Source organism: Ammodytes marinus (genome assembly GCF_949987685.1).
Source record: "Ammodytes marinus genome assembly, chromosome: 9".
Lineage (NCBI taxonomy): Eukaryota > Metazoa > Chordata > Actinopteri > Uranoscopiformes > Ammodytidae > Ammodytes > Ammodytes marinus.
Genome location: NC_137213.1, coordinates 26309559 through 26380101, shown reverse-complemented (window position 1 = coordinate 26380101; position 70543 = coordinate 26309559). Strand labels below are relative to the sequence as shown.

At 39.3% G+C, this 70543-nt stretch overlaps 8 protein-coding genes and 1 long non-coding RNA gene across 10 annotated transcripts in view; 5 read left to right on the top strand and 4 right to left on the bottom strand.

Annotated features, from left to right (window-relative positions):
- nfatc4 (nuclear factor of activated T cells 4) overlaps positions 1–9800 on the bottom strand; it is a 15253-nt gene extending 5453 nt beyond the window's left edge. Inside the window, exons 1-6 of the mRNA XM_080033644.1 lie at positions 9198–9800; positions 3117–3280; positions 1930–2457; positions 1396–1553; positions 855–1017; positions 164–264 (exon numbers count right to left, since the gene is read on the bottom strand). Of these exons, the coding sequence (XP_079889770.1) occupies positions 164–264; positions 855–1017; positions 1396–1553; positions 1930–2457; positions 3117–3280; positions 9198–9393 (1310 nt within the window). The 5' untranslated portion in view covers positions 9394–9800. The remainder of the gene's footprint in view (positions 1–163; positions 265–854; positions 1018–1395; positions 1554–1929; positions 2458–3116; positions 3281–9197) is intronic.
- A 7486-nt stretch (positions 9801–17286) lies between these two features.
- Positions 17287–23517, top strand: ltb4r2b (leukotriene B4 receptor 2b). Its single transcript, XM_080034206.1, has 5 exons — positions 17287–17399; positions 20210–20798; positions 21157–21357; positions 21475–21518; positions 22218–23517. The coding sequence occupies exons 2-5, from the start codon at positions 20217–20219 to the stop codon at positions 22477–22479; spliced, it is 1089 nt and encodes a 362-aa protein (XP_079890332.1). The 5' UTR covers positions 17287–17399; positions 20210–20216; the 3' UTR covers positions 22480–23517.
- Positions 23518–25712: 2195 nt separating this feature from the next.
- Positions 25713–28528, top strand: sdr39u1 (short chain dehydrogenase/reductase family 39U, member 1; the record flags this gene model as incomplete). Its single annotated transcript, XM_080033744.1, has 6 exons — positions 25713–25825; positions 26438–26544; positions 26754–26836; positions 27033–27154; positions 27422–27574; positions 28098–28528. Exons 1-6 carry the CDS (start codon positions 25810–25812, stop codon positions 28526–28528), a joined length of 912 nt encoding a protein of 303 aa, XP_079889870.1. The 5' UTR covers positions 25713–25809.
- Positions 28529–29210: 682 nt separating this feature from the next.
- On the bottom strand, positions 29211–33609 carry mettl17 (methyltransferase like 17). Its single transcript, XM_080033742.1, has 14 exons — positions 33455–33609; positions 32918–33059; positions 32493–32642; positions 32302–32389; positions 32050–32131; positions 31827–31900; positions 31462–31556; positions 31252–31322; positions 31035–31142; positions 30825–30893; positions 30552–30602; positions 30362–30454; positions 29752–29951; positions 29211–29337 (listed from the first exon to the last, which is right to left on the bottom strand). Exons 1-14 carry the CDS (start codon positions 33521–33523, stop codon positions 29241–29243), a joined length of 1389 nt encoding a protein of 462 aa, XP_079889868.1. The 5' UTR covers positions 33524–33609; the 3' UTR covers positions 29211–29240.
- An 805-nt stretch (positions 33610–34414) lies between these two features.
- LOC307255164 lies at positions 34415–38478 on the top strand. The gene is made up of 5 exons (XR_013845015.1): positions 34415–34766; positions 35468–35601; positions 35758–35851; positions 37536–37702; positions 37794–38478. It is a non-coding gene; the product is annotated as an uncharacterized lncRNA (long non-coding RNA).
- Positions 38479–40038: 1560 nt separating this feature from the next.
- Positions 40039–50535, top strand: parp2 (poly (ADP-ribose) polymerase 2). The gene is made up of 17 exons (XM_080033617.1): positions 40039–40210; positions 40919–41128; positions 41523–41684; positions 41975–42042; positions 42879–42929; positions 43377–43473; positions 43585–43660; positions 43746–43848; positions 44285–44441; positions 45073–45211; positions 45338–45401; positions 45804–45938; positions 47672–47799; positions 48117–48216; positions 48586–48684; positions 48960–49084; positions 49215–50535. Exons 1-17 carry the CDS (start codon positions 40132–40134, stop codon positions 49372–49374), a joined length of 1953 nt encoding a protein of 650 aa, XP_079889743.1. The 5' UTR covers positions 40039–40131; the 3' UTR covers positions 49375–50535.
- Positions 50536–51463: 928 nt separating this feature from the next.
- LOC307255444 (protein lifeguard 1) lies at positions 51464–55273 on the bottom strand (the record flags this gene model as incomplete). The annotated part of the gene is made up of 5 exons (XM_080034126.1): positions 51464–51598; positions 52264–52407; positions 52730–52858; positions 54231–54431; positions 54977–55273. The coding sequence occupies 5 exons, from the start codon at positions 55271–55273 to the stop codon at positions 51464–51466; spliced, it is 906 nt and encodes a 301-aa protein (XP_079890252.1).
- Positions 55274–59392: 4119 nt separating this feature from the next.
- Positions 59393–65726, bottom strand: LOC307255533 (uncharacterized protein). The gene is made up of 5 exons (XM_080034220.1): positions 64860–65726; positions 62955–63050; positions 62317–62422; positions 60649–60750; positions 59393–60482 (listed from the first exon to the last, which is right to left on the bottom strand). Exons 1-4 carry the CDS (start codon positions 65455–65457, stop codon positions 60693–60695), a joined length of 858 nt encoding a protein of 285 aa, XP_079890346.1. The 5' UTR covers positions 65458–65726; the 3' UTR covers positions 59393–60482; positions 60649–60692.
- Positions 65727–66245: 519 nt separating this feature from the next.
- Positions 66246–70543, top strand: part of tep1 (telomerase-associated protein 1) — a 29478-nt gene continuing 25180 nt past the window's right edge. For both annotated transcript variants that reach the window (XM_080034383.1, XM_080034382.1), the window contains exons 1-6: positions 66246–66377; positions 67570–68063; positions 68422–68628; positions 68833–68982; positions 69428–69592; positions 70012–70149. In XM_080034383.1, the coding sequence (XP_079890509.1) occupies positions 67575–68063; positions 68422–68628; positions 68833–68982; positions 69428–69592; positions 70012–70149 (1149 nt within the window). In that variant the 5' untranslated portion in view covers positions 66246–66377; positions 67570–67574. The remainder of the gene's footprint in view (positions 66378–67569; positions 68064–68421; positions 68629–68832; positions 68983–69427; positions 69593–70011; positions 70150–70543) is intronic.

Below are 70543 nucleotides of genomic sequence, written 5' to 3'. Positions count from 1 at the left end.
CAACATAATACACACTAGACCTGTTCAAAAAGGGATAGTAAGAAGCCTGGGTTTGTCAAGTCCTACCCCCATTCTTCACCATAAGTGCAAAATTCAATAAAATAAACTATAAAAAATAAAACTAAGAAAAATACTAATATATAAATGAAATACACTTCTGTACCTGTGTATCTGATAGAATGGATGCGGCCTTATTGATCGGTCATCGGCCGTTCCAACGAAAACCTGCAGAGAGAGCGGCTTCCTCTCGGTGTATCCACACAGCTGCACAGAGACACAGTGTGATGAGACAGCTGTGAGCCACAACATGGGTCCTAAGACTTTGTTCCTCTATCGTGAAAACACCAAACTTTCAAACCAAATGATCTGCTTTAGTCTTGTTCGAAACTATATTTTAAGTGAAACACGGCAGGCTAAAAAACTGTTTTTTTTCCAAGAACTGAGATCTCAAGAACATTGAGATGTTTGGCAGTTTAGCTTCCATCGCATGTCAACTTTTATTCTAGCAGCAATAAAAGGTCTAGAATGTAAAGGTATGTGACTATGTGTTAAGGTATCAGTTTGCGTCTGTATATGTTCTCCTATTCATGTATAATTAGTTACATATTGACACATTTGCATATGAAATCAAACTTTTCTGAAAAAATTACAAACAACACAGAATTTTATCAATATAAGTAATGACCTGGAAAAGTTTCATGACAGGACATTTCATGAACAATCAGAGCTGTCAATATGATCTCCGTATAAAAACAACGAGATTATACATGTAAAGATTTCTTGAGCATTTCTTAGCAAGATCTAACATTGTCTCAACTTTCAGCAGTTTAAATCTGTGTGTTTAGGGGTATCACCTTGACGATGGGATGTCCCGAGGGTGTAGCCTTGACTGCCCCTCTGCTCCCCTCCGTCTCATAGTGGGCCCTGTGGTGAGGACGGGGCTGCACCTCGATACGAAGCTCAAACTGGTCAAACTGGGACGGCAGCGGCCAGTCCAGTGGCGGCAGAGCATTAGACCTACAAGGAGATTAGACCAGTAAAGACCAGATGACTCGCAGTAAAAAAAATCTATATATTGCTGTTATTTCACGTTCTACCAAGCAGTGTTACATTACAATGACATCCTTACACTCATTTTAGGATGAGTGATTTCCTCCACCAACTTAAAATTACAGCGAAAAAAATTGCTATGTGGTTGAAAGTTTTCAATAGAAGCTTTTTCAGAAGAGTAACGGAGTTATTGTTTCTGAAAGGACACATGGGTATCGAATTTAAAAAAATGCAATGTTTATAATCTCATTTGTCTAGCCAACCTTTCGACACATCATCAGTACTGAGCTTCAAACTGTGTTTATTTTAATGGATGTTATTATATGCGCTGGTGTGTATCCTTGCCTGAACAGAGGGCTGTGTGCGCTGGCTCTGGTCCGGCCCCATGCTAGAGCCGGGGGCACGGAGAGGTAGTCCATGCCCAGCGAGGAGGGCTCTCTGCGGGTCTGGCAGGGCGAGATGTGGCCTGGAGCCTGCTCCTGGTCCACCTCCCTGGGAGACAACTGGGGGAGAAACAGTATGGTTCACCACTGTAGTATGGTGCAAATATAAGTTGAGACACGGCAGGCAAAACATTGTTTGCTCAATTTGGAAGTTTTGCTTCCATAAAATGTCAGTTGTTTTTTTTCAAAACTCTGAAGCACTTTCTGTATCCAAAAGATGTTTTTAAAGAGCAAATGTATGCATAATTAGTGCCAAATGTATGTCAACCCCTCTATAAAAATAATTATTATAATGCAGTGTTTCATGATGATATCTTTAAGTTGAAAATTGTACCCTATTCAAACGCAGTGTCTCACCTTTAAAAAAATAAAATATTGAAATCATTCCTCATATGGCAATACAACTAAATCTGACAAACCAAAAACATTTCTCCACCTGTTCCAAAGACGTCTTCCTGGTTTTCTGTGGGATGCTGAGCTCACAGCTGCTGGGCGGAGCTTGTGACAGCGTGATGTCTCCTCCCTCCAGGTTGCAGCCCTGCAGCTCCTCTGAGTAGCTGCCCCGCCGCGACGTGCAGGGGGACGCCAGGGGGGAGTTCCTACGCTTCTTACCCCCGGGGGAAGTGGGCCTGGAGGACGGCGAGAGCCCAAAGTTGATGGTCGCCTCGTTTAGCTCCTCCTCTTCCACCAGCAGCGAATCACAGCTGGAGGCGGGACTAAGCCAGCCGCGGGACGAGGGGCTGGACGCCGGGCTCGGGCTGAGTGACCCGGGGCAACGGTCGCGGTAACTAAAGGGGTCCAGTAGTGGGAGGTAGAGGCGCTCTCTGTCCCACCCACCACCACCACCACCCCCTCCTCCACTGCCCATGTCCCAGTAACTGGAGATGGAGGGAGGGGGGTCGTCTTCAGGGGAGATGGTCGTTATCTGGATGCTGGGACACTCGACCACACGGGACTCTGAAACCTGGAGGGAGTATGAGTATGAGATGCCTTAAAGTGTTGACTCTAAGTCAATAGATAGAAAATAACAAATATCTAAAAATGTATAGGAAATACAAAATAATTGCTCTTCCCAACTTTCTAAAGTGGCTACAAGGAACTATCTGTTTGTTGTTTTGTGTGCCCCCTTTGGACATAAGTGGAAGTGTTTTTACAACACCAGCGCCTGCTGTCCTCAAGATATATGCTATAGGTGTAGGCCGCGTGTGCATTTGTTTAGTAAGCAAGTCAAAGAGAGGTGCAGAATGCACCGAAATGAGGTAATGTATTTATGTGACTTTGTAAGATACTAATTGGTAATATGACGGTGGGGAAGCAAAGTAAACTTTGATTTAGTACCGTTCGGGAAACACAGAATGTTCCATTCTGCCTGCTGTAAATCGTTTTGTCTAAGTTCCCGGGAGATCAGACATAAGCAAAGACATTAATAATACCTTTAGAAAAATAGCATTCATTGCACTGATGGTCTTGTTTGCTGTTACATGTAATTTATAACCATCAGAGGAAATACTGACTGTTTCATAAACATGTTAAAGTTCCTCATAGTCTACTTTAAGTGTGTACTAAATTACCTTCCCCGTGTGAACAGCTTATGTCACACATAGACTCTATATAAGGTCTCACCTGTACAGAGCGTGCAGGCAGACTCTCATACGTCCCGCTGAACTCCCTGACGGCGGCCCTCCGTGGGGGCGGGGAATGCATCCCTGCCCTCTGATTGGTGGAGGGCGGGCTGGGGATGCTGATCGAGTGTCCTGCATCATCGGCATCCAGGTGGTTATCTGTAACTGATAGGAACAGGTAGATGAGAGCATGAACAGCTAGTGTGGACAAAGGTTTTGGCTTATAATCAAACGCTGCTAATGAGGTGTTTACAGTGTGTTTATGTACTGTACTAATATATTGCTTTTTCTAGTCGTACTTGACCGTTCAAGGTGCTTTACACTGCCGTCGCATTCACATTCACACAGTGATTGCAGAGGATGCTGCTCTTCAGAAATCCTAAGGCTTTCTGATCTAACTACATAGTTTGCCTCTCATTACCCATTCATACACACTCATACACCAATGGCCATGCAAGGTGCAACCAAACCATCTGGAGCAATTTGATCAGTGTCTTGCACAGGGACACTTCGACATGTGGCAGGAGGTGGGGATCGAACCACCAACCCTGCAATCAGTGTATGACCGACATACCAACTCTGTAGCTGCCGACATTTCCCTTGTGATGTTGTAAATGGAGCCGCTGCGATGCAAGACACATTTCAGACTACCTCTGACAAAAAAGTTGTATCTTTATTGTATTGTATTGTGTTGTATTGCGTACATCTTCACTTCCACATGGCATTCATCCATGTTCTAGCTGCTTTCTTTTGTTCGAAAACACACTTCCCTTTTAAATCAAATGTTGTGGGCTTTTTCTGGGGTCGTCTGACCTCACATTAATCTCTTCTCACAACCACAAAATGACAGAGAGTTCTTAAAAAGCTGCTGTACTTGTATATGTGGCACGAGAAAGACTCATTACATGTCAATCAAACACAATTTGTGGCTAAGTAAAGATTCATTTTTTATCATCAACATGCCTACATCGTTCATTAAGAATCAATTTTCTTTAATTTGCTGATCTGTAATTGTTGCCATGTGGAGAATGCCCGCAACTGGTCCCTCAGAGTAACTGTGTGTGAGTGTAGTTTGACAATTTGGGAAATTATTCACGTATCTGCTGAGATTTTTAAGATTGAAAATAGAGTTAGCTATAGCTTAACATAAAGACTGGAAACAGTGGGAAACAGGTAGTGAGACGCTGTCAACAAAAATAAATGTGTAAAAAGACACATGGTTTTAGTAGTGCTTATGCTAGCTGTTTTCCCCTGCTTCTGTATAATAAATATATCCCAAAATGTCCAACTAGTCTGCACGACACACTCAAATAAATATGGGCTTTTAAGGTGAAACATAGGATTTAGTTTTATAGTCTTTATTTTTGAGCATCTCCATTTTGAGGGAAAATAAGGATTTCAAAATGCATTTTTTCCATGCATTATAGCCACCAATAGTGCTGTAAAAGGTGAAGTGGAAATTGTTACCAAATCAAGTCTAGGAATCACAACCCCCCACTCTTCTGCTTATGTCGTCGGTTATAAAGGTGATTTAGGGCTCTACCAAGCCCCAACCTCAGCGATTTTTACCAGCATCCAATAAGGAAGTGACCACAACTGTAGTAACCAGAAGTGCCACTAGGGGGTGGAAGCAGAAGACAGCCATCTCTCATTGACTCACTTGTTAAACAGGCTGTTTTCAAAGTCTTATTAAACCTATTTACAGCCTGGTCCACAAAACCATTTTAGTCTGTATGTTTAGGTCATATCTCCATGACAACACTGAGGGGGGTGAATTTTTTCGGACCACGCTAGTTTTTATTTTATCGGAGGTTAAAATGTATTGGCGCGATCTCTTGAGTGACAGCTCTCCGCCCGTTGTCCCTCACTTTGCCTCGGAGGTATACGTCAGCTATCTCCCTCCCCCTCACAAAATGGCGACGCGCACAAACAGGATTATTGGATGCCGTGTGAATAACTGAGGTCAGCCTGGATGCTACATCCATATTATTTACTATCTATGGGCTCTACATTTTGTTACTTAAAAAATTTCTGGAGACCTTCTCAACTAAAACTGTTTAGACTTTGCCAAACAATCCTCCGAATGAGGGCACGACCCCTGGATGCCGCAGTCTTCACCACAACATTTCCCCCGGCGTTGTTGGTCGACCTTCGCACACACAGCCAAACGGTAGTTAGTCTGTAATGAGCTCCAAAAAGGCTCCAACCGATCATCGCTACGCTGCAGTGGGCGACCGGCCACAGAGGCAATTTTTTGGGCAACGCGGACGCACAAACGGCAACTGCCAACAAATTAAAAGACTAAGGGCTAAAAATCCCTTCAAAATGTTTCCTGGCAACAGCAAATATTTCCAAGTGATTAAAGCTGCAGTGGTGAGGCAACTCTTTTTCTGCTGCTGGATTTTTTACACATGAAACGATGATTGTGAACACACACCAGCAGAGCAGTTTATGGGCCACAAAAACGCTTATGAACTTGTAAAACTATAGTCTCAAGTGTAACAGATCTAGTATACTGTAATATTTTGTTCTGTGTCCTAAATTGAACCTCTCATAAAAAGAGCTCAGTGGTTCCAAAGCTGTGGCTCAGGACCCCACATGGAGACGCAAATTGTTAAAAAAGTAAAAACATCCAATATTCTTGTAACATAAGGGATAATGTCATCTATCAACTCTTCTCAAAACTATATTTTGTTTGTCTAAGGGTTCCCACACCTTCTTAAACATCGAATTCAAAGACTTTTCAAGTCAAAACCCTACTAATTTAAGCGCCAAACACAGCATAGTTTGAGACACGAATCAAAGATAATTTCCGTTACAACACTTTTGGTAATGAGTTAGCAGCTTTACAGACACTAGCAGATGACATCATTCCACTTCAATCACTCCTGGTGCACGTAAACGTCGGAGGTGTCATAAAACAAGGACACACACATGGTGAGACATAACCTACGGTATGTACTAATGAGTTTAAAAAAAATCAAGACAACTCCTAATTCTATTCTTGCACAAATAATAGTAATTCTAGCACTTTGAATGACCTGTGTTCATCTGTACTTCTAAAAAACGTTCAAGGCCTAAATTTTTTTTTCAAATTCAGAAACTTACGTACAAGGATTTCAATGACCCTTGTGGACTCCCCTGTGGTTATTTGCAGACAAGTTCATTACATAACAAAAATCGTATGGCATTGTCAAATGATTAACATATCTAAAAAAATGTTTTATTAAAGCTGGTGTATGTGATTTCTGATTGGTCAAAATTAACATGAGCTGTACACTTTGACCAATCAGAGCGAGGCTCCGATTCTCTGTTCTTATTGGCTGTTGGGACTGTCCATTCACTTTGGCACAACTTTGTTGTAGAGCGTGTACGGAAGGGACCATAGGGGAGGGACCAAAGAGAACAAGTGGAGCGGTTGAGGTATTTGGATTCGAATCTCTATCCCAACTGCCATTTTCTCCCCAAATCCTCCATCCCAGCTTTAATTTGCAGATCAGTTGTAGGCTGCACCAGCTATTTTCAAACTAAACCAGTTAAACGAATCCCCTCGATAGTGGAAGCGTAGTAATGCATAAATCCACTGCTAGGAAACATCTCTAGCTTTGTCCAATCAAAAGCAATCAACTATGTAAACAGGAAGTTAGTGTAGCAGCAGCATGAGCTGAAATACTATAACGTACTAAAAATAACATCTTAAGGAGGCCAAATAATATGCCAATCCTCCGTAAATGTGACTGTTTATTTCATGAGGGAATCTGTGTGTGAGTGAATGGTAAATAAACAATTAGGCTAACTGACAGAATTTGGTAATTTGGTCTATGTTATTATTAGACAACATTTTATTGCTCAATGAATCTGAGGCATCTTGAGATGATTACCAGGAAGACGTAAGCAGAAAAAGACAAACGCATGCGACAAAACTGTGTATATTTTTTGTAATTATGCTGCTGTCATTGCATTTTTCTTGTTAATTGATGAGATTTTTCTAATCTCTTCAAGCTATCTTCTAAAAACTGTTTATACGACAATCACTTAGATGTCAGACCACCATACAAGTTTATTACTATCAAAGTTTACCCCATCCACTCAAATGACAAACAATCTCTCTGATATTTTACACTGTTTGTCCTCATTTGAACATTGAACAAGATACATATGACGTATAACAAAGAAAAAAATTATATTTTTGTTACACCAAACCATTTCTTTTTGTGACTAGAATTTCCTTTTACTGTTGCTTTTTACTTGTAAATAAATGGTGAATTTAAGTCTTTTGGCTGTCCTCTCAAAATAATTTTGATGTATATGTTAGTTTGTTGATTTCCTCTCAAAACACATCAGTTCTTATACATATAATGTATTATACATGACCAATACATATTAAATACAGTTTTCTTCCTCGCTGTATTTATTTATTATAAATTTCAAAGTTTCCGTGCACTTTTTTAGAACCACAAAAACCTCCGGCATCATGTTACCTTCTATGAAAACTTCCCAAAAAATTATAATTAGTTCCATGCAGCAAGATACACATATTTTACATTTGGGGGAGAAAAAACAGAGCACTGATTTGGATTGGTGCTTTCTTTCAAACAATATCCTTGATTTACGATATGACTAAAAAGAAATTACTATTTGGTTTTAAGTGGTAACAAATGGTAGCAACAATCGAAGCTAGTGATCAAAGGACGGGCAAGTCAACATTGTTTTCTGTGAGGAGTCACAAGCCAAAATAGTTGTGTGCCACTTGTTTGAAAGTTATAATTTAATAGATATAAAGATCTGAGGACGTAAATCTGTATTCCAGTAACTAAACAAAACACTTCTGAGAAGGTTGAGGGTCTGAAAAGTGAAAAAGAGGCATCATCACCTAGAGTGAAGAAATGCTGTATTGTTCCTCCTGCAGTTCACGTTCATGCTTTGGGTGTGGTAATACAACTGTATGCCAGCGTGGGCGGGAAACAAACCAGAGAGTGGATGCGAGGATACGAGGTGTGTGTGTGTGTGTGTGTGTGTGTGTGTGTGTGTGTGTGTGTGTGTGTGTGTGTGTTTGTGTGTGTGTGTGTGTGTGTGTGTGTGTGTGTGTGTGTGTGTCTGGAGAAGGATGGGGGAGATGGAGTTTTAGTAGAAAGAGGGAGGGAGGGAGGTGTGTGTAACTGTGTGTGTGTGTGTGTGTGTGTGTGTTAGTGTGTGTGTATGCATGTGTTCAGTACACAGGGGTTGAGGTTCCTTCCCAGATGGCAGCTGTTAACTCTACTCACACGCACAGCTGATTAGAAACACATTGAGTCTGTTGGTGCTGCACGCACACACACACACACACACACACACACACACACACACACACACACGCAACGACACAAACAAGAATAGGCTGACTGAGATATGCACACACCACAACACACAAGACAAACACACAATAACAATATACTCATGGACACATGCTTACAGATAGAGGCACGCACACACTGCAAAGGCGAGTTCACACAATCTCACACACACACACACACACACACACACACACACACACACACACACACACACACACACACACACACACACACACACGTCACAGACATGCAGATGAAGGCCCTTGAGAATTGTATGTGACTCTATATGTTGGTTGTGATTATTTATTCTAACATACATATTGCTGCTTGCCGGGTCACTCTAAGAGATTTTGATCTCAATGAGTTTTCTTACCTGGTTTAAAAAAGGCTATTGATCTTGTCTTCATTGATGGATTGATTAATCATTACAGTACATGCAACTGCATGCGCACGCACGCACGCACGCACGCACGCACGCACGCACGCACACACACACACACACACACACACACACACACACACACACACAGACACACACAGTCCACATTAACGGAGGCATGCAGATGAAGGCCTTCATTACATTTCATGCAACTGCAGCCACATCTACACACACACACACACACAAACACACACACACACACACACACACACACACACACACACACACACACACACACACACACACACACAGAGTTCCCATGCCTTAGAGAGGCCACACTGTGACCCTTTACATCCAATAAAAGACTAACCCTGGCTGTTGTTGATGGAGGAGGGCTCCAGGTGCAGCAGGGCGCCCTCGCTCTCCTCCCCGGGAATGGAGCATTCTGTCTCGGCTGTGCGCACCGGGTTTGGCCCCTGGTTCTGTCGAGGCGGTGGTTCCTCCTCAAACACCAACTTGAACTCGAACTCTCCCTCCTCCCAGCCCGAGCCCGGCGCGGCCCCCATCTCCCTCCGGGCAGCCGGGACAGGATACAGATCCAGTGATACAGTCGGATCTCCCAAAACCGACTTTTCAAAACTTCCTTGGTGCGCCTCGAAAAAGAGAGATTTTCCCTAAAAAGTTCCCCTTATTCCTATGTGCGTAGACATTGCGCAAAAAACGTTCTGTTACTGTCACTTCAGTAACTTTTTCTACGCTGTTGCCACACGATGACGGCCGCTGCTTCTTCTTCTAGGTCGGATGGTTGTAACTTTTCCAGCCTTCATTCCCTCGCTTGCGGTCCTACAAAAAAAAAACTTCAAATCTTCGTCCAGGATGATCTCAAAGTATTTCCCTAAACATATTTCCCAGATAGAGTCGCGTCTTTTCATTTCATTCTTGTTCCACGGCCATCCCTGTGGCGTCTTCGTCAAGGCAGAGAGAAAGAGAGAGAGAGAGAGAGAGAGAGAGAGAGAGAGAGAGAGAGAGAGAGAGAGAGAGAGAGAGAGAGAGAGAGAGAGAGAGAGAGCGAGATAGAGTGGGGGTGAAAAAAAAAGTTTATCAAATATTTTTGTCGTCCTTTACCCTTAATTGCCTTTGGGTGGGTTTCCCAGCTCCAGTTGGTCCGTTACAGTCATTCCCCATAGGGCCTCGTGCCTGTCAGTCTAGAATCCCCTCTGCCCAACCTCCAGCCTCCTCTTTTCTCCCCCTTTTTCTTCCTCACTCACTCACTCACTCTGGAGGTTTCTCTTCCAGCCAAACTGGCTTCACATTTTGCCTACTTAAAACACCAGCACACGTTTTATTAAAAGGCCCGCTGCACATACTGTATGGCTTTTATCTCCACAGCCTACATCTTATTTTGCATCATTTACAGATCACGTTCTACTGCAATGTAAAGATGAAAAAGTTAAGAGTTAAAAGTTATTTCAAGGTTAACTTTCCTCACTAGATTGCTTTTGTTTAGAGTTCAATTGAAACTCTTATCTATTGTTGAGATAACTTATCCATGAGTTGACAATGTATCTGTATAAAGACGTCAGAAAAACTTTCAAACAAAATATAATAAGTAAGTACAACTTTTATTTTCAAATAAGTATTAGTGTGTAGAACTGAATTGAAGTTACTTTACATATGAATTATAAGTTATCTCAACAATAGATGATTTGTTTGCTCAAAAAGGCAGTTTTTAGTTGGCCTCAAAATTCAAAAATGAATACAGTTGCCTTGAAAATGTGAGTTTTCCTAACTTTTCATTTTTACAGTGTACAATTAGATTAATCTCCATGTTATCCTCGGCATCAATACCTTTTTCTCAAAACAATATCATTACTATTCCTATCATGAGCAGCTCACTGTCTCCAAAAAACCTGCCATTGTAGCAGCCGGCTGCTGGGCCACCGGGGCCGCGATGTTAACTGTCAGTTTGTGAACATAAGAGAAGCCTACTTCCTGTGGCGATGAACACGACATCCCCCCCCCCTTACCCTCTTTGTGGCTGTCCTTCTTCACTCTCCTCCACTAACTCCTCCTCTGCTCCCTCCCCTTCCCCTCCAACCAAAAGATCTGTTTCTCATTATCCTCTGTAGTCTGCTCTCTGTCTGAGTCGGGAGACGAAAAACTTAAATAAACACACTCTCTCTGGCTCTCTGCGCCTCTGTCCCCCCCCTCTCCCTTCCCCTCCTCTGATTCTCACAATCATTAGGGGGTTTGTTAAACTGGCGTAGTGGTGGACTGTAGCCGGGGGGCTTGTTTCGCTCTCCTTGTCATCCTCTTGGGGTTGTGTGGGCTGGCCCAGGATCCTGGACCCAGCTCAAGATGTTGCAGTTGCAAGTTCGGGAGAGAGAGAGAGGGTTGGGGGGGGGGGGTGGGGGTGATGCTACTAGCAGGGCCGAAGCAAGACTTTTTTTGGGGCCAAGGACAGAATCTGATAACCCGTACCCCCCACTGCGACCTGACATTATGTAAGGTTGCAGTAACATTTGACCTTTGACCTCCAAAATCTCTTCAGTTCATCTTTGAGTCGACATTTTTGCAATCTTTGAAGAAAAGCCCTCAAAAGGTTCTTGAGATATTGTGCTCACAATACTCACTGTCACAGTGACCTTGATGTTTGACCTCCGAAATCTACTCGGTCTATCCTCTAATCATAGATTGAGTTTGTGCCAAATTTGACGCAAATCCCTCAAAGCATTCTTGAGATATTGTGTCATGATGTCTCAGTGACCTTGACCTTTGACATATGACCTCCAAAATCCGATCAATTCATCCTTGAATTAGAGGTGAAGTTTGAATAAAATCCCTCAAAGCTTTATGAGATGTTGCTCTCACAAGAATGTTCTGTGCGTATGTACTCTGGACGCCAAAACAACAGGAATACACAAAGCTTCTGGTCCGCAATATTAATCTCAGACACAGCATAGGGTTTTTCTGAAGTTCCACATGGATCCAGGAGATGGCACAATTGTATCAATTATACTCTGTAGCCTAATTTATTTTTCTGAGTATTTCTGCAGTGTAGTATTCATATTTTTAGAGGTAGGAGTACTCCTTCCACCACTGGCACTGGGATTTCAGTGTAATATTTTCAGATGTATTTGCCTTTGACTTGATCTAACCATACATAAGTCTTCAAATTGTCTGCCCAATTTACCAAAACTTGATTTTGCAAAAGTGGCAACAAAAAAAGAAGAAAGTTTTTATATATGATTGAATACTCAATACTGAAGTACCTGGTGAAAAAACCCTTATAGGATCTTGTTTTTAAAAGTTGTAAGTGCTGTATGTGGGCCAATTGTGAGTAGTTCAGATTCATAGCCTCTTCAGTATAATGGAAAGTTTTTTGGGAGGGAGATTGTGAAACTGTTGAACACCTAATAAATATTTTAAAGGACTGCTGCGATGTGATGGATGACTGCAGCGCTCGGGAGGGACTGCTGGGTGTCAAGTTTATGGGAGTAGAAGAAGAAGAAGAGTCGCTTACCATGGTCGTGTTGCCATCGTGTGGTGAAACACAAAATGTTTTTTTAACTGTAATTTTCCTCAACACTTGGCTGCTTTTTTTTTTCATAGCCCGAGGAATCACATTTTTGTTGTGGTTGAAATATGTTTTACAACTTGATTCTTCGGAAGGGGATTTTCTGAGTCAGTGACAGACAGACATAAATTACTCAATGACTGATGAGTTAATCAGTGGCTGTAACTGTAGTACACTGTGTGCTGATAAGATGATCTGTGCTTTTAAGTATGAGTGTATAGGTTTAATTACAGCATATTCAGACACTGTACATTTATACTAGCTGAGACAGGAAAGCAACTTCTACAACATATTGACCTACTCTGCAACTATTCAAACTTTATTTCATTGAATATGTTTTACTGTTACCGTCCTTACCTGCTTGTTATAATACACTATAATTCTGAGGTGATACCTATTATATAACATATTACTTACTAACTGAATCTCCAATAAAAGATGATGCAAACATCAGTAAAGATTGATTAATTTTCTAATTTGCATATCCTGACCTGTGTCCTGTAGTATTAGTCTTATCATAGCAATAAAATAGAAGGACAACTGGGTGACAGCTGTCAGACATGGAGATATTTATAGACTTTCTTTTGTCCATCCATTTTTAATTGAAATTAATGATTGCACTACTGTCTGTGTATTTAATTCAATATCACTTGAGCTATATACAAAGTTTAAACAGTTTTTTTGTTTAGTATTGGTGGTAGAGTAGGCATTTAAAGACATTCACAGTAAACAGTTTGTTGATAAGACACATACACGTATATGAATTGTAATTAGACTTTAACCTGGACTCTCACTTTCCAGCGCAAGGAAAGTGAACCACACCAATTTATTACCTCATAAAGCAATTAACTTATAGGTTGTAGCAACAGATGACATGTATGTAAGTATGAAGATGTTACATATAAAAAAATATTACTGAAAGCAGAGTTATGAGACTTGTTTTGAAGTTTCTTCCTTATTTTCTAAATGACTGGTCGGTGTTTGTACTACAGTACTTCCTCCTGCATGCAAAAGCGACTTTATAAAGTCACTCTATCCATCTCATTTTGTTTATATCCAGATGCTTGTTTAATGTTTACATTACATGTATGAGCAGACTGTCCCCCCCCCCCCCCCCCCCCCCCACACACACTGCTAACAGCCCGGATGTGTCTAAATTTAGCTGAAAAAATAATACACAATACAACATTTAACCACTTAATTTGCTAAATAATCTCTATCACTTTATAGTTGTGCATATGCAAACTTGCTGAAAGAGTAACTTATATTTTAGTAGTGTTACAAGGCCTAACCACTATGAAACCAATACCTTCGAATAGTTGTCTCAAGACCAAGACCAATCTCAGTTACAACAATGTTGAATTGTAGCCACACCAGCTGCATGGCTCTAAGATGTTCGTTCCTCTGTCAGTGGATCAACCATTTTTTGGTCAAGACTGAAATATCTCAACAACACTGTCAAAGCGCATTTTATATTCATACGATACGTATTCATGGTAAAAGGTGGATGACTCCTCATTACTTTGCTGGTATAGTGTTTCTCAGTCTAGCGCCAAAATCTGGTTAAAATCAAAAAGGCATCTATACTTTTCCAATTTCTAAAATAAATACGAGCAAAACTAGTGACACAGGCTTATATGGCTGCTCTTTTATCAATGTAATATTGCAAAAGTTATTATCGCAGTCATTTCCTTATTTGTTATTTCTCCCTGTTTTATTACTTTTTCTTTCAAAGGCTTCCTGTGGACAGGTGTCGAGAGCATGTGTCTCAAAACATTTAAATCATTTATCTGGTTTTTCCAATGTAATTGAGATGTCCATGTCTACTGAAATTAGTCCTGTTTGCGGATGATACAAATATCTTCTGCTCAGGAGACGATCTCGCTGAGCTTCTGAAGGATCTTACTGAAGAAATGATCAAACTAAACAAGTTTGATTTGACTGGTTTGATTACAACAAATGATCCCTAAACCTGGCCAAGACTAAAATTATGCTATTTGGATATGGTAAAAGAGATGTGCAGGTAAAGATTGAAATAGATGGGGTGGAAATTGAAAGAGTGCACAAAATAAAATTTCTTGGAGTTATGATCGATGATGTAATCAGTTGGAAATCACACATAAAACATGTAAAAACCAAATTGTCAAAGAGCATTGCAGTAATGAACAAAGCAAAGCAGGCTTTGGATCATAAATCACTCCACATTCTTTACTGTGCACTTGTTTTGCCATATCTAATCTACTGTGTCGAGGTCTGGGGGAACAACTACAAAACCTCATTAGCACCAGTAACTATCCTGCAGAAGAAAGCGATTCGTGTCATTCATAAGGTTGGATATTTGGACAATACTCATTCATTATTTCTACAGTCAAAAATCATGAAATTCACTGACATTGTGAAGTCTCAAACTGCTCAGGTTATGTACAAAGCAAAAAACAACAAACTCCCAAATAATATTCAAAAATTATTTAACGAAAGACAGCTTAGTTATAATTTGAGGGGGAAACTACATTTTGACAGGTTCAGCATTCGAGCAACCAGGAAATGCTTTTGCATTTCAATTTGTGGGGTGAAGCTGTGGAACAGTTTGAATATGGAGATCAAGCAATGTCCAAGCATGAAACAGTTTAAAAGAAGATACAAAGAGATGGTTTTCCAGAGTTACAGTAATGAAGGAGGGCTTTGACGTCTCATTACTGTGTGATCAGCAGTAAGCTATTGGTCTTAAGGGTGTGCTGTGGTGGCTCGGCCTTCTGCGATGGCTGACTCCACAGTTGCTGTGGTGCTGGCAGTCAGAGTGAGTGGCTGACATTTTCAGTGTGTCAGTGAGTAGGAAACATGGGTATGTGTAAGATTATGTATAAGTGTATGGGTATACAGGAAATGTATTGGTACGTTTGTGTGTATCTATGTGTACTGGTATGGTGTACAGATATGCAAGTGTTCGTGTGTATGTTTGTGTGTATCTATGTGTATTGGTATGGAGTATAGATAATGCAAGTGTTTGTTTGTACGCTTGTGTGTATCTATGTGTATCGGTATGGTGTACAGATATGCAAGTGTTGATACATAGAATTGATATCATGAAAATGAGAAATTAGTCTGAAGGAAACATGTAGATTTGAGTTTGAGTTTTGATTTTGATTTCTGACCTGTTAATATTGTTTAAGGAAGTGGGGTGGGATTGATCAAGTTTTTACTTCTTCCCACCCCTTTTCAAATATGTTGTGGCATTTTTATAGAGTGCTTGGCGGCCTTATCAGTGCAGGAGTCACTAGGGCTGACTCCTGTTGATGCATTTTTATTATTGTATTGTTGTTGCATATTCGAAATAAATCATTCATTCATTCATTCATGTCAAATAGCAGAATTCACATAAGCCTCAACTGTCTTTGGTGCAATTACTAGTTAGACAAGGTGATCAACATTGTCAAGACAAATTACTTTACAAAAGAAAACAATGCTTCATTCAGCTCATGCTAATCGGCTTACAGATAACGATCAGAGTTATCTATCCGTCTCCAGTGTGTGCGAGTGAAACTGTATGAGCGTGAACTACGCCCTCACTGAACAAGGCTTCTTTCTACATGTTTAGCAGACCTGAGTATTTGCTTCATTTCCCCTCTTTCTTACATTCTTGTCAGTGTCAGACTTGTATGAACTAGTAAGTAGTAGTTTGTCTGTGTGTGTGTATGTGTGTGTGTGTGTGTGTGTGTGTGTGTGTGTGTGTGTGTGTGTGTGTGTGTGTGTGTGTGTGTGCTCTCCATATATGCGTGTTTGTGCTTGTGTGCCCATCATCTATGACACAGGGAGCTTGTGCAAGAATTTTAATCTTTGTAATGTTTCCTTACAAGATTATGCAACTTCTGACTCAGAGTGGGAAAAGTTCCTCAGGACATCTATGTGTTTAGATTGATAGATATTAAGGTGGGATATGTTTTTAGGAAGAGTGCATATTTCTTTGAAAACTTGCCGTCATGCATTAAGTCGAGTCACTGCAGGTGAAAAGAAGCCTGGTCCTACCATGAAAATTGAGCGGAAGTAGGTAGATGGGCGGTGTTTCTAATGTTTGAATGAATGTGCAAATTTGGCAAAATATCTGACCAATTGGGTTTAAATCTGCATCTTTAAAAACTTAAAATCTAGATGTTGGGTAAGATTAAAATCTTTATTTTATTTTGACATCATATTAGAGTCCAACGTTTTAACAGAACAGATTTTAGATAGTCTTTTTCCAATTTATAAATCAAAAAATACTGTATACAGGCCTTACAAATCAATTTGGTCATGTTTTTAAGATCAAAGTGTACCACAAACCAAACAACATATGAGCAAATCCTTCTGTAATAACCTTCGGAATAGTGCTAAGAATGATTATGGAAAGTTTATTTTATGTAAGTGCTTTATAAATTAAGATTTTTGGTTCAGAGGAATGAAAAAATCTAATGTTGAGATAATGGCTGTTAAAGATAGTTGTAGGAATATAGCCTAGAGACGCAAACAGACAAGGTTTAGAAAAATTAACACCCAAATGTATACATAAATACATTTTGGACCTTTTATTTATATTTAAATGCTTATGCTCACACGCTCATCGAAGCCAAATAGCCAAAAAAAAAATAAAATAAAAAATAACCAGTGCCTGAAAAAATTGTTTGTTTTTGCCTGCTGTGTCTTGCCTTAAAGAAGCACAGATACCTGAGCCGATCCCACATAGTCATAAGGAAATGCATATGGTAAAGACAGAGGGAGGGAGAGTGAGAGTTGTGTGGAAGGACACACCTCTCTCTCCCTCTCTCTCTTTAACCACAGCATGTTGCAGCCTGCTGTGTGGCAGGATGTGATTCAGTTTATTATGGACTGAGCTAACACACAGACACACAGACACACAGACACACCGAGCAGCACAGACTGACAGGCAGGGCGGACAGCAGCAGCCGCGGGATTATTTCAATCTCACACACTTCACACAGAGGCATCAAGCCCTTCAAGGAGGTCAGTCACTCTTGAAAATGAAAGAAAATTCTTAGCACTTATATTTTGGACATTTTAGCTCAATCTCTCTCAGTCAGATTTCACCTAAGCTTCTCTTTGTATATTGTTCTTGCGTCTTAAAATAGTTATTAACTTTTCTTGACTTAAAGGTCAGTCACTCTTGAAACGTTCCCTAGAGAAAATAAAGCTCTCAGCACTGAAAGTTTTGGACTTTTTTCATTCAATCTCTGTCAGATTTAACTAACATAAGCCTCTTGTCATAATTTGTTCTTATGTCTTAAAATAGCTATTCACTTTTTCTTGACTTGTTTACATGAGGCTGATTAATTACAAACATATGATAATATATGACTTAATATAGTAAAACTTTGCACAACAAGCACAGGAACAAGTCATTTTGCTGTGATTTTTCAAATTTTTTCATCAAAGGTTTTTTTTTAAGGTTTTGTTTGGTTCTTGCACCCAAACAATGCTCAAAATCGTCAAAAAATAATATCTTTGTTGTAATTTACAGCAAAAAGTACCCAGTAAAGGTATTTTTTCCCATCTCTCTCATACACCTTTACAATCCTGTACTTAGTTTGTCATTTAATCATAAATTAAATCAATTTTTTTTTTACTCCTCAGAGTCAGTTATAACGGTATATGTATGTCGTATATCCTGTGCAACCTTTGGGTCATAATTTACAGATGATTTTTGTGTTTCTACCTGAATTGATAGAAAGCATTGTCAGCTTTATGATATATAAATAAAGCTGACAATGTATATAAATAATAATAATAGGTTCATTTATATAGCACCTTTCAAGAGCAGATGTCACAAAGTGCTTCATAACAAATGCAAGTAAAAGACCAACAAGAACAGAACAGCTGACAATGCAAAATGTAGTAAACGGATAAGCAGAATGAAAAATATACTCTGTATAAATATAGGAAAAACATCAACAAGGATAGAGCAGGTTAGTTAAAAGCAAGTCTAAAAAGGTGGGTCTTGAGCTGAAAGTTTCCACAGAGTGTGGCCTGTCATTTCAGAGAAACAAGTGCATCATTGTTTAGCTTATGGGCTCCTCTCTCTGCTTTCTGTTGCATTGGTTTTCTCTGTGACGTAAATCGGGGATTTGATTCACTTTGAGACTCTCGAGGGGAAAATAAACAGTTTTGCTTAACAGGGACCAGAACAAGGAAATTGATAATTAATCAGGAAACGAGAGGTCAATGTTTTGTTCTCACAAAAGGGGGAAATGTGTTTTTTTTCCAAAGATGATATAATTTCTGATGCGATTAAATTCCCTTATACAGTACATCTGGTGTTTCATAATCGGCATTATACTACTATAGGCCTACTATAGTCTGCGATATTTACTATTTATGTCATGTAGCCAATGTGATGTTGTGTAAATCTATGTGATCCAAATTCTACTAAACTAAAATGATAAAAATCAGGGTTGGACAGTAAGTCTTGATCTGCATTGGTCCTTAATGCCATCCTTCTGTGACCTTTGCACTGCATGGTACGTGTTCCCATGTGTCAGGACAGTGAAAAACAAGAGTCCAAAACAAGAGAGACAAATGAGAACAAGATGAAAGAAAAGAGGATAGAACACTGTGTCGAAATGCTGCTCCTTCTTCTTTTGACGCAGCAGCTCTGTTAATGTTTGGCGTGTTTTAGCATGCCACCTCTGAGATGGGAATATTTTAGAGGCTGCGTCAGGGTAGCAGCCATCCTCGACTTCTTGGAGACAGCTTGGCGAACAATATTAAAGTTTTTTTTTTCTGTTACTAGGGCTATGCTTTGCTTTTTCCAGGTAATCACCACCTTTGTGTGCTCATAAATCTGACAATCGAGGCTCAAACTTGGCTGTGAATCTGAAAAATTTTGTTGTGAAAGAACTACACCACTAGTTTTTATTTATCACCTATTCATCATGAAAAGTTCATTAAAATAACCGTTCGCTGTTACGCACAGACTCGTGCTGACTTGGCAAAGATGTGACCGGTGTTGACAGATGATATGCATCTGAAAACGCATTTGGTGAAATTAGATCCGGTTTCATTCTGCAAAAAGACAAGGTGATAAAGAAGCATATCCTCAGGCAATGATTTCTATCTCTGTCTCTTCCTCTGAAATGACACTTAATAATCAAAGTTAAGAACAGATTCTAAGTAATTACTAAAAGAAAGAGGTTGTTTATCACTACTGCTGCAATACGTCCATTTCTTCTACCTCTAATAAAAAAATGTCACCATGTGTATGTTTTTACTCATTTTGATCATTAGAAAAATAATTAAAAGATTTGAAGATGGTCATGGTCTGTCTTTGTCCTGTCTTGTTTTGGTGTTTCCTGTTTTATTTTATGTCTGTCTTGTTCCTCCCCATGTCCTGTCAAGTTTCCCTCCTGTTTGATTACTGCTCCCTCCCCAGGTTTAACACTGTTTGATGTTTGAATCAACATTTTGACAGACTTGGTGTTGTTTGATATCTGTGACAGATAATCAGTTGGCACAACTCCTATCGTTTGAAATTGTTATGTAGAACTCAATATTTGGATTTTCATCACATGTGAAATATAAGTTATCTCAACACAAGATATTTAGTTGGAGTAAATGCATGCAGTTTTGCTTACAATTTGAGAGGTTTTGAAGAATAGTAAAGCAAGTTGCCCTTGACATTTTAGAGTTTTTTTCAACTTTATTCATCTCATACAGTGTATTGTACCAGATGTAACTAGTTCATTTCCATCTGCTACTGCAGTGATGACACAATTATTTTACAATCTCAAAAATGTGTATTATGTGTCTCTCGCCCTCAGGATCAAAATGAACCACTCCCGTATGTCATACTCTACTCTTCCTGATAAAAATCTAACCGACCCTGAGGACGAGAGCGTAGTGAGCAATGACTTCTCCACCAGTTTGGGAGCCCTCATCCTCGGCCTGGTGTTACTGCTGGGCGTCCCGGGAAACCTCTTCATCGTGTGGAGCATCTTGGCGCGCATCCGTCGACGCTCGGTCACCACCCTGCTCATCCTAAACCTGGCCTGTGCTGACGGCTTTCTTATGGCTCTCACCATCTTCTTCGTCATCTACCTGGCCAAACAGACCTGGATTTTTGGCGAGGTCATGTGCAAAGGCCTGTTCTACCTTTGCAACACCAACATGTACGCGTCCATTTTTCTGATAACGCTGATGAGCGTGCACAGACTGCTGGCCGTGGTTTGGCCCACAAAGGCAGCCTCTCTGGTCACTGAGAAGGTGATTAGGCGAGTGATCGTGGGCACATGGGTGCTGGTGTTTTTGATCGCCATACCATCGCTGGTGTTCAGAGACGTGAGGGAGGACAACAAGGACGGGAGGGGTACAAGACTGGTGTGTGCGCCCAATCACACCCTGCCCAAACATGTAAGTAGACCAAGGGAGGAAACTTACCATTATTATCATTATCTGTCATTAATGTGATCCTTTTCTTGACGAATCTTGCCCTTTTAAGCCAACATGCATGCAAGCTGGAAGTTCTTATTTGATCTCCTCATCTTTACTCATACAGAAGCTATAGTGGCCTTCAAGGACAAGAAGCTAGTAACTAAAGATGACATTATCCACCACTGCCTCAAGTCTTTCCACAAAATATGAATATAATAATCACAAAGTGATATTCAGTATATTTACCTTCCTTTTTAATCTTGCTCTCCCTTGTTCTGGCTGTAACCTATCTAGTCATTCCAGTGAGCACATCTGTTTTGTCTCCTCCTGTGTGCAGGTGAGGTTCCAGTACGCCTTTGAGACCGTGGCAGGATTCATTCTTCCGTACACAGTCATCATAATCAGCTACGTGCTCATCCTGAGACGCCTGAGGCAAACCAAGTTCCGCAGAAAGGTCCGCAGCGAGAAACTCATCCTGGCTATTGTGGTGATGTTTGGCATCTTCTGGCTTCCGTACCATGTGATCAACATGCTGCAGGTGAGTGAATGGCGTGTTGTTCACAGCAACATTCATCTCATGAAATGCTGACTTCTGTTTTAAAGATACATTTATTGATCGTTTTAATGAACACTGTGTCTTTTTGTTTCATCTAAGGTGGCAGTTGAGTGGTACCCAGAAGACTCACCCACAAGGGAAAAGTAAGTAGCCTAACAAAAGATTTTCAACCAACCACTCAAACTAAATTTGAACTGCACTTGTGTGTTTGTTTGGGGGGGGGGGGGCTCCCTGACCATTGAAGCTCAGGGCCTGCAAAAGCTTAGCAGTGGCCATGCAATTGAGCCACCTTTTTGACTTGAAAATTTAACAGAACTTTGCAGTAGTGAATATCTCAATACCATACTTTGTGTGCGCTGAAAAAAAAATCTGGTGTTAATACAAAGCCTATGCGATGAAAATGGGTACGTAAACAAATGGGGCCCACCGTAGCAGGCTAAATGCCCGTTTACAGAGCCTGGGCTGTGTATTAACACCAGATTTTTTCATTGATTTTGACAAAGTGTCTTGACAACAAGTATTCTCCAGAATCGCTGACTCAACCTCGTCGTTGTACATCTCTTTGTGATTGTTTTGTATCTATAGTATTGTGTCGGCCTGTGGTTGCTATGAGTCTCTTTCTGTGGCATTTTATAAGTGAATGACCGCTTGGGCACATTCAGTATGCCATCCATGGGTAACTTATCGTATTTCACAATCAGTTATTTTTTAGATCAAAGTATTTAAGTGGGGGGTCGTCATGGGAAGGCTGGAGAACTTCAATTCAATTTGAGCAATCTAAGCATCATTTGTAAACACATGTTGTATTTATGCAAGATCTAAATTGTTGTGTTTATCTGCAGATTGGATAGTATCGCTAAGTCCAGTCGTGCGGTGACGTCGGCTCTGGCCTTCATCAGCAGCTGTGCCAACCCCGTCCTCTACACGTTCGCTGGGAAATCCTACATGAAGCAGAACGGCATGGCCTTCATGGCAAAACTCTTTGAGGGAACGTCGTTGGAAACGGGAACTAAAAAGATTCGGAGGGTAATTGATAAAGAAATGGGAGTCAGTAATGGTGACTCCTCAAATGAACGGACTAATACTTTACAAAATGACAAATGATCATTGAAAGAACTTTTGTATGTAAATTATTTTTGGTTAAAGCAACATTTGAGCTATGCTTGATGAATACGAGGAAAATCAAAAGGTACTTGCTCTGATCTGAACGCCAAGTTTTCTAGATTAAATGTGTTCAGACATGTGAGATATTGTCAGTGTAGCAGCCACAATATATTACATTGTTTGTACCTGAACTGTAAATATTATATTTTAAAATTTTTATTTTATATTTTCTACAAGTTCTGTTTTAACACTTTGTTTCAGCATTCATAAGTGAGAATCAAACATTTGACTGATTTATAACACTGTTTAAATATTTATTACGCAACATATTTCCACAATTGTAACTTCTAAGACAAAGATTACATTACAACCGTTTCATTATTTATTCACTTATGAATGCCCACACAGGTGTTAGTTGACAATTAACACAGCTTGCCAAAACTACATTTAAGTGCTTTATGAATATTTAATGTCTATGGTGCTTATAAATGCTGAATAGGGGGACTTTAATGCACACTCAATCAGCAAAATTTTACATTAATTTCTGAAAAGCTTGACAGCAGCTCATCTTTGTGTATAGTCCAGCTATAGCCACTTTAAGAACGAGAAAACAGCGTGAATTTCTTCCATTATTGAAATTAGGTTGTGCATCACATGAATAGTATTAGAACAAACAATGCGTTATAGGGGAAATGCAGACTTTTCCCTTTAAGACTGCAAGCTGGATCTTAATGTGATCACTCAACATTTTGGAAAAAGCTCTGTAGCAGCTTCATAACTGCAGAGATTACCAGATGGTTCTTAGGGAAACACTCTTTCCCCTTATAACAGTTTTCAAATTACATTATTCTAATTATTAAATGTGTTAATTCTTTGTATTGTGGGAGAACATGTTGCAAATAGTGAGTTAAGAATTTTCAATTGCGTTGAACACTGACATTTTGGTTTAAAAGCACTGTACTACAATTTTTTTTAAATACATGTAAATAATGCCCGTTATTTAACATCTTTTTCAATAAAAGACAAAATTTACTGGTAGTTTTTTTAAGATGTTTGGCGTTACACAGAAGCACATCACAACTACAAGCTTAAATATTTAAATCACTTTGCCATTTTGGCTATTGTTACAACTAGCAGCAATAGCAAACTTCTGATCCCTTTGCATGTTTGTCAGAACCTCTATGATCTGCAATTGAAGACAATACACAGATTTAAAAAAAAAAAATTCTTTATTTAACCATCAGTTCATACATACACAATACCACAAAATAATATTAAAAGTAGGGATTTGGACCATATCAGACTAAAGTCAAATTATACCAGAGTTGCAAATTGCCCAAAAGGTTCAACTTTGACTAAAACCCAACTGTGGCTCATCTCATGTTCTCCATTACCTGTAAAGACAAAAACAAGGTATTAGAAAACGGGTTTACATTACGTTTTAACTATGTCACTCGGAGGCTGCATATAATGGCAATGTTGAGTTGTATCGCAACCCTGTTCATATGAATTAACTTAAAAGTAATTGCAGGGTTTTAGTGACAAACTGAATTCCTTTTACCTACATAAACTAGCAGCAGAGTGCAGCTACAATCATGTGCACCTCCATGCATCAGAGAAGATTAAAAAAAAAAGATACTGACCTTATCAAGATCTCCTCAGTCCTCCAGGCTCTGAAATCATAAAAGATAAAGCACTTTAGTCTTAACTTCCAACGAGATAACATCTTATCTAGTATCCGTTTGGTCAAACCCTGTCAGTGCAGTTAAGATTGTAATCATGAGTTTCAGGTGAAACACGGACTGACAAAATCATCATTAAGGTTTGACTTAACGGAAATAAATACTTCTCCTAGTAGTCAGAAAATCATACAGTCGCTGCTGGAGGTGTAACTTGGACGCATGCCAAGTTTACTACATGCATGATACTGAATAACTTTGCAGAGTAAGTTGATTTTTTTGGGAAGATATGTCATTGAAAACGGAATCAACATACAAGACAATTGTGCAGAAGTTATAATTTATTGTTTTTGTAGTACCCTTACAATGTAATCACACATCTCCCCCATAAAACATACAAGTTAAACTGAGTTTAAAGCTACTTTATAAAATGTTTTACTTCATTATGCAAGTGATTTAAGACTTTTCAAAGTTCACACTTGACCATTTTAAGACTTTTTATTAACTAGGAAACTATGTAAGCTCTTACATTTGAATCCAAACCCATCGTGCACACTTATGTAGCCTTTATATTACTTTTGAGTTGGTGAATTAATAGAATAGGTCCCAGCCATAGGGCCCGGGCCCAGCTCGTAACTACAGACCATGAGGTCGGTTTGGTTTGGCGCGAGCTAACAATGACAATGTTCTCAGCGGAAATAAACACAACATACAGCCACTCGCAGTCGCTTTAATAAATAACTGCGACATAAAGATATTTTGATAGTAAACGTGGGATATTTACCTTTTAAAAGGAAGCCATGCACGTGCTCGTTCCTCCTCTGTTCGCTGTTACATGTCCGGTCCGACCACCAACACCGCAACAAGAGAAAGAGGCTGTTAATGAGGCGGAGGCGCTACTTATGTCCTTATCAAACCACGTGTTTACTGCAGCTTCCGGGTCCATGACAGGGCCAATAATAATGGAATAAATAAAAACATAAATTATAGGCTATATAAATAAGCGTTTTGTCTTCAATCATGTTGATTGCCTATTTTTATTTAAAAAAAATAGTAGCCCTCTTTTAAAGATTAAAGAAAAATAAAGCTATTAAACAAACTAGAAAATAAAATGATAGTTTTGATCTTTATCAAATATCCTTATGTTTGCCATAAAAGACACTCTATAAGTGGGGGGTCCAGAAATGTTGAATATTAAAGACTGGAATTCCTGAATTTTGGTGAAATTATATGCACAAATTTCGACAAATCAAAACAATTATTTCTTGTAAAAAACTAAAAAATAATAAACTTCGATGTCTTGTGACAATTTAATTGACTTCTGTAAAACTTTACATGTTGTTGTTATAGTGGATTCATCATCATATATGTTTATTATTAATACATATTAAAAGATAATTGTATAAAATAACCATCTGTGTTTTATTGCCACCTGTTCTTTCAAAACACATGCCTACATCTTTTAGTCCAGTACGCCTACCCTTTTAAATTTTGTAAACTACAAAATGACGTGCCTGTTTGACTACGGAATCCCTATTGGTCCAAATCGCTACACTACAATTCAGTGACATCCCCACAGTCACAAAGAAACGCTGTAACCTGCTGCAGCGTTCAGTTGTTTTATACAACATTGGAGGGAAATTGAATTACCATGAGAGTTTTAATAGGTATGTACGTTATTAGAGTATTTTATATGTTCATAAAGTCTGTCGGTAAGGTCAATGTGACATAACGCTATAGCTGTTAGCGTTGCAACCTATAGCATTCAGTATGTAACAGTATTGTAAGTTACTATATGTGTTAATGGTCGTGTAGAAAATACCAGCAAATGCGAAAAAGTGTGGCAGTTATGTGATTGAACCAATACAACTGTCTATGTGTTTTTTAAACTGTTATCTAAAGCTAAGTTTGCTAAAGTGAAGCACAGGAGTCCTGTTTTGTAAGAGGTTATAGTACGCATGCGCACAGTTGTCACTGCTGACAACTAGTATTATTTTTTTACTTTATGTATATCTTTGGTGTAACGTTGTATATTTGTTATGAAATACATAATGTAGGCCTACATATGATTTAAAAGGTGTGTTTCTGTAAGCTTTATGTGATTTGTCATTTATGGGAATTATTACTACAACAATACTTCAAGATCCCTTTGGTGATGAATAAAGCTATCTATCTATCTATCTATCTATCTATCTATCTATCTATCTATCTATCTATCTATCTATCTATCTATCTTTAATTCTTCTGTTTCTAAGTGAAGTGTATTGTCTCTCTTGTAGGAGGGGGATCAGGCTTTGTGGGCAAGGAGCTGACTCGCCTTCTCAGAGACAAAGGTCATGAGGTCACAGTGATATCTCGCCAGGCTGGTCCAGGGAAGATATCATGGGTATGAATGAGTCCACATTAGGTCCATTCCTTTGATATACAGTCTGTGGTTAATTCACAGTTGTAGTCGAAAACATTTGGGAAACTCCTGATTCATTACAGCAAATGCTTAAGCTGTAATGTCTGTGGAATAGTTTGAATCTCCTCCTTTTTGTTGCATGCTTTACAGAGTCATTAATAAACTTTTTTTCCACCTCTGTGCTTCTGCAGGGCGAGTTGGAGTCTAGTGGCCTCCCGCCATGCGAGGGCGCTGTCAACCTGGCCGGAGAAAATCTAATGAACCCTCTACGATGGTGAACAATACAATAAAAATACCACTATACTGTATACAGACACACTCTTTCGTCCAGTAGCTAACACATCATTTGTTAAAACGTTTTCTCTTGGGCTAAGATTTTTCATGCCTTGTTTTTTTTTTTTTTTTCAAACTTTGTGAAATTTCTGAGTACTTTGAATCTTCCACCTGATGTGTTTTCTTTGTGGTTTCAGGTGGAATGAAAGCTATAAAAAGGATTTGTTCTCCAGTCGTATCGACACTACAAAGACTCTGGCTCAAGCCATCGCTGCCTCCCCCAGCCCTCCTCGCTCCTGGGTGCTGGTATCCGGCGTAGGTAAGTCTTCCCCTATAGAGTAACCCTTCATTGAGTATGCTCTTTTTTAAGAGTGAAGGAAACCATTCTTATGATCTTAAAAATGTATTATCACATAGCTGAGAAAGGCAATCATTAATAGGCAATGGATATAGTCTGTTACTGTGTAAATACCCCTTGATTGTACATTCTGTAAATGATACCTAATGTTCTGATTTTCTGCTAGTAGCATAGACTAGACTTGACAAACTCACGTAAAAAAAATGTATGTGTTAAATTGTCCCACAGCTTGTTATAAGCCCAGTCTGACGGATCAGTACACAGAAGACAGTGAGTGGACACCGTTTGATCTCCTCTCTAAGCTGGTGAAGGAGTGGGAGGCCTCGGCACTTCTTCCAGAGACTGTGGCAGAAACCACCAAACAAGTCGTCATCAGGCCTGGTGTGTAGAAAAACTGCACATTTCACTTTTTTGTTATTATTGTATTATTGTGCTTGTAATCACGTTAAAAATGAGAAATGTAGTAGTTGGATGGAGCACTTTGAAAGCAGTCAATTCATTGTTTCTAAATGTTACGGTCTCACTACTTCTTTCTCGTTCATCCAACATGGGGAAGGTATTTTGATGAGGGACAGACTAAACTGTTTTTAGTCACAGTTCCACTTTCAGATTTTCTATGGGAAAAAGTTTAACTTAATTAAGAAAGGTATGTGTTGTATGAGATTATAGATTAAAACATGAACACTTACTAACTGCAATAGTACCCAGACTGTCCAGCAGTTGAAAGTTGAAATTATACTTATAGTACTTGAACAAATGTACTTGACTATCATATTTGAAACTGAAACTATTGTGAGTGTACTTGTGATAGTTACTTGCTGTAGTTTGGTCTGGCTTTGCGAGACTAGTTTTGATCCTGGTATATTTGGGTCTTCTAACATCCATCTGTTCCTCCCTCCACCAGGGGCGGTGTTGGGTCGTGACGGCGGTGCCATGAAGCAAATGCTGCTTCCCTTCTGGCTCGGCCTGGGGGGCACCCTGGGGTCCGGGAGACAGCCGTTCCCATGGATACATGTCTCAGACCTGGCTGGAATCATCGCTCATGCCTTGGAGACCCCCACTGACACCCCAACCCCTTCAGCATCACAACAAGTGTTCAACGGAGTCGCACCCGCACTGAACACCAACTACGAGTTCACTAAAGAACTGGGTCGCGTGCTGAATAGACCCACCATTTTCCCCGTGCCTGGTTTTGTTATGAACAGTTTTTTGGGCTCGGAGAGGGCTGTGGTCCTCACGCAGGGCCAGAAGGTCATTCCTAAGAGAACTCAGGAGGCCGGCTTTCAGTTCCAGTACCCAGACTTGACCTCAGCGCTGAAACAGATTGTTGGATAATAACTAGATGTTGGGAGAATGTGAAGTGCTGATTTAAAAGATTCTGTAATTGTGTGTAAATATTTACTGTGATACAACAAATATAAAGAAATGACAGCTCAAACTGTTTGGATAGTGCTTTTCATATCACACAAGACCTTCTAACAATCAGGTTTTGAAAAATGCAATGCAACTGTTCTAAGTAAAGATGAGAAACCTATGAGACTTTAAACAGCTGTAGCGAGAGGTGTGATGGCGGCCTTGCATATATCATGCTCGCAAACTTGTCACATTTCGGGAAGAATTAGCTGTTTCGAAACCAAAATCTGCTGGACAAAAGAAGGTCTGCAGATCATAGGGTTGACGGTTCGAGCCCCACCTCCTCCTCCACATGTCGAAGTGTTCTTGGCTCACATTTATATCTGAGTCGGTGCACGAATGGGTGAACGAGTGGCAAAATCTTGGCAAGCGTTGTATAAATAAAGCCATTTAATATTCACATCACTGTCCAGACTGAAGCATGATTGTTACAAGAAATGGACTATGATCCGTTTGAAGGTGGGGCACAATAAAGCTGGATAGTGTACAGCAAGAGTGATTATGACTTTATATCTAATGAGTCAGTATTCTAACTCCCTGTTAGAATAAGTCCCTGGGGCAGCGGTCTTTTCTCAGTTTCAGGGTGTTTCCATGGTTTCAAAAGTCCAAAAAAATGCATCTGTTCCTGGCTGAATCATGACTCTGAATCACTCTGGTCGTCTTCATCTACTTGCTGAACCATTGGCAGTTGATCTCCCCATTCACTGTTCCGGGCGCAGCGGTACACGTCTCTGTTGGAAGGAAATTAAAAAAAAGTTATATCAGTTCAGTTGGTATGAACTGAAAAACATTGACATCTATCAAATAAATGGGGTTATTTTAAAAAGTCTGATAAAAGCAGCATGCCACTATCAAGGCCACATGGGCTTGGTATCAATACGTTTTGTGGTTTAGAGTCAGAAAAATGCCAAATTAACAATACATTTAACAAGACGAGAATTAAATAAAGAATAAATCTACAGTCAAATTTCAGACTACCCTAGCTTAAAAAAAACAAAAAAAAAACACCACATATACTTCTCAAATACTCACTGCTCTTGAACCACATTGTTTTGACAATGTAAACCCAAAGCTTTTGATCAAACATCAGTAGACCTATGATGCTACCAATGAGTTTAACAGTACATATACTGCGTTGCCTTTACCTGCTGTGTTTGCGTGCGGTCACCACCACGTGTTGCAGTGTTCCGTCAGAGCAGCACATTCTACAGTGGACGTGTCTGGTCCGGCGCTGCACCGGTGCAATGAGCCGCGCCCAGTCCACACCTTCAGATTCAGCCTCCACCGGTTCCTCTGTCCGGGACAGAATCACGTAGCTGAACTTCTCTGTCTGCTGGTCACTGTGCTGAAAAGGAGAGGGGAAATATTCAAATGTTTGCTACTGTCTGTCAGTAACACAATTGAGATTTACCCTGTAAAAAGTGTGTTGTTTTACACATTTAGTTATTTATTCTATAGTACTTCTTCTTCGTCTTCAAACAGGTGCAATTCCAGCCTTCAAAAAAGCTGTTAAGTGTGTCAGTTCTGTGCTACTGTAGAAACAAGGCTGTGCAACATGGCGACGTACCCCTCTCCTATGTAGTTATAAAACGCTCCTTCCAAGGAAATAAAAAACACCAACTTTAATTTTCAAGCGATTATACACTATTTAAAAACATACTTATGAATATTTCATTCCATTTCAACCAAGTCTGGTCTGAAAAAATGACAGTAAAATTCTTCACATTGGCCCTTTAATCCTAAATGTAATCTTACCTTGGGCAGGGGCAGAGGTTGGTACAGCTGCTGGAAGTTGCAGGGTTCAGTGTGCACTCGGGCCAGTTTCGGACACATTTGTTCGTGAGGGCACTGGAGAAAAAACAAAAAACAAAAGAGTTGAAGATGCTAGAAGACTGTTACACAAAAAGTTTTAAGTATGTACTTGAGTATGTACTTAAAAACGTACTGGAGCAAACATGGACGCTGGTCTCGGGTCATGGACGGTCTTATCTTGTTTCTGGAGATAGAAAAAAATCAAGTTATTAGTTTGCTTCCAATAACTGACAGATCTTTTTTTCCTCATCTAGAATGTACAAGAGACTATATTGTTATTGTACGCATACAACTGAATTATGTTGGTGGCAATCAGTGCAGCAGCAGTAAGATGAGGTAGAAAGTTTCTAAAAACATAAAAGATTTATATAAAAAAAATATAAGATATACTTATTTATTTGAATACCTTCAATAAAGTGTCTCTGGCCTCCATAAGCATCTGATGGCCCTCTTTGGTCCCATTTTCAACCAGTACCTACAGAAAAATTCAAATGAACAGACATTATCAAATGTCCTTTCATAATAATGATACATCTAGCATGTGTTCACTAAAGGTGCATATAAAATAACACCTCATAGTAAACTGCACATCTTTTTTTAAGTGTTTTCAACCAACCAGGTACGAGCTTGTCTTTCTCCACAGAGTCATCACGGCCTCTTCTCTGTCTTTGGCGTTGGGAAGCTCTGACAGGGTGAAGGCTGCTACCACCAAGTCAAACTGAACCTGTAAATAAGAGCACAGGATGGTCAAGGCTCTTTTGGCCTGAAATATACACATACTGTATATAAAGCGTATATACTGTTGCTGAAATTAAATATAATGGTGGCTTTACCTTTGGAGAAACGGGGAGGAACTGTCTAAAGTATACATGCTTGATGTGAGGTTCAGTTCTTTCGTCATCACCTGCTCAACACACAAAAAATACAACAATGCTTAGATTTTCTGATCAAGTGCTTGACAAAAGCACAAACAAGTATGTTACGAATCTAAACGGATTGAAAGTGTACACTGGTTTTGTGTGCCTGTGCGTGTGTGTTTTTACCTTTAAGAAGCCGTTCTGCCAGGATGTTCATTGGCCCAGAGCTGTCCACACACACCATCTCCTTCAAAGAGTCACCCCAGCACGAGTGTGACGCCCTGTGGGAGAGAGGGAGAATCAATTCATAGTCTCACGAGAACTCTATTCTTTTCTTATAAACCTTTCCTGATAATTTGTAGTATGCATAATAATGGAATGATGTTTGCTTTGTCGTTATAAGTGTATCATTTCCATCATTATATTATGCATTATTGCATTTTTTTATCATGTTTTATGATCTTATATGTAATTGTAAAGTAGTGACTTAGTGACTTTAAAGGCGTTCATAAATAAAATGTATTAATGTAGCACTAGCGTTTTACACTGACCAGACAACCGTTCCCAGCCCTGAACCAAAATCCAGCAGAGACTGAGGAGCAAAAGAGGGAACTCTCTTCTTTATCTGAAAGAATACAAAATAGCATAAAATTATTTAGGTCTGAGAAATCGTAACCGCTAACACATCCAGGGCTTTTAACCCACAATCCACTTTTGCATTTTTCCATGCTGTGATCTAACTTAGCCTTCAATCTCATCCACATTTTATTTTACCTCGTTCATTGCTCTCTTCACCGCTGCATAACCTCCAGCCAGCCGAGCCGCCATGTACACCACTCCTAAGTCCTCATCAAACCTGGAACACAGAGCGGTGTCTAAACTCATCTACATATCTAAATCAAACAGGGGAAATCAACAGTTACAAGCTCCAAAAAATAAGAAACCATGCTAGTCTTTTTATTCTTTCATAGTATGTTGATTGTTTTAGATAAATTAGTAAAACGTAGATAAAAAATCTAATCTTACTTCATGGGGGTCCAGTGATACGTTGTTCTTTTGAGCTCCGACAACACTTTCCTCCTGATGCGATCTTCTAGCACTTCTTCATCTACGTCTGCAACAAAAAGAACAATTACTTCAGCTTCAGTTCGCATAAATCTTTTTGCAATTATTGTACATTATGTATAATCCCGTTTTGTTTCATGTGTCACATCTACCTCCTCTGTTCTCGTTGGCTTTCTGCCAAAGGTCTTTCTCCATGCTCACAGCTCTCTTCCTCAGACTGTGGTCGTCCACGGCTCGTTTCCTGCTCCAGAGGAAGTTAGTGAGGCTGTGCATGCGTTCGGTCAGTTTGGTCACCTGAGCTCCTGCAGGGGAGAGAGTCAAGATTAGTTTTGATTTGAAAGTGAAAATACCACCTGATTCTGTCTTAACAGTGCTGGGAACTATATGTTGATAATATGTGTTATTTTTGTGTTTATGTCAGTCAGTATTTGTTCTATTTTCCTTGTTTCTCCTTTCAAATGAAAATGTGAACTGCATGTTATTGTCCTATATGTATCTCATCTTAAATAAAACATACTTGACAAACATTTTTTAAATGACCAGCAGATACAGTCACATTTCAGAACGTATAACCTACTGTGAATAATGGAGCGTGCGGCCGTCTGCAGCTCCTCAGGAAGGCGAAGAGTCTTCAGATTGGTCACGCCCGGGTGCTTCCTGTGAAGTTCTCCTTTCAGGAAATCTGACTGGGGCTGTGTGTGGGGAGCTGCACTCATTCCCTGACGATATAAAGCACATGTTTATTTACCATCAATATTATAGATATAGGAGGTATGGTCACTGTCATGTGCAATACTAGTATTCTTATGTGCAATATGACTATTCTTTCTATGATATACTGTTTCTTTGCGCTTACATTACAAGTTGTATTTGATTGAACACTGTGTATTCAATCATTGTCAGGTTTAAGAGACATTTAAAAAACTAGGTGAGCAATTTAAGATTTATTAAAACAGGAGGAGAATGGCCACAAATAAATGTGATAAATGAATTACTTATCATGAACTGTTCTCCTTCATAAACAGATTTAGAAACTAAAATCTTTTTATCTATCTCAGTATAGGTTTAGCAGCTTGTGTCTGACCTCCATCATGCTGCGTTCAATGACACTCACCCTGCGCACGATCTTCACGATACCCGCCTTCTGACAGAGGACACACGCGCTGTAAGCCCGTGACGCCATGTCTTCTGCTCCTGAACGGTGACTTTACTAAATCAATTTGAATTTATAACTTAAATCCACGGCGTTCATGAGCAATGGAGGCACGTTTCCTTCTTCCCAATCCTTCAACAAAATAATTCCGACTATCGGTTCAGGCGGAACGTTTCTTCCGGACTTTTTGTTCCGGTTGTACGAGTGCTTGTCACTACCCGATCTGTCCGACCTACCCGATCTGTCCTACCGGAAGTGTTTTTCGCGCTCTTCCGGGTTGGAAAAACTACGGCAACACCACAGCAGGGGCATACAGTGTTTAAACTCAAACAACATTTAATAGCTTGATAGCGATAGTTTAGCGAGTAAGCTAACTAGATTGATAGTGTGAAAACAAACAACATTTAAAAGATCGCGTTAGCTGATAGCGCGTTAGCTTAGCCAGTGAGCTAACTATAGATAGATAGATAGATAGATAGATAGATAGATAGATAGATAGATAGATAGATAGATAGTAATGGTAAATGGACTTGTATAGCGCTATATCTCCGTTTATCACAGACTCAAAGCGCTTTACATTGTTTTTGTACACATTCACCCAGTCACACACACATTCATACACCGATAGCAGCAGCTACCACGCAGGGTAGGCTTAGCACTACGGTGCTAAGTTAACTAAGCTAACTATCGGGAGCAATTCGGGGTTCAGTGTCTTGCCCAGGGACACTTCGACATGTGGCGGGGAGACGGGGGATCGAACCTCCGACCCTGCACACCAGAGGCGAGCTCCCTACCCACTTCGCCACTGCCGCCCCAGTGGCGAAGTGGGTAGGGAGCTAGATAGATAGATAGATAGATAGATAGATAGATAGATAGATAGATAGATAGATAGATAGATAGATAGATAGATAGATAGATAGATAGATAGATAGATAGATAGATAGATAGATAGATAGATAGATAGATAGATAGATAGATAGATAGATAGATCGTTTTATTTATCTTTATGAAAGGTTTAATTTGACTGTTACATTAGGGTTACAGATTTCATCTCATGTAAATTTAAATGACATTTTCTTTTTTTACACTTTGTTTTTATTGATATTTTATACTAGGTTGAATCGTTGTAACCCTGCTTGATTAGAGAATTAGATATATTATTACTTAAAACATAAAATAGGCTAATACAAAAGGTGTAGTGTAGTTTAACGATAACCATGACGATCGGGATCTCCACCTGCCTGCGGAATATGGCATCAACACAGCTTTGCAGGTGAGTGTGCATGGTATTGTCCTACTGTGTAGGCCTATATGTCATCTATTGTTTTTGGCAAAACTGTTCTCTCAGTAGGGAAGTAAATGCCACTTGAGTGCCCTACAAATTCAACTTTTAAGATCCATCTAATGAAAAAAATGGAAGCACTTCTAAACTGACGTTTATTTACTGTATTTTCTCTTTTCTACTTGTGTATTTGTATTTGTTTATTGTTATTTGTAATGCTTATTATATTTATTATTGTTATCTGTTTTTGTGACAGCGTACATCAACTACTGATGTACATTTTTGCAATTGCAACTTGTGTACGATATTAACATAGGAAGCCAATACATTTGACCCTTCATTAATGCAAGGCAAATTTATCTGCTCATAAACACTCATGGTTTAAGGTGCATTAGGTTAGATTGTTTTAATTGGTACAATATTTTTCTTACTCTGTGCTTTGCTATTATAGCCTAACCTCTTATACATTGCATAGAATATGAAAAAAATACTATATCCTATGCACAGGATTGAGTTAAATTATATTTGCTTTAGGGATGCATTCTTTATAACAATATTAGACCTGTAAACCTAAAATTCATATTGCACAAAACAAAAACAAAATAGATAAATCTAACATACCATGTCCAAGAATATTTACATCTGAAATGGCTTCATAATAGACAAATATTTTCTGGTCTATTTGTTATCAGATCGTGGACTGACTCGGGTGGCGTTTCACCATGACCATCAGTATTTGATAGAAATGGAACCATCCGCGGACCATCCTTATGCATGGACGGGGGTCAAATGGAGTAAGGGCTTGTGTCCTCTACAGAATAAACAGGTAATTGACACATCCATCTAATCATGAACATATGGCTAAGGCCAACTGAATGTGCATTGATGTGCAGAATGAGAGGGGGTTAATCAAGTGTTTGGTTAACTCATGACATTAGTCAGATTTTTTTTTGTTTTTGCTGATTTATGTCCTCGACACAAGTGGGGACGCAGGGGAACTGATGATCAAGGATGGAGAAGTCTGTGTCATCCGTGAAGAGTTCTGGACTGGTTCAAGTCGCCGCATGGATTCCAATGTGAGTACATACATGTTGCTGTATTTAGTCACTTTGAAAATAGTGTGGGATGCTGCTCAGAGACAGGTAATTAGTTTTAGTCCCATTATGTCAAATGTTTTAGGTAGGCTGCATGTTCTTTGTAGGTTTATTTTGATGCAAATTGTCATAAATACTGCTCTTAACAGGGAAAAGATGCTCACAATGTGGACATGTGTGTTGTGCGCACCTGGAAAAGCACATACAGTGGCTTAAAAAGTATTCATCCCCCTTGAACTTTTCCACATTTTGTCACATTAAAACCACACACGTACATTTATTTTATTCGGATTTCATGTGATATAACAACATAAAGTGGCGCATAATTGTGAAGTGGAATGACAATGAAATATGATTTAAAAATTTTTTATACAAAACTGAAAAGTGTGGCGTGCAAAAGTATTCAGCCCCCCCCCCCGAGTCAATACGTTGTAGAACCACTTATCGCTGCAATTAAAGCTCCAAGTCTATTGGGGTATGTCTCCGCCAGCTTTGTACATCTACAGACTGATATTTTTGCCCATTCTTCTTTGCAAAATAGCTCGAGCTTCAGATTCAGCGTCAGATTGGATGGAAAGCGTCTGTGAACAGCAATTTTCAATTCTTTCCAGATATTCTCAATTGGATTTAGGTCTGGACTTTGACTGGGCCATTCTAACACATGACTATGCTTTGATCTAAACCATTCCATTGTAGATATGGCTGTATGTTTAGGGTAGTCCACCCAGTCTCAAGTCTTTTGCAGACTCTAACAGGTTTTCTGTCCTGTATTTGGCTCCATCTATCTTCCCATCAACTCTAACCAGCTTCCCTCTTCCCTGCTGAAGAAAAGCATCCCCATAGCATGATGCTGCCACCACCATGTTTCACGGTAGGGATGGTGTGTTCAGGGTGATGTGCAGTGTTAGTTTTCCGCCACACATTGCATTTTGCATTTAGGCCAAAAACTTCAAGTTTGGTCTCATCTGAATATGCTGTGTCCCCCTAATGGTTTGTGGCAAGTGTTGGAGGAAGGTGCTCTGGTCAGATGAGACCAAAATTGAAGTTTTTGTAAAATGCAAAATGCAATGTGTGGTGGAAAACTCACACTGCACATCACCCTGAACACACCATCCCCACTGTGAAACATGGTGGTGGCAGCATCATGCTTTGGGGGTCCTGTTCTTCAGCAGGGACGGGGAAGCTGGTTAGATGTGATGGGAAGATGGATGGAGCCAAATACAGGGCACACAACCTGTTAGAGTCTGCAACAGACTTGAGAGTGGGGTGGAGGTTCACCTTCCAGCAGGACAATGACCCTAAACATACAGCCAGATCTACAATGGAATGGTTTGGCAATGTTGATGGTGCCAGACGGGCTGGTCTGAGTATTTCAGAAACTCCTGATCTATGGGATTTTCAGGCACAATCATCTCTAGGGTTTACAGAGAATGGATATCGTTTTGGGTCACTTGTTTTCATGTGAGAGATATAAAAAGGCAGTCAGTTAGGCTGTCGCGGTACTCCAGAGTGGATGGAAAATGACGGACAAAAATATGTTAGGCTAACTCTCCTGAATATTGATAAAGAAGGCGCACACTGTATATTTGTTTCTTTTGTTTATTTTTATAACATGTATACTGTATTTCTGTGTACTTACAGTATTTCTGTTTTTGTATTCATTTAGTTTTTCACGGTGATGTTGATGAAGCCAATTAAGGAGGAATAAACAAGTCAACTACATCAGTGAAGCGTAGTTCATCTGTTATACTAAGTTTGGGAGCATCACTTCTAGCAGGAGTACTTCAGCCTATTCTTAGGCTACCCCGCCGACTTACCCTGCACCCACCGAAGGTAGGACCAAAACTCACATGATAGTGTGTAACTAAGATAGGCCATTCTGAATATTTTCTGCCACTGCTGTAACTTGTTATCTTTTGTTAAGGACACTTGAGGAAGATTACAACGCCTAGGCCAATGTGAGGGTATCACAGGAGCCGCTGTGATCCCAGCTATTGGATTATTTCCAAACCCATCTGTAGAGCACCTCCACGAAGAGGTGGAAAATATTCTACGCAGATGTTCCCACTAGCCCACACATGGGTTCAAGGAAAATATGGACTCTGCCCTAGGCAACACCCATGGATTTGGGAGAGCATACATACCTAAAAAATGTAATCAGAGAGAAGGGAAAAGGGAGGGTGCGATCTGTCTTGCACTGACTGAAATACCCACACACTAATATTCTAAAAGGTATACCATAATGAACTGTCCAGAGCCATCAGGTCGTCTGGGACAGGTTTACTTACAGTCCCCAGAGTTAGAACAAGGAGAAGCAGCTTTCAGTTTTTATGCACCACTCTGAATAACAAACTCTCAGAAAACTTGAGTTCTGCTTTAACTCTCAGCTCCTTTTAAATCTAAAGACTTTTCTGTCCTTTTAACCTGTCATTTTTATTTTATTTAAATGTTTTATTTCTATTCATATTTATTTATTCACTTTTCTTATGTGTATTCCATACATGTATTTTAATCTTGATGTATTTCTTGCCCCTGTAAAGCACTTTGAAAGGCCTTGTGTCTGAATTGTGCTATACAAATAAACTTGCCTTGTCTTGAGTTAATTTATAACTGGACAGAATAATATGAGCATTATGAGCATGTATCTACTTGTTGACTATTGAAATCACCATTTGTTGTTCCACTGCGCTGCAAGACACTACACACGGTCAGTCAATTACCTACTGCAAGGCTACAGGTGCTGGAAATTGTACATCAGAGCTACGCTTTTAAATGTTTTATACTATCTATGGTTTGAACTGATAAATATGATGAAACTCCCATTAAATACATTTTGTTCAGTGTGATGTAAAATAAAATAACAGTTAACTCAAGGGATAGATGTTCTTTTAATAAAATAACACATCAAATAGTCTTTATATTTCTTAAAATACATGCTAGAGTACATTTAACTAAAATACTCCTTATGTAGCCTATTGTTAAATGTTTATAGTAATATTAAATAAACATTTAATTTTGCAATCAAACAGGGTTAACACGGTGGTTAAATCTTGCTAAACTATAAATACAAACCAAGTGTAGAAAAGAAAAAAATAATGTAATCTTACATAATGAGAGATGACTACTGTAATAAACCAATTGCCTCTGGGTTAGAGGAGATAGAGAGCACCTTAACAATTATGTATGGACACAAAACGAGGAGGACACTGTAGTATCACAATCAATTATCTTTATTAAACATTATTTAGGAGACAACGGGACGGGAACACGGGTGAATTAACCTTTCGGTTAATGAGAGATTACTACAAGGCTAACGTAAAAAACGTATTCAAACCTTACATGAAGAGAAATAAATAAATCCATCTATCTCTCTAGTTAGCATACTTGCTAAACTATCGCGATTAAGGCTAACGTAAAAAACGTATTCAAACCTTACATAAAGAGAAATGAATAAATCCATCTATCTCTCTAGTTAGCATACTTGCTAAGCTATCGCGATCGCGATCTTTTAAAAGTTGTTAGTTTCACACCATCTATCTAGTTAGCTTACTCACTAAGCAGCTATGATGGCAATCAAGCTTTTAAATTGTATTTGAGTTTAACACTGTATGCCCCTGCTGTATTTCCAAGTGTTGTTGCCGTAGTTTTTCCAACCCGGAAGAGCGCGAAAAACACTTCCGCGAGGACAGATCGGGTAGGTCGGACAGATCGGGTAGTGACAGTGCTCACTCTGTCGTTTTTTCCGGGTATCCTACAGTCTTTTTCTTAGTCCTACTACTTCTCCAAAATACTACCTTAACACGTTATTGAAAACAATGTTGAAAAAGCCACTGAGTGTATCCATTTCAAACCATTTTTAATACTTTCGTAGCGCTCATATTTGTTCAAGTTTTGGCAAAAAAAAAAAATCGTTGCCATGGTTACGTTGCTCTTTGGTGAGGATGTAGAATATTACTTGTTGTGATTTATATTATTATTAACACTTTAGTTTTTATTATTACATGATATTGAATTACCTATTAATAAATTATGCTTTTGCAATACTGTTATGCTAACAAAGCTTGTTTTGACAATTAATTGACTAGATAACAACTCTCGTTCGAAGACCGAGTGAGTCATCTCCGTGTTATATGATCTTTGGCAGCATCGGCCAGGAAATAAGTGTTGGAGGGAGAAAGTTATCTGCCCTCTTTGTTTTCACGGTGTCCCTTTATTTTATTTACCCAGTACCTTTTAGAGATATTTTTAATAAATAAGCAGCCATGAGGCGAACCAGAAGTACGAGAAATAAAAGTCAGAAACCACAAGAAAATGAGGGCGTCCAGGTCGAGTCCAAAACAGGTTGGTGTTCAGTTTCCCGCTGTTGGTTAGCTTGACTGAGAGCAGCTAGTAAAGGACTATGGGACATGTTGGGGCAAAGTAGAGCAAGTGGATGAATGCTCAATAATGTAGTTTAAGTTATGTATATGCAGGCTTTACTGTGCCGCGGCTTTAGGGAGCAACTAGGGCTACAATGTTAGTACAACCTGTGAGTACTAGCCACTGTCAGACCATTATTCCTATGCACGTGCTTTGTTGACAAATGTCCCACATGCTTTGAGATGCCAGTTTATAAGTTACTACTAGCTAACAAATGCAGTTATTATTCTGACAGTCTTGCAACAAAAAGTAAAGGTTATAATTGATTATTCAGCACTGGTATGCATGTTTTCTAACGTGTGCACTGTGTGTACAGGGGTTTAAAAGTCCAATACATGCATTCTGCTTCTAATATGGATGGGAGTCAACTTGAATAATTAAAACATTTAAATAAATTGTGTATTTATTTAGTCAGTCCCATTTTTTTAATAGATTCAGTAAATCTTTCTTTATAATTTTTTTTGTTGCTAACCTGCTGTTGTAAAATATGACAATACATTATATATTTTACACTAGATCTGCTTTTTTAATGATAATTTTCATTGTTGACTTATTGAATGCCCTTTTCTTCTGTGTGTGTGTATCTGTCTGTCTGTCTGTCTGTCTGTCTGTCTGTCTGTCTGATATCAGTGTGGCAGTGGCAGGGTGATGAAGGCCAGTGGGAGCCGTACTCTCCTGCAGACTGCGTAGTGTTGGACGCGGCCGTCTCTTCAGGGGAAGCATCCGTCTCTGTGACTCTCGGCTCGGGGTCCATCTACGACGTGGACCTGAAGAAGATGCTTCAGATTAATCCAGTCACCAAGTTCAAGAGGAAGATTCGCTCCCAGACAGTTAAACCAGGTACGTGTGTTTTTGGCCCATATATAGTATACAAAAGGTTTGGCCGCACAACGCCACAGCACTGATTTACTCTGAATTGTTGTCTATTTAGACTTGAGGCAGAGGTGGATGATGCCATCTTTAGTAATTAGTTTCTCCTAATCCTTGAAGGCCACTGTAGCTTCTGTAAATTCTTCGAAAGGGAGGGGTTAGTAAGGGAGCGTTGTAATCTAGAACTTACTACCACTACATGACTCCAAAATACTCCTTTATTACACACTATACCTTTTAAACAATGTCACCCCTCAATTGACCTCGTGTATAAATGAAATTAAATGGAATTTGTTAATAAAATAAATCTAAATTACTGAAGTAGTATGAAAATGTTTTTTGTGTGTTGTCTTTTTTTGCTCAGAAACCTTAAACGAGGCAGGTGACTCGGCTGCTCATAATGGGACTCAAGCTGTTGTTAAAGAGGAAGAGGAGGAGACGAAAGAGCCGGCCACGAAGAGAAAGAGACAAAGCAAAAGTCAGATGAAAAAAGAAGAAATGCCCAAAGGAGAAGTCAAAAATGAAGGTAACATGGATCTACTTTCATATAAATTGTGTATATTACCACCGTTTGAAAGTGAAATAGGTTGTAGCAACTTGTACATTTACATTTATTTTTTTGTATAGCTACTTTCTTAACACTGTTAAAAAGTGCAAGTAGGTTTTAAGTTGTAAGCTGTAGGTAACTTCCTGAAGAAGGCTGGATGTCGAAATACGTTGTAGTGATGTTTTTAATCTTTATTTAGTCAGACTGTGCTAGCTTTAATAAGCACAAGATGATTTTATTTTTTATTTTTTCTCTATTTCAAACAATAGTTGTGAGGACGGTGGTGATGAAAGGAAAAGCTCCGTTGGATCCTGAATGCAAAGCCAAACTCGGAAAGGTACTGAGTCGTTCAATGAGTTAATCAATCAATGTATTTATATAGCAGCTTTCAAACAAATGAGATGTAATTTAATGTGCTTTACATTGATTGCAATGTAGGAAGAAAGCAACAAAAAATGTATGCGAAGAACAAAGCACGCTATAGGCAATGAAATAAGAGTAGTTAAAATAATACGAAACAGTCAATAATAAGAATAACAATGGGGACAATATTGAAATACCAAAAATAAAACTTCACATTAAACAGTTAAAAATAATACATCTAATAAATAAAATCTAAATATATTATTTATTATTATTATATTTATTTATATAGATGAGATGGAGCATTCCCACATTATGGTCGGACTAAGAAGATGAGTTTTTAGTTTAGTTCAAATGTATCAATATTTTCAGCTCCTCTCAGTTTCTCTGTTGTGCAAATGGGAAATGAAACTCTTAAAATCACATCGGTATCGCTTGTGGTTAGACACCTGTTAGACGAGCAAAGCATTACTCAGGTTATAAATAACCTCACTACCTGTTTTACATTCCATAGAAAACAATGAAGTGAAAAAAATGTGATGATAAAAATTGATTGGTTGCAACTGTACAAACAGTGATTTCTGATGGCTTGTCTATCTATAGTATTTATAGAACATCCTTCTCCTTCCACCTGTGATGTCCTTGTTTGTTTCTTTCTTGTGAAAATGAACTTGTGTTTTGTCTGAACCGTTTCTTAAATCATTGTTTTCCAAAAAAAATAACTTTACAGGAACGATATAGTATTTAGAACTTTCAGATCAGGTTCACATGCCTTTGTTTACATCAGTAACTGTTCACTTTCTCTTTCAGGCTCATGTTTACAATGAAGGAAACGATGTTTACGACGTGATGCTAAATCAGGTAACATATGTTTTACAAGCATTTAATTATAAGTTTAATGAAAAGGGATCTGCCAGATGAAATAAGAAATATACCCTTAACTGTTGGAAGGAAATATTTCCCAGTCAAACCTGGAATAGCTTTTAGCTGTAATTTTCATTTCTCTATGGAGTTGTGCTGACGTACTAAAATAGAAAATGTTAGCTATTTTTTTAGACATTCTAATAACAATTATTCACCACTGTTTTAACTGATGATTTTAGATCAAAGGTAATTTAACTACGCTTTTCGCATCATTTCACTTTGAGATAATTTTCACTTACACCTGCATTATGTATGTGTGATTCATACAGCAGCTCCTATATTCTATTTTATTTTATACCGTTTCTTGTGTGATATCTGAAAACTAAATTTAGTCTTTGAAATGATCATTTGAATTGTGTTTTTCTCTTACTTCTTATTTCTCAGACAAACCTTCAGTTTAACAACAACAAATATTACCTGATCCAGCTGCTGGAAGAGGACAGCTCCAGGGCGTACAGTGTGTGGATGAGATGGGGCAGAGGTGGGTTTATGTGCCAGTCAATCTTAACATAAATGTATCTGTTTTTACTTATTCAGTACATTAGCACAAGCCTACAGATTGATTGAACATATTTCGTTTGTTTCTATTCAGTGGGAAAAGTGGGTCAGAACAGTCTGACAGCTTGCGGTGTAGACCTGCTGAAGGCCAAAGATTTATTCAAGAAAAAGTGAGTGTTTTTTATTTATTTTCATAATATTTCCACATTGAAGTGAGTTTAGTAAAAATTCTGAAACTTATTTGTTTTGCTGCAGGTTCTTAGACAAAACCAAGAACGACTGGGAAGACCGAGCGACTTTTGAGAAAGTTGCTGGAAAATATGACATGGTTTTCATGGACTACAGCACCAATGCAAAAGTAAATAATCAACAACTTCTATTAACCTTATGCAGGTTTATCTAAAAAAAAATTTAATCAATTGAAAAGTTGAAAAAAAAAAGTGTTAAGTTTGTTTTAAATTTGATGATAACGGCTTACAGCTATGGAAATCCTAAATCAAGTTTCTAAAAATATTAGAATATTCCTTTTTTTAATGGTGTGCTTTATGTAATATTCTTATGTTTTTATTTATTTTATTATCATGAGCTTTAAGCCACAATCATCAAATACATATTTATAAAAGTTGCACTTTTTGGATTAAAGTACAGAAAAAATAAAAAACTTTTCCATGAAAAAAAAAAAAAATTCACCTGTGTATATATCTAAGGGCTTGACAACTAAGAAATATCAGTTTTCATTGAATTAAAGGTGAAGTCTGTGATAATGAACATGTATGTGTGTTTAACTGTTGCAGGAGGAGAGCCAGACCACCACCGTTGACGCTGCACCCAAGAAGTGGATCTCTAAGCTGCATGAGAAGGTCCAGTCTCTGCTGGAGCTCATCTGTGATCTCAAGGCCATGGAGGAGTGTGTGCTGGAGATGAAGTTTGACACTCGGAAAGCTCCTCTCGGTCAGTCTGACACAATCAAAATCAAAGCAGAAATGTACCAGCATTTGTCCAGTTATCCTCTTTTAAATCACTAACGATATCCTTTTTTTATTTTTTTTATATATAATTAATCTTATTTATCACATTATCAAATATACTATGACAAACTTTTAAATGTCTATAAAACAGCAAAGGAGACAATCAGCAAAAACAATGCCATTTTTATGTACCGTAGTTATTCTTAGGACTGATAATGACTGCAACATCCTGTTTTTCCTGAAAGGTACTAAATCAAAGTTTACTTTGCTTCACTATGGTCACTTACTTAACCATTATTAATCTGACACAGTCACATATAAATAAAAGCTTACTTACTCATTGCAATTAATTCTGCAGTCTCTTTTACTCAAAACAAATGCACACGCTAGCTCCTAGGACAGCCCGAGCTGGTGTTATAAAAACACTACTGCTTTTGTCCAAAGCTGCGCTCGAATCAACATAAACTGAAAGTTCCTCGTAGACACAAAAGAACATAAAGATCTAAATAACTCATAATTTCAGACCTATTCTGCCATATGACTAAACTATATACAGATTCAGCTGGTGGCAAACAAGTAACCTTTCATTGTTGTGCTCATTTTGCCGCCTGCAGGGAAGCTGACCTCGGAGCAGATCCGTGCCGGCTACTCGGCTCTGAAGAAAATCGAGGATTGTTTGAAGAAGAAAGGCAGCAGTCGAGACCTGCTGGAGGCATGCAACCAGTTCTACACGCGCATCCCTCATGACTTTGGGTAAAGAAATGTGATATGATATGGCTGTATAGTTAAAATAAGATGCATTGATGCTGCTACAATGTTATCTGAACCATTGTACATTGAACTACTGTACTGCTGTTACTGAAATATATACTTCCCCAGGCTGAGAACTCCTCCGATGATCCGTACAGAAGATGAGCTGAAGGAAAAAATTACATTGTTGGAGGTAAAGTGCTTCTCCTTTAAAGCTATAGTGCGTAACTTTTTCATATAGAGGAATGTCGGTTACATTCAAGCCATCACAAAACGAGTTTACACAAATAGGATTAAGTCTATCAGGTTCTCAAAACTCTGTATTTCTCAGTATGGCAGCGTTTAGAAACTGGTGACTGGTGGTTCAGTTGTTGATTCTACTGATGAGAAAAAACCTGGGCATACAGCAGAATAAATAAAATCAATGCGCAATCACCGAAGGCTTACCTCATGTAGATTCACAACTTGTTGTAATTACTGGTACTCAGAACTCTTCATGTGGGCTATAGAAGCTACGCACTATACCTTGGAGTGAGGTTTAAATCTTAATGGTAAATCTTTGATTCATGCTATCATATCTATTTCCATGTCCCAGGCTCTGAGTGACATTCAGATCGCAGTGAAAATGGTTCAGAACAGTGAGAACGGTGACGAACATCCTCTGGACCGACAGTACAAATCACTCCAGTGCCAACTGCAGCCTCTGGACTCCAGCTGCAACGAGTTCAAGGTCGGTGTTATAATACCACTCATAACTGTTATAACTTTAAAGGTTAAGGGGTTAGCAGCCTGGGCTAATACACTGCTGCTATGCTTATGTTGACGCAAGCTCATGACTTATATTGTGCATTTATGGTCAAATTGTACAAAGACATTTTTTTTTAAACCCAAGGAATGTAATATAATATAGGGGAAGGTGGGGTGATTTGTGCATTTTGGAAGTTGCAAAACCCCTTGTTTCTAGAAAACCGTGGAAGAAATTGGAAATGTGACCACATATTTAAGAAGAGCCATCCATTTGACTCATCCTGTAAAGAAGGGAGACACAAGGAATAAGATATAAGCACATTTAAGCTCAAAAAACTGTGTTTTGCCTTTCAAAGTAAAATTTCCATGATCAAGGTTTTTTGATTATTGTGTCTGAACAATTATAGACACGTTTGAAAACATTTGACACATGTTTTAGTGCTTTGGTATGCTACACTTTGAGTCTATATAGTTAGCACAATGTCAACCCTAAATTGCTGCATCATGCCTATTATCCAAAATTCTGGGGATGGGGTGATTTGTGCGCAAGGGCCTGGGTGAGTTATAAGTAAGTAAGTAAGTAAAATGTATTTATAAAAGCACATTTATGACAGTTTGCACTGTCCAAAGTGCTGTACATAGTGCATTCAGTAGGTAAACAATGAAGGTAAAATAACAATAACCAAAATAAAAGACGTAAAGCCCATACATCCACATAAACACAGATAGTAGTGCAGAGGTAAGTAAGTAGTGCAGAGGTTAATGGGGAGGAAACACCAGGGTGTACATATGGGTTTTGAGCCTTGATTTAAAGGCAGTAATGTAGGGGGAATCACATTTGTCAGGTGGCAGTTGGTTCCACAAGCACGGAGCAACTAGTGCAAAGTACATTTCTGAGAGTTGTGCCAGTGGCATGGCTGTATACGCTGGTCACCAAAAGAAAGTGATTGTCTACAGTAGCTCAGAAGAGAGTGACATCTCAATTCCACTTAACGACACCACTGATGAGAGTTCAGATGGCCAGAAAGATGATGATGGTGACTTTGTCATTGTGACACAATGACGCACAAATCACCTGTGCGACAAGACAACTTTTTTTCCGAAAGCTATATTTCTTAAACAGTTTATTCCAGATCCAAAGTTTTTATTGCCAGGGATGCACAACATCCTGAAATATATGTACATATTTGAGTTGGAGACTTAACTGTCAAGGCCTCACTTTAAAATCACTTTGAGTAAAAAGTTGCACAAATCACCCCACCTTCCCCTACATGAAAAATGTTGAACTTTGCTATATGACTTTTTTTTAAATGTATCTTACATGGATGAATATAGTCTTTAAAGGAATAATTCACCCAAAACAAACCTAATGCATATTTCTTTAGATCTCTATCTATAATGGCAGTGGTACAGCCAGACTTGTCTTTGTAGAGCTGCATTCCTGTACCAACTTGAAACCAACATAATAATAATAATAATAATGATAATAATAATAATAATATGTTTAGAATCTGTAGAGAGCAGACTTCACAAAATGCTTCACAAAAACAAATTGGTAGTTACTAATAATTGGGTTTATTTAGTTTCGTATACACACCAGCTAAGCTAAAAAAAAAAAAAACTGAACTGACATTCAAAGCTGCAATTACCCTTATATTAGGTTGTTGGTGTCGACAGTGTTGTTTATTTGTAAACTTTCTTCTCTTGTATGTGAAGGTGATAGAGAAGTATCTGCATTCGACCCACGCCACGACACACTGCGACTACACCATGACCGTCCTCGACATGTTCTCTGTGGACAGAGAGGGAGAGAGCAGCAGCTTCCTCTCACAGATGCACAACAGGTAATAAGCCAGGTGGTTAGTGTTTTTCTTTCTTCTCCAAATAATTTTTTTTATTTTTGACACAAACCAAAACAGGGTGGTTAGTGTAAAAAATGTAAAGTGTCCGATCACCTGTAGGCTTTTTTTTTATAAAGATTAAAATGTAACTAAAAGCACTATGACTACTGTAGATCTTACAATGCTGCCAAAATGAACACTGCACCATTACTCGTTTATATTGCCTCAGATGTTGAACTGTTGATGCTTCTTTGAAATCCACACTGACGCAAAGCGACCGGGATGTAATTATATAAAAGTTGTTTGTTTTTAACTTTCAGGACTCTGTTGTGGCACGGCTCTCGTCTGTCTAACTATGTCGGTATCCTGAGTAAGGGGCTGCGAGTCGCCCCGCCTGAAGCCCCCGTCACTGGCTACATGGTAGGATGGATGGATGGGTGGATGGGTGAATGGATGGATGAACAGAAAAAAGCTGTGCATGCAAAAGCTGTTTTTCGCCTCAAAATCAAGTTAAAGTGTCGCCACAAGGTCAACATTAATCAAATTAATGTATAAAATGAAATTCAAAATCATGTTTTTGCTTCTATTAGAACAATAAGCTGACAGTAAAATAAGGGATAATTCCCATCAGGGTTTCCAGTCCATGACTAATATGAGGTCTAAGAACCAACTGTATGTAAAAATAATTAAATAGGATGATTATACTCAGCGTTTGAGGGTGAAATGATCAATATATATATATACAGTATGTATATAAAAAGATGTTTTCCCTATTTCTCTTTGGTCTAGTTTGGAAAAGGAATATACTTTGCCGACATGTCATCAAAGAGCGCCAACTACTGCTTTGCCAGTCAGAACAACCACGTTGGATTGCTGCTCCTGAGTGAGGTGAGAGCATTCACTACATTCATTACTTTTTGTATGATTAACTATGCAAACATCAATGATACCACTACTATTTATGATACTGTGTGTGTGTGTGTGTGTGTGTGTGTGTGTGTGTGTGTGTGTGTGTGTGTGTGTGTGTGTGTGTGTGTGTGTGTGTGTGTGTGTGTGTGTGTGTGTGTGTGTGTGTGTGTGTGTGTGTGTGTGTGTGTGTGTGTGTGTGTGTGTGTGTGTGTGTGTGTGTGTGTGTGTGTGTGTGTGTGTGTGTGGTGTTGCAGGTTGCTCTGGGAGACAGTAACGAGCTGCTGGCTGCCGACTATGAGGCCAACAATCTGCCGGCTGGGAAACACTGCACCAAAGGCCTGGGACGGACCGGACCGGACCCCAAGAACTCTGTTACACTGTTAGTCTAAGTCATTGATAAAACTAGTACATCTCTGACTTAAATATGGAGAATGATCTACACACTAAAATGAGTTTTTAATATGTTCCTTTCAATGACTGACATTGTTTTTATTGGTATTCTTTCTTAGGGACGGTATGACAGTGCCAATGGGGCCCGGGGTGAACACTGGCGTGGGTAACAACAACGCTTACTCTCTCCTCTACAACGAGTTCATAGTTTACAACCCGGCACAGACGCGCATGAGGTACCTGCTGCGAATCAAGTTCAACTACTCCTCACTGTGGTAATGAGTCTGGGCTAAGCTGTATGGATATCTGGACATTTCTTTATATAGCAGGAGGGGATAGTAGTATACCATTCACTGTCATTCTTCATGGACTGTTTAAGGCATTTAAGCTCTTGGTTTAAGGGATATGTTTTGAATACACTGCTGGTACTGGGTGGATAACAGTAACTTAGCTGCAACAAAAAAATATTAATTGGCAACTACCTTTTTAAATTTTGATTTTCATACGGAATTCGCTTTTTTAGTAATTTTTCAAGCAACAATGCCCCAAAATGATCTGATAGCAACTTCCAATGTGTGAGTACTTCCGGATTTTATTTTTCATTGTTGAACTGAAACAATATTTTCGCTATTTTCTGACATTTTACGGACAAAAAATATTATTGGATTATTGGACGATGAAAATAAACACAAGTTGCAAATGTATACAGCGATTTCCACAGTGGAGTTTGACAGATCCAAGGTTTATACAACTCGGTCAGTATGCAGATGGTAATGGTCTACAGCGGGTTTATCTAGTTAATACAACTCTTCCTTCTGTTTAAGTCAGACGAAGGTGTTGGATTGCATCAAGTAGTTTTTGGAATATGCCTGTTTTAGTTTAAGTGAAAGTAGATATTCACTGTCTTCCTGCTACAACATAAGGAATGATCTGTGTGGTACAGTATGAAGAATATACCAAACGTTTTGCACTACATTTTGTCCATGTCGTTTTCGATCTTGTACATTGTTACTGTATATCCATGTAAGCTGTGTTGTATTGCATGTTATGTATGGCTAGCATTTGAAACACAAATCTATGCATCTATTGGTTTATCAAAGTCTGACTTGAATGACATTACATATTGATTTGGAAATGAAGGCTGGTTTGACCACAGCGTTTACGGTAAATGGAATATACACGTTTATGTTATGAAATGTGTCTTAATTGATGTTCAAAAGCTAAAAATTGAATTTGTTTTATTTGTTTTTAAAATTGGCGATTACACATTTTTAGTATGAAATGACAAACAAAACTGCAAAAAAAAATAGTTTTTGGGGACGTAAAACTGGGACAAAGACACAATTATGTAAAAACACTGATAATCATTTGTTTATTGTCACTTAAACAGGATGAGGTTGAAGTATATACATAATAATAAAGGACGTTTTCATTACAGTTTGGAGTGTCTGTTTGTAATGCTTGTATGTGTGCACTTGGAGGTTATTTTTGTGTGTGTGTGTGTGTATATTTATACCTGTACTTTGTGTGTGTATGTACATGTACTTTGTGTGTGTGTGTATAGAGCTGGGGTGACAAACTACGACCTGCTTTTTTAAATTTGTTTATAGATAACCCACTAGTGCAGGGGTGTCAAAACTGATTGATTGGCCCCCGGCACATTTTAAAAATATAATGTAATATGGCCATTTTAATTTTTAAATAATTTAAATGCATTCATTATATTACAGAGAAATATATCCCATAAAGAAAAAGAGCACCAAGCCCATCCCAGAGGACCCTGCATAATATTTTATTTTAAATTAATATTATGGAAATTCCATGTGTCCTTCAATAGCTTCTAATTCATCTGACGTGTCTCCAAATAATTTTTTCATACAAAATTAAGAGGATTAATCTGAAGAAGTGCACCAGATTCATGCATTTCACTTTAAAAACTAAAAAAAAAATCTCCCGGGGGGCATACCCCCGGACCTCCCTAGGAGGGTCGGGATCTCGGCTGACGACTATTTCCACACAGCTGGACATTGGAGGCAATAGCAGAAAACACTGGGGGTTTGATTGGCATTTAACAATAGTCAATTATTTGGGCAGCGCTAACATTGGAGAGGGGCCCCCCAATCAAATTCTACTTAGGTCCCCATGAAGGCTTGGGCCAGCTCTGAGGGGAAATGTGTCTGTTTAATTTGCAAGGGAAGTGTTGCCGTGAAGAAGGATTACAATTTACGAAGACACTATGAAACTAAACATCAGAGCAGCTACATGTCCTGATAAATGTGTTTTTTTTTGCAAAGTGGCCCGGCCCTTCGTAGAATTTTCTGGATGTGGCCCTCAGTGAAAAAAGTTTGGACACCCCTGGTATAGAGTTTCACCTCCACCCCAGCAGGTAGAGGAATATGAGCACTACGTCCAGGTAGATGGTGAGAGCAGCGTTGACGTATTCCTCTGGATCCAGCCGGTAACTCATCGTCCCCATCAGCAGCTGAACGTCGATCATCAGGAACTGAGAGAAGCATTCAGGAAAGGGTGAGATAAAAAATATATTTTATTATAGACTTTTTTTAAATATTTTTTTGTATATGTACAGCTCCAGAAAAAATTAAGAGACCAGTCTAGATTTTTCTTAAATCTTCATCTCTACATAACTTATTGAAAATGCTCTTAATGACAACATTTTTTATTGGAATTTGGTAGAGATGTTGTCAGTAGTTTATATTATATACAAATGTCTCGTGACATCACAGAAAGAGAAATGTAGGGTTAAAAAAAACACTCTTTCTGCCTTTTCTCAGGCTAGGATGAACCGATTTCAATTTTTTTCGCACATTTATACTACATAGGATCTCAGAATTCAATACACCTTCATATTCAAACCGGTGAAGTAGGCCTTTAACCCTCCCATTATCCTAGGATCAATTTCACCCAGTTTAATTTTTAACATCTCTAAATCATGTTTGACGTGACATGTTTTGCATCATATTTACTTACGTTTCCTAATTTTATTGGGATTACAGGGTAAATTTAAAATTATCATGTTGTATTTTCAATGTCCTATACACACATTCACATTGAGTGACTTGACTAAGAGGTATACTTATAAGCCTTAAGTGTGTACATCCCTTTAATAGTATTATCATGGTATATGGTATGTTTCTTTTGTTGTTGTACCAGTGAATACAGCAGAGCCCCCAGACACCCGTAGACCACGTCAGCGATGTAGGAATAGTAGAATATGCAGAAGAACCCAAACATGATCATGTCCACTATCAGGATCAGCAGCACGCCGTAGCAGATAGTGAAGTCAAAACGAGTCTGTAAAGAACACAAGCCAACATGAGTAAATTATATTCATTAATGTAAACTTTGTCCATAAATTGCTTAATACAGCTGCTTTTAAGTAAAAAAATTTATAATTGGAAGTTAATTACAATAAATACAAATATTACTGACAGTAAGTCACATATTTATCAGTATACAAAAAAAATGCCTTTATAAAGTTATATTAAAATGCATTTTTAATTTTTTAAATACTGAAAATAAATAACTGCAGCCAGCACATGGCTTTGTTTCAAATAAAAAAAGCCACAGAAACATTTATACATGAAGCAGTTTGAAAAGAAGCTGTCAGTCTGACCTGTGCAGAAAATGCAATGATCGCCACGGTGATGGCCAAAGTCACTCCCATCGTCACGACTACAGCAGCGGTGTTGTGGAAGGAGGCGATGGTTCCCATCATGTACGACAAGCTCAGGGTGACCACAACCTGTTGACACAAAAAATCAATGTATTAAACATCTAAAAAAAAATCATATTTCCACAGTTTAAAGGTACACTATGTGACTTTACGTGTGTCAGAGAACATTTTCTGAGGTAAATTCTCAAAACCGAATAAACAAACTTTCCTAGGAGAAAAATCGTATCTCCTTGAACACTGTTTGAAGTTAGAAAGCTTTCTGAAAAGTTATTATTTCACTGTTGTTGTTTACAGCAGCAGGGACCCACAGTTTTGTTTGCAAATATATTTTAGTCTAACGTTTGGTTCCGGCTTTCTTAAAAAAATTCATGATCATAGAACTATTCAACACTATGAATTACATGTAGAGTAGGACAACATATATTCTGTAAACTAACTTTAGGCTCTGCAAATGTAAAACAATCCCCCTCCCCTGAAACTGCATAGTGCTCCTTTAATGGATAAATTACTCCACAGATTTGACATCTTCAAACAGAGACTCTGGTTAGGATCCAGATTGTTAATGTCTTTAAAAAATGAAAGTGTTTTTGTTGACCCTTTTACAGTAAATACAGACATGACATTTTACCAGAAACCCTGTCTAACCCTGGCGGTGTTGTCATACTCTGCAAAATGCATTCACCGATACAGGAAGAGCCTGTCCTGAGTCTTCAAGCCACTGAAACCTCACAGTGAATCTGTGATCATGTGAGCTCATCTGCAGAGGAAACTGAGGTTTTCATTTGGAAACAATAATCACCAGTTTCTCAGCGTCTAGAAATGTCTGAGAGAGGTCTGAACAGTGATGAAAACATACAATGAATACTTGTGACTACTTTAATGTCTTTTGTAAGAGCCATTTAGTGAAGTAAATTGTCTTTGAATTGCATAGTAGCCGATTTTGAGGTCTACTGCATTCTATTTTTTTTTGGTTTGGAGAGACGCTATTTGGAAATCATAAATAATATTAATTAATTCAACTGAAACCAGGGGAGTGGACAATCTTGTAATTTTACACACATTTCAAACACACATCCATTAGCAACCAAAGGGCAAAGGCATCACTAGGGGCCTACATCTACTGGAATACTTTATGTCATGTAACATTTTGAGCAATTAGATGTAATACTTTTAAATCAATGCTCTAGCTCACGCTGCTCTAGCCTGGCTGAGGAAAATATTTCACTTCTCTTTCCAGGATGTGACTGTGTGACCTTTAATTGTTTCATTTTTAATGTACAGTTCCTTTTATCGAACAGAGCTTTGATTATTTTATAATATTGCCAGGGTCAACAGTCCTCTAAAGTTTTGTTGTCACTTTGATATCAAAGTGACAAAGTGACAGTATCTAGATTGTGTCAAATGAATATTTGTGTTTTATGCGCTTGCTTTTCTAACCCACCAGGCCCACGATGTTCCATGGGTGAAGTCGGCTGAAGGACTTGCAGCAGGTCAGCGCTATGACGACCACAGCGAAGATGATGAAAGAGCTGAGATACGCGGCCAGGCTGGTCTGCACCGCGGCCTTCACCACGCTGGAGAACGTAAACACACACACCACACTGAAGGTAAACAACAGCTGGAGGCTCAGGATGCTGAACACCTGCAAAGAGGGAAGAGAAGAAGAAAGAAAATAATTGTGAAATGTGAAAGATTCATTGCGAAACGTGCTGCACTGTAAAAGCTTGTGGCTAGAATGTGTCACCTAATTCAGCCAGAACGAATATTCACCATAATAAGGGGGCTGTCAGCATGCACACATGGGCCTCCCAACCCCTGGTTGGCCTCACCCTCACGTTTGTTCACATGGGGAAGGTGCCTCTTTTTAAATGTTCGCCCCACACCCTTTAGAGTCTTAGCAAAGTCTAAAAAAAAAACATATTTTGTGTTGCAGAAATATTTTTTTCTTATCATCTTAATCATCTTGTTATCCCTGACAATTTTTCTTTTGACGATTTGGGAAGGTCCCAACTCCAGGTTTGGAAATTCTGATGTTATGAAGTAGTAGAGGCTAAACATTCCCTGTGGAAAGACATGAACACACCTCATACTGTTTACTCGTCCTCAAACCAAACATAGATCAGAAATATCATGTAGATATTCTTTGAGTACATTCCTAAAAAAGTAAAATCTCAGTGTAATACAAACCTTCCTAACGAACGCTCTCCTCACTGTCTTGTCGTCAAAAGAAGAAGATGATGATGAGGCTATGAGTGGAGTTGTGTCTGACAGAGCCTCTGGGTTTATGTCACTGAATGACTGGTACCCTGCTGTGGGCTGGAGGGTGCAGGGGGTCTGGGCCTTAGCAGCAGGGTACATGGCCGGGGCAGCAGAGTAGGGTGGGGGCTGCTGGCCTTGGTAGGAGTATGACAGTGGTGGAACGGACATATCATCATAGCCAGGAGCGCCCTGTGTCTCTTTGGATGAGTCTACTGTGTCTGACATCCTGTAGGAAAACTGTGGGACGAAGTTTAGTCAAATACGGAAGAGGGAAGTTGCTGTTTTATGAAAACATTAGGGGCGACAGCGAATAGTCGATAACTCAACGATTCCATCAAAACAGCCTGATTTGACAACAAAATGTGTTTATGAAACAAAGATCAGTCTTTTCAGGGTTTTATGGGGCTGCTATAAATCATGATACATCGCCTATGTTGGTATAGATATCAGCCTATCATACTGTTAATAGACATTTGAAAATAACTCATGAGCTTTTAATAAAACTCCTAAATGAATGTGAATGGTAGTAGCAGTAAAATAAATTCTTATGCCAAGTCAAGAAGACAAATTGTAATTTGGTGTTTCAGCCTCTTTGTCGGTTGTGACAAAAATGGAAGCCAACGACGCGAATGACAATATGGATCAATGAGCAGGAAAATAAAAAAAGATTAAACGATTAGTCGACCATACAGTAGGGATGATTCGACCAATCAGATCATTCGATTATGTAAATTCTTAGTTCAGGACGCCAGTGTCACTAAACATACTGTATAGAGCATGGTGAAACAGAAGAAAGATACCAATTACTGTAGTTGATATAGTCAACAAGTTGCCAGCCTGACTGCAGGTGTAACTAAACACTGTTGTATATCCATTCAGTCATTAATGGTCAATCATTGAGAACAAACCTAGAAACGTCTCCAACATGTCCTATCTACCTCAGTGGTTGGTCTACATAAGGTAAACGCTGGTTGACTCTTCAGTAATATGTGCCCTACAGCACATTCACATTGCTTACATCTCATATGGATCTTTAAAGCAGACCTGCTGCCGACTTGTTGACCAAGAATGGAGTGAACTTTAGGAAGTAAAACTTGAGCTGTCGGGACACTTCTCTCACACTCAGCAACCCAGTGTTGCGTCATGTCATTTTAACTTAACTAAATGTATTGATACCTATATTATTTTTTGCTTCACAAAATAAAAAAAAAGTAAACAACAATACCAACCCCCTCTAATGCCCAATCTACAGAGCAACAAATGATATTCACAAACACAATGCTATGTACCCATAGTGGTATCGAGCAATTAAAGGTGTTGCTTTTGTTGTTTCAGAGGTGTGAGGCTTGTCTATCACTGCTGCCGGAGATCTCAAATACTCAGCAAAATAAAACCAAATATCTTCAATAGTAGATATCAGGATCATGTGTAAAAATATATATTTTTGTAATTTGAAGAAACGGACACTTTAAATGATTTATTAACCAAATATTTTAAATAGTTAAAAGTAAATAGCCTACCACAAGCAGATAAAAATGAAGTCAACTGTTGGATAATTGCTTCTACTCTTAACACAGAACAAGTTAAGTACAGTTATAGAGACTAAAGTAAATGTTGTGCTCACCTTTTATTTGTGTCTGAGAACGACAATGTTCCAACTCCGCACTGTGCTGCTGTGTGTAGATGTGATGTGTGTCATGTATTTTACAAACCTTTGCTGTAGAGTTTCACTTCCTGAAAGCATGAAGTGATGATGAAAAAAAAAAAAAATCCTCCTTCTCAGACGGTGAAAACTGAAAACTCCACCATTGCTGCACACTAAGGTCAGAGGTCGATAGAGTGGGGTTTTGGAAATGGCAGGAGTCTGGACAAAACTGTACAGACTTGAGTATGGCGACAGATTACATATCAGATGTGCTTATCAGTGACAACTCACTGTGGTGTGGTTGTCACTTTTTTGACAGCTTAGTAAACAAATCAAATATGAGGCACATTATCTAATTAATGTCTGAGAATAAACTGAAATATTTTGTGAGCAATCGTTGTCAGCTGTTGCCAGGCAGAGTTTGTAATTTGCAGTAATAAGTGGAGCCTGATTTCACAACTTTTTAAATCAATGCCTCAATCCGAGATTTTATTCTTTTTATGAATTCAAACTGAAAGTGAAACTAAATGGCAATTCAGTCTGATACAGAAGCAGGCTCTGAGGTGTTTATATCTTGTGTTAAAACTGCCAGCGATTAAACACATTTTGAGATGCACATGCTTCTCACTGGGAAGCCACACTACAAAACATATGATATTATCTTAAACAGGGAACCTCACTTGTGATTTTCAATTACTAAAGTACTCTTCTTTTAAAAGTAAGCTTAAAAGATAAGTTTTAAATATTTTTTTAAGTTTAGTGTAATTATTTTTCTCTCACTAAATGTAACTCTTGGGGACACTCTGTAAACTACTGTTTTCGATCTCACTGAACGGCACAAACAAACCACAAACACATCATAAAGACACTTAAAAAGACAAAAACAAACATTGACAAAACGTCTCTCACACATATTTATTGTAAAAAATACATATAAAAACGATTTCTGAGACATACAAAAGATTGGAGCTTAGAAACAGTATATTGAACAGACAAAGACCAAGCCATTTTTCTTGAATTGCATTACATATTTACAATTTAATAAATAAAATTCAATTAGTTTTTGTATACCAGAGTAAAAGGCAGATTGTCCATATCTTGGGGGGAGGGGGGGGGATGCAGATAGCTGTGGTTACTCTTTGAAAACAACATTCTCATCGAATATATCGGGAAAGATTGCGATGGGGAACCCAGGCATTTAGGGACATTTATACAAAATACCGTCCTTGGTTCGAGAGGAGCTAGTTTTTACACACACACACACAGCGTTTAGTAAGCATTGGTAAAAATTGAGGTATTGCACCACACAGCTCGGAAGGGGTCAAGAAGGTAAATATGAGTAATGTGGGGTTTTTTAGATTGTCTATTATCTTTATCGACAACCCAATACAACCGCCACCAAACCCCCCCAAACACACATACACCCCTCCCAGCTAAAGTATACAACATCATAACTTATAATAACCACAACAAATGAATCATCTTATGATCAATGCACTTGTCTTTCGCACTCTCCCTCTCTCTCTCTCTCTCTCTCACACACACACACACACACACACACACACACACACACACACACACACACACACACACACACACACACTTTTGGCATTAAAATTTTCTTTTTCTCCCAATACAACACAAATGAGAAACATGCACGGGGCTGCCCTCTAGTGGCGGGACAAGTCGTAGCACCTCAGACTGCAGGGACCAGGGAAGAAAACTAGAAGAGGCTAGGGTTAACAAACCAGCCATTTGGAAACCTGTGGACCGTGCTGACCTATGAAATGGATCCATACTGTTTGTAAAGCACAGATATTTAAACACATGGAACAGAATCGCCTTTTTGACTAGGCAGCAAAAAGCAAATCAATTCATGCTTTTTGTTCTTTCACCAGTATGCCCCTGGCCGTTTACAACCGGCACCAGACATCAGGCGTCTGTTGAGCAGCTATTCAGTTCAGCCCTAAAAAAACCCACTACAAATACCTGCTGGTACAAGAACCCCCTTCACCAGGCAAAGGCAATCAACACGCATTAAAACAATTTAGCAACATTTAGCAATAATCATGATCATAATGTGGTGATATATTTTAAATCCTAAAAAAAAAAGGGAAGGGAAGGGGTGGGAGCTTGTTATATAATAATTTACCATCAGCTGTCCATTGCCTCCAGTGTTGGAAAGAGAGGCAGATGCCACATGGTGTAAACATTCCTCGAAAAATCCATCCCTCAATCCATCCATCCCTTTATCCCCCCCTTTCAAACTGGCATTAGGGTAACCAGATGGCGAAACCGTCTTCGCTTGGGATCTGGTCCACAAATCCGGAATACAGAAAGGGAGGAGGAGAGGGGGGGGCAATGGGACAAAGAAAAAAGGCTTTCAAAGTCCATATTGCGTACCGTTGCCACATGTAACAGGATGATTGCAATAGTGACTTTAGTTTAAAAAAATAAAAACTAGAAAAAACCCGCTTGACCAAGCAGACGTCTGGCCAATTTACAGTACACACATTCTTTGAACACACACACACGCTCAGGACATTTCCTGTCCTTGGTCATCGTCTCCACACACACACACACACACACACACACACACACACACACACACACACACACACACACACACACACACACACACACACACACACACACACACACACACACACACACACACACACACACACACACACACACACACACACACACACACACACACACACACACACACACACACACACACACACACACACACACACACACACACACACACACACACACACACACACACACACACACACACACACACACACACACACACACACACACACACACATCCCAGACCTTATATGGAGAAAGAAAGAAAAAACTAATGAAAATAAATCAGCCTTAAGTGAAAAAAGTGCTCATATCGGTGCCAACACCAGCGCTACTACAGCCCTATGAAATACCTAGAAACCCTCCTCAACACTCGGCAAGTAGCAGCACATTAAACTCACCACCTACAAGAAAACTGACCTACAGAAAGCCCCCAAACTTTCCCCCTGAAATGTGTTCAGGTAACAGAAGGATGAAACCTAATAATGACAGCGCCCCATTCACCCAAAAAAAAAAAAATAAATCAAATCAAAAAACAAGCCCTCAACTTCCAGCTATTTCAAAATAAAGCAATATTTATGTATGCGGTCAAAGTTCACGCTTTCAGTGTGAGGTTGGTTCATTTTTTGGGTTAGCCGGGTAAAGAAAAACGTTCCTCCGATTGTGGAACGTGGAACAATACTCTTTCTGAAAAATACCTGATAAAAAAAAGACCCATTTGGAAGGAGGAGAAATAATACAAAGGAAAGAGTATCCAAGAGTCATACTTTGAAACAACGGTTTTTCTCCACAAAGTCCAAGACCTTTCTGGGGCAAGTTCCATGCTTTCTGGGATGAAAATGTTTTATTGGAAATGCGTTTATATTTTTTGGTGATGTTCCGCATTCTAGTCAAGTCTGTAACATAGGGAACAGGGGAACCTCCTCCACTTCTGTTCCAACGGGGGTCTCGAGGGGAGAGGGGCTGTTTTTACTGTTGGGGGAGTTTTGGCTTGAAATGGACTGGACCAAGTTCAAATGGATCGATCCAAATGGACAGAGCGCGGGGCGTCGCTAACCGGAGCCTCCTCTTTGGATCGTCTGTTATCCACTCAAAATACTGTTGTTTTCGTCTGAGAGGGACAGGGGGCTTTTATTTTGTTCAAATTACACGGGTTTATTGGGGTTACTTATTGGGATTCAGTGTGGTCTCCTGTAAGGGCAGAAAAACAGAGTGTCTATGAGAATGTAGACTGGTATTACTAATAAAATATGACATTGAATCTAAATGCATGTCTTGGTCATTTAGAGAGTAATTACATTTTATTTTATTCTTTTTTAAATTTACACACATTTATCGAAGTCTCACACGTACACACCTGAGTGGGGTTGGTCGCTGTGCAGGATAGGTGTGACCCGCGAGTCACTCAAAGGGATGTTCTGGGCAGCAGGGTTTCACCTTGGACCAGGAATCAATGCAGCTGCAGACACACAACAGAGATAGTGGTGAGACGCGACATCTTGATTCACTCATGCTAATGTGTCAGAGTGTCTGTACTGGGTGATTGTTAATGTGGAGTCTTCACCACACACCTTTATTCACTTACTCACAGTGTGAAAACAAACCCAATCTTATCACTGTAGGGGCTTGTGAATGAGATCAAAGATTCTCCGTCTCGTTCAATGCAACAGGCCCAGAGTGAAGATTTGAAATTTTTACATTTGCCAAAATCACTAATACAGAGCCAAGACCATTAGACTGTACTCAAGCAGTAGATTCTTGACAAAGTACTTTTGATATCCGATCGCGTTGTGATATGTTTAAACTTGTTTATTCAACATCAACCTGCCAAAGGGACTAAAGATGGTAAATAGCCACCGGCTATAATCTGGCATATAAACACAAACAATGTACCACAAACCACTGCACATATTTTACTTGAAATGTTCCATCTTTGATTTGCCTTTCAATATGTTCTCTATGTTTATGTTTACTATAATTGTATATGTGAATGTAACTGGCAATAAACCTTTTATGATTCAGAAATAGATAGATTGTTCATTGCAGCCCTACTCTAATGAATGAATTTTGCGGTTTACAACAACTTTCCACGTGTGAATTGTGTGAGCCTATACTATAGGTATTTTGAACAGTCATCTTTCCAAAATTCTTGGGTCTTTCCAAATCTCAGTTGCTCGACTGGGCGGATCCGATACTCAATTACACAATCAAAACGTCCACACCTCCAAACTATGACACAAGACTAAAAACTTTATGTTCTTAAAGCAACAAAAAAAAAGGGAACACTCAAAGATGGATGTTCTTAACTTGGTACATTTCAAGTCTCAGCAAGTTCAGAGAATATGGGAAGGCAATGGTTCCTTGGAAGTTGGGACACCATTACGGCACTGCTTTCAAATTAGCAGTTAATGGGCTGAGACACGCATAAACACTGCAGCTCTCTTTATACATTCACGGTTTTTACCCACAACGTTTCAAAAAATGCTTTTCTAAATGATCTGGTGTAACTGTGACTACGGCTAATTAAAACATAATGATGATGACGCAGTTATTCTCTCTATCGCTCTGTTGGGAAATAACGTTTGTGTAGAATCAATTGCAAGAGGACATAAAACTGTTGATCTGTTATTTTGTTACATTAAGCGAAGTGAACTCATTTTCACACTCGTACTGTGTTTATTTAATGGCAGTGCCTCAGCGGTGGTTTTCAAGGTTTCTCTATATCATGGTAGGGGACGATTAACATAACATTCCGATAAATTACCAATTCTAAATATCAGAAATCATGTATACTGATATGCACTAGTAGCAGTAGAATGCTGTACAAATTACTTATTTAACTTCCAAATTCCTTGGCCCAGTTACCACATTTCCTCAGATCTGTAAATGGCTAAACACGACACCATACGCACAGCACCTGTTTGTAATCTCCACCGCACTCTTTTGCATGCGTTACCTTCCGCCTTTCAGTTTCATTTGCCTGTATATTATTCTAATGCAAATGCCTCAACTGAATGTGTTTTACCTCTTGTGGTAGACGCAGAGGCAAGCCAGCCTGGCGATGGTCTCTCCTTGGACCAGATCCTCCAGACAGATGGAGCACTCGCCGCTGTCTTTACTGAGCACGTCCGCTGTGAAAGAACAACACAGAAGCAACACCATATGTGTAAGTGAGCAAGTCAATAAAGTTTACTTATTAAAGTACCTTTCACGGATATGAAATGACCTCACAGTCCGCTATCCGTCTGTACTGTGTACAAAAAAATAGTTCTGGTGTTAATAGACAGCCTAGGCTCTGTAAACTGGTAAATTAACAAAGGGTATGTAAACAAAGAGGGTCCATAATAGCTAGCAATTGGCCTGTTTATAGAGCTGAGGCTGTGTATTAACAGCAGATTTGTTTTCAGCGTGCACACAGTGTTTACATTTAGAGAAGTGTGAGGAGATATTCACTGATTTTGACAACAAGCGTTCTCCAGAATCCCTGACTCCACCTTTAAGGCAGTGCAATGAATGAAAGAAGAGTGAAACAGAGCCCTATTTTAGGTACATTAACCATATGCCTGACGGAATAAAAACATTTTCAGCTGCTTCATAAATTGTTCCCAGTCTATACATTTTTTTTTAAAAACAGAAGAAAAAAACCACACAAGTCATACTCACTATTGTAGGGTAGGGGAGGGGACGTGAGGCAGCTCAACAGGTGATCCTCGATGCGACCCCCCGGGAAAGTCTTTGAGCAGAAAGGACAGCGGATACCTGAATAGGGCACAGACACAGTAGGGTTTGAGATTAAAGATGGATGACGTTTGCGCATCACACTACCAAGCCCAAGTACCAAGGCTGCGTTTAGACATTTACATTACAAAGGCTGACTTGGCAGAACCAGAAGAGCAAACTGTCAGACAGCAATGTATAGTGAGAAATCATATCATGAACCCCATGTATCGTGATGCATATCGTGGGGTCCTGTGCCAATACCCACCCAGCCCTACATGTAACCGACCCAAAGTAGTTTTAAACTTTATTTGACTGTGTTCATCAACCATGCAACACACTAGTGACTAGAGCTGAAGGGATATCCTTAGCTTGAGCCGTGAGTGGATGGGACAGACGGGCAGAACAACATTGCCGCGCTGCCCTACATTCGTCCTGCTCCCTCTCTGAGCTGCTGCCAGTGTTGAGCGGCCCGCGCTTCTGAAGTTGTGACCCACTTCCATACACTTGGTGGAGGGCTGGCCGGCCCGGTAAAAAAACCCACACACCACAATGTTGTGTTTTTGGCTCGCAATCTCCTGTTTACTGTCACACACACACACACACTCTATGTGTTTCAATTGTCTTAAAGCAGACCAAATATGCAATCTCACTTCCTCTAGAAAACTCAATGTTCCCATTTTCAGAACGCTTTAACTGAAAAGGTCGTTGGTTGCTTAATGTTTTCAACTTGCACGCTGCTGCACGATGCAACCACTGACAACAACCACTGTCTGATAAGGCTTGTGACGTGAAAAGGGTTTTTTCTCTCACCACTTCTAGTTTTACGCCATAGCTCCACTGTATACAATAGGGTCTCTTGATGATTTTTAGTCAGCATGCAAGCACGGGAAAAGAGATTATCTGTTCAGGAATGTAAATTCCCCCGAATAATCCATTCTAATTTCAGACTGGGTAGATTGAGGGGTTGGGCTGGGAGGTGTTTTGCATACAAAAGTCATAATGTGGTTTAAGACAAAATATCTTTTGATTATGTGTGTATAATTGAAACATTCAGTCATTTTTTTCTTTGACTTTGTTTAACTTGATGAAAGCTTGAAATTGTTGCATTCTGCCTCCATCTTTAAGAAAGCTCTAAAGGAAAAGTGCAAATAACATGATAATTGTTTGTTATATTATACTTTTGTACGGGGATTGTCTGTATTTGTGATACATCTGTATTGTCTGTTGTGACATGTGTTTTAGTGACTGTTATATATTTAATGTTATCAAGCCCCCTCCAAAAGGTTTTAAGTAAAAGTGCACCATGTAATTGTTTCTTGATAAATTGATGAAGTATGAATAAACCAAAATTAACTTATAATAAAAAACACTATAAACTGGCTGCATACTAAATGTATGTAAGTAAATATAAGTATACAATAGTACAGTAAATCATTTTCTCTTCAGTAAAACATCAGCTGACCAAGAGAAAACTGTCATCTCCCAAGTTTTCTATTTGGGTTGGACTGGATTGATTGCCAAGCAAACACATCCATGAATTTCGTGAAACTTGTGAGAAAAGAACGTCTTGCCATCCATCTAAAAATCAAAGCAAACCACACGCCATCAAATACTGATAGAGTTATGGCAAGTGTTATGCAAGATTCAAGATTATTTTGCATTTACGTAGGCTACAAAACACAGGGAAAAGGGATCAGGCTAAAATTAGTAATAATAAAAGGAGTAATGCAAACAGATCACCTAACATACATGCTTTTGAGAGTGTACAAATAGGCGCCATAAATAATATAAAAAATAATTCAAATACATGTATTTAAAATACTGCTGTGTAGTATGTATTAAACTTACTGCCATGGCGGGTGTTCACGCGGTAAAGGCCGATCCAAGCCTCTGACATCGGCCGCTGGTGACCGACTCGAACCCTGGCGGATCTTGTGCTTACGCTACGGGCGGAAGAGTGCCGATTCCCGGGCAGCCGCTCGGAAAAAGTGCGGTGTGGCGTGCGGCCTGTCTCCTCTCCAGGCTCAGCTACTACTCCTACCGGGGGCTCGGGGGTGATATTACCGACTTCCTCGGCTTTCCCCTCGCTGCTGTTGTTGTTACTACTACTACTACTACTGCTGTTGTCGTCCGTGGGTGACGCCGGGCTAATGCCTGTTGGGATGTTGCTGTTGCTGTGGTGATGGTGACTGCTGTGATGGTGGTGATGGTGGTCAGCGGGGCTACCGTCAGCGCTCGCCCCATGCTGCCCCAGGTCAGAGTCGCTTCCCTCCTCTGAACGACTACGGTTGGCCTCAGTCTCCTCGAAGCTAACCGAGAAGTCGACCATGAGGCTGGTGGGCCTGGCACAGCGCGCCCGCCGATAAGAGTCCCGTTTTGGGGCGTCTTTGGCGAAGGCAGAGGGAACTACCGGGTCTTCCTGAAGGCGACTCGCTCTCGTCCCCATCTCCGCTGACTGACTTGAGCTCCTGAGCTAATTCAGCTGGCTGGCTAGCCGAGAGCTGCTTCCTCAAAAAAGCCAACCGCAACAGAACGAGGGGGCGAGTTCACCTCGAAACGAAGCGACCCGTAATCTGTCAAGGATTCCTCTGAAAAACAACAACTGCCTGGCAACCAAGCTCCAAAGAAGACGGTGTGAGTGGTTCGACGATCCGTCTCTGGCCTCAGTTTGTCCTTTCTCTCCACATTTTCCTTTCTTTTTTGACGTGCCCGTTCTCGCTGCTGCAGCGGAAATAGAGCGGTGTCGCTTCCTCCTTTTGAGCAAGTACACCAATAGTTACGGTAGAGTCACCGTATCACAATGTAATCTAAAAAAAAATGAAAATTAAACGTTTATGTTGTAATGGTATTGATGTGTTTGTGATTTCTTTTCTTTCTTATCTAATTCCATCTTGATACGACTAAAAATATTTAAATATTTGAGGGCGTGGTTTATGCTGAGTTCTGTCTGCAGCACTCTTTTGCAGAATCATATAATAGTGTAACTTTATTTCTGGAGATCTATGATTTTTTACCAACTCGTATTTTGTTTCGTTTTGGATCGACAGTGTTAATTTCATTCATTTGAATAATGACAACACAATGCCTGGTCCTTTCCCCTTCAGCTTTATATTAGAACTCGGCACCCATATACGAGTATTACGGTAAAAGAGTACACAATAATACTGACCAATCAGCGTGCTACATACTGAGTAGCCAAGCAGCTGCTTTGTATGAGGAAGTTTACTGTAAACCAGGTGATATCCTCTCGCAATACACTCCAAAAGTAGATGCTGACACTTCAGCGTATCAGACGGTAAAATTGTCTACCTGAGACCACTTTTGTTTCCGCTCGTGGAGCTCGAAAGTGAGGTAGGCCTATTTGCGGTAAGTCGTTCTGCGTAAAATATGGGTGTTCATAACCACACCTACCAAACGTTTAGTCATTACAATAGAAATAGACCTTCAGGAAACACATTGACTGCTGTTTTGGGTTGATTAATGTCTCAGTTAAGTTCATATATGGTAATTAAATCATGTGGGTGACTTGACATTGTAGTGGTGGTGATATGACTTGCTTTCTGATAGGCTAATTATAAATTGCCTGACTTCAATGATTTTTGTATGAATGGGTGTAATACTACTTCACTAAATAAAAGGGCTTGCAAATACACCACAAACTGAACCACTGAATCTCTCATTCCTATGAGATTTAATCTTATGTAATACTGAGTTTTTGCTTTGCATTTCCTGACTTGCTGTGTGCTGACTGTACATGTGTTCCAGACTTTGTTCTCTTTTTATGGATGCTTTTCAACTGTGAGCAACACGCCCTTGTCTACAATAGTGTAGTGCGTGTTTGTACAGCGAGTGGAAGAAATGCTGCAGAACTACTTGTCTCAATCAATACCCTTATCCTATCTTGAACTGGGAACCTCTGTGTGTGTGTGTGTGTGTGTGTGTGTGTGTGTGTGTGTGTGTGTGTGTGTGTGTGTGTGTGTGTGTGTGTGTGTGTGTGTGTGTGTGTGTGTGTGTGTGTGTGTGTGTGTGTGTGTGTGTGTGTGTGTGTGTGTGTGTGTGTGTGTGTGTGTGTGTGTGTGTGTGTGTGTGATTGAAAGGAGGGGCTCAGCAGATTTTGTGACGCCCTTTTGAACCCACTGATACCTTGCAACATTTCTCTGCTGTTACGAAATTATTTTATTTTTCTCTCTTTGCATTGTGACTTTTATGCTCTTTTAATGCCTGTTGTCAAAATCAGTGAATATCTCCTCACGATCTGCTACTGTCTGTGTTTGTGCTGGGAAAAAAATCTACTGTTCATACACAGCCCACGCTCTGTAAACAGTATGTAAAAAAAGGGGGCCCACCGTAGTTAGCAACCATGCCTGTTTACAGAGCCTAAGCTGTGTATAAAACACCCATTTTTTGATTATTTTTCTGATAGTGGATCTTAAGGAGATATTCACTGATTTGAAGAAAAGCTCTACAGAATTGCTGTTTCCACATTTACATGTTTTATGTAAATCACTTTGAAATGCCTCTTTGTATGACATGTGCTGATTGATGTGTTTCCCTACAGAAGTCATGAGGTCGCTGACTTTGCAGCAGGCCAATGTCGTTGCCCCAGGAGATAGGCCACAGCAGCAGCAACAGGCAACATGTGGGAGAAGTTTGCTGTCCAACTATTCCCCTCCCAATCTGGAGAACAAGCTCTTGACTCAGACCTCCACCCTGATGTCCCAGGCCCTTTGCTCTACTCTCCTAAATTCTTGCCCCTCTCTCCAGCCATCCAGTCTGTCTTCCACCTCATCCTCCCTCCTCTCCCCCTCTTCCTTAACCTCTCCTCTCCTCAGCACCAAGAATAATCTCCTAAACAGCCCTAACCTCCTCACCCTAACCCAGTCACCTAGTCTGTCCCACTCCCTAACCTCACACACATCAGGTCTGATCAATCGATACTCTGATCCTCCGTCATTCCTAACTCGTGTTGAAGAACGGAAAAGAGAAGATGGAGGAAAGGAAGGAGAGGAAACTTCTGAAGGGATGGAGACCTCTTTTGAAGAGACAAGTGTGGTAAATTATGTTTTAAAATTCTTGACAAATCATTTTTTTATGTATATTTTTATTGATTTTCCAAAGGGAGGATTACAAAAATATATACCCTCTTTTCTAACGTAACCTAAACACAGAACACATTCTCTACAGAATGAATATGACTATTTACTATTACATTACATTACATTAGAGGGATAAAAAGGGATAATATGATATTAAAAATATGTAAAATAAAATTGCAAATACACATTAATAAACAAAGGATACAAGGTTTGCCCAATTTGGTTACAAAGGTAGTCTGGCATTACAATGGAGGACAAACCATCTTTATGCTTCTTGTGGTGTTGTGGTTTAAATGTCCATTCTTCTGCATTAGACTTATTCTGAGGAAGATGATGTTTTACCTGAAGAGGAAGAGGAGATAGTGGAGGATGAAGATGCTGGGACCTCCATGGTGTTACCCCTCCTGGAGATGGATTTGGGAAACCAGGAAGAGGAACAAGCTATAGCCGTCAAACAGGACGAATTCGCTGAAGTTCAAAGAGGAAATGATCAAATGGAAGAGGAGCTGAAAGATAAAAAGGTAGAAGGAATATGTTAGTCATCAAAATGTCCTCTTTTTCTGGTCGTCTTTGTAAATCAGAATGACATGCCTGGTTAAATTAAGTTGTGCTGTGCTGTGCTGTTTTTTATAGTGAATAATTTATCTGCACTAATTCCACCAATGTATATTTTTTTATATGTTGATTAAAGTGACTATACGCTTCATTGTCTGTGTGTTGGTCAGTACCTCCTGCTGAACGCGGTGTGTTGCTCCCTGGTCAATAAGAGCACTGCTCCAGGGCAGACCGACTGGGACTCAGAGCAAAGTGTGTGGACCAGGATCACACAGCTGGCTAAGGACATCTCTGTCAATGACCCACAGTTTCTTTTAAAGGTGTGTATTGTATTTTATTTTATTTTATTCATATCCTGAGCTGGATTTTACACAAACTTTTATCTGAAAAGAAGTGGTAATGTTTTTATCCTACCTGGACAATTTCTGTTAACATAGAAATCACAAGAATTAATACAATTTTATACATTTTATTTAAATATTTTAAAAGCACAACATGTCAAAATATAACATGATTAAATAGGCTCAACTGACTACTTTCTTTTATTGGGTTTTGATCGAGCTATGAAAGAAAAAACACATAACTCCGTCCGTGTGTATATTTGATTCACTTTTGATTCTTTTTTGTCAGAGAAACAGGCCATTCATTTTCAGATGGGTTACTGCAACATGCCCGTCTTAAGCTGAAAGCACAATGAAAACAGTCAAACACTTGGAGTATTATTCCTAGACAATAATAGGCTATGTTCTTTGTTTTACCATTCAGGTGGCCGTTTACACTCGACAGGAGTTGAACATCCGAATCACAGCAAACTTTCTATTGGCCCTCGCTGCCAACCTGCCTCCCGTCAAGCCTCACGTCCGCAGATATTACTGTGCTGCCGTACAGCTGCCCTCCGATTGGCTGGAAGTCGTCAGAATCTACAGCACAGTAAGTCTGAGTCGTCTGTGCTGAGTCAATGAATCAGCTCTGTTAAAGGAGCACTATGAAACTTCAGCGGAGGGGGATTTGTTTACATTTGCAGAGCTTACTGTTAGACAACAAAAATATTTTTTCTGGGTGTAATTCTTGGTATTGAGTTATTCTATCATCATTAATAAAAAATGTTAATTAGTGAACAAAACTGTGGGCCCTGCTGCTGTAAACAACGACAGTGAAACTTTTAAGGTATTTTTTCAACTTCCAACCGTGTTCCAGGGATCCAATTTTCCTGTGACGAAAAGTCTGTTTATTCAGTCATAAAAATATACCATAGGAAATGTCGCCTCGCTGACACAGCCAAAGTTACATTGTGCACCTTTAAGTTATCCCCAGTCTTAACTTAACACCATGTTTTTGTCTGTTTGCAGTGCTTCAGCCGATCCCTGCCATCGTGCCTGAAGAAAGCCATGGCCGACAAGTTCAAGCAGTTCAGCGAGTACCAGCTGGCCAAGTACAACACACGCAAACACAGATGTAAACACAACCGCAAGGGGCGCAAATCCAAGGTAGAGAAGCCTTTAATCAACCAAATTATACTGAAACAATGGTTAAAACCAGAACAAGAGTGCCCACATGAATAACTTATGACTGGTTTATTGTAGTCTGATCATGCAGCCTTTGTTTTTTAAGTTCATGTATTTGACTGTACTTTACTGTTTGTATTTTTATATTGCACATTTTGTTATTATATTATTATACAGGTGTTGATAATTAGCATGTATGCTAAACATTTTAACAATGCATGTGGTTAGTCCAACGTAATTGTGATGTCAATGTCGAGTAAAATCGAACTAATATTACAGCCAGTAATTAGAGAGAGAAAAACAGTGTGTCAGTACTAGTAATGTGTGTGTTTCATGCTTTTTCTTTTCTTTTTCACTGTGGTAAAACCCACACACT

Coding starts and splice junctions, on each gene's coding strand:
- mettl17 (XM_080033742.1), bottom strand. CDS start 33,523: ATGGCGTCACGGGCTTACAGCGCGTGTGTCCTCTGTCAGAAGGCGGGT. Junction 31,901..32,049: donor TGAAGAGAGCAATGAACGAG/GTAAAATAAAAT, acceptor GTATTCTTTCAG/ATAAAGAAGAGAGTTCCCTC. Junction 30,894..31,034: donor GAAAGACAAGCTCGTACCTG/GTTGGTTGAAAA, acceptor ATTTTTCTGTAG/GTACTGGTTGAAAATGGGAC.
- parp2 (XM_080033617.1), top strand. CDS start 40,132: ATGAGGCGAACCAGAAGTACGAGAAATAAAAGTCAGAAACCACAAGAA. Junction 45,939..47,671: donor CCAGCTGCAACGAGTTCAAG/GTCGGTGTTATA, acceptor TTGTATGTGAAG/GTGATAGAGAAGTATCTGCA. Junction 47,800..48,116: donor CTCTCACAGATGCACAACAG/GTAATAAGCCAG, acceptor TTTAACTTTCAG/GACTCTGTTGTGGCACGGCT.
- LOC307255533 (XM_080034220.1), bottom strand. CDS start 65,457: ATGGGGACGAGAGCGAGTCGCCTTCAGGAAGACCCGGTAGTTCCCTCT. Junction 63,051..64,859: donor CGTGAACACCCGCCATGGCA/GTAAGTTTAATA, acceptor TGCCCTATTCAG/GTATCCGCTGTCCTTTCTGC. Junction 62,423..62,954: donor CCCTCCCCTACCCTACAATA/GTGAGTATGACT, acceptor GTTCTTTCACAG/CGGACGTGCTCAGTAAAGAC.
- ltb4r2b (XM_080034206.1), top strand. CDS start 20,217: ATGAACCACTCCCGTATGTCATACTCTACTCTTCCTGATAAAAATCTA. Junction 21,358..21,474: donor ATGTGATCAACATGCTGCAG/GTGAGTGAATGG, acceptor GTTTCATCTAAG/GTGGCAGTTGAGTGGTACCC. Junction 21,519..22,217: donor GACTCACCCACAAGGGAAAA/GTAAGTAGCCTA, acceptor GTTTATCTGCAG/ATTGGATAGTATCGCTAAGT.